At 45.9% G+C, this 70693-nt stretch overlaps 4 protein-coding genes, 2 long non-coding RNA genes and 1 pseudogene across 8 annotated transcripts; 3 read left to right on the top strand and 4 right to left on the bottom strand.

Moving 5' to 3' along the window:
• Window positions 1-5761: 5761 nt before the first annotated feature.
• On the top strand, window positions 5762-7791 carry LOC137904535 (craniofacial development protein 2-like; annotated as a pseudogene).
• Window positions 7792-8893: 1102 nt separating this feature from the next.
• On the bottom strand, window positions 8894-11219 carry LOC137909165 (DENN domain-containing protein 2D-like). The gene is made up of 5 exons (XM_068753598.1): window positions 11116-11219; window positions 10979-11029; window positions 10799-10880; window positions 10479-10724; window positions 8894-9137 (listed from the first exon to the last, which is right to left on the bottom strand). The coding sequence occupies exons 1-5, from the start codon at window positions 11194-11196 to the stop codon at window positions 9076-9078; spliced, it is 522 nt and encodes a 173-aa protein (XP_068609699.1). The 5' UTR covers window positions 11197-11219; the 3' UTR covers window positions 8894-9075.
• Window positions 11220-18371: 7152 nt separating this feature from the next.
• Window positions 18372-19422, top strand: LOC137909855 (uncharacterized). The gene is made up of 3 exons (XR_011106025.1): window positions 18372-18411; window positions 18751-18787; window positions 19167-19422. It is a non-coding gene; the product is annotated as an uncharacterized lncRNA (long non-coding RNA).
• An 847-nt stretch (window positions 19423-20269) lies between these two features.
• LOC137899259 (uncharacterized) lies at window positions 20270-21242 on the top strand. The gene is made up of 3 exons (XR_011105638.1): window positions 20270-20376; window positions 20594-20867; window positions 21059-21242. It is a non-coding gene; the product is annotated as an uncharacterized lncRNA (long non-coding RNA).
• A 299-nt stretch (window positions 21243-21541) lies between these two features.
• On the bottom strand, window positions 21542-27144 carry LOC137904576 (uncharacterized). The gene is made up of 12 exons (XM_068748775.1): window positions 27122-27144; window positions 26445-26649; window positions 26252-26327; window positions 25875-26146; window positions 25693-25787; window positions 24795-25000; window positions 24506-24605; window positions 23862-24009; window positions 23488-23585; window positions 22825-22969; window positions 22120-22240; window positions 21542-21837 (listed from the first exon to the last, which is right to left on the bottom strand). Exons 1-12 carry the CDS (start codon window positions 27142-27144, stop codon window positions 21542-21544), a joined length of 1785 nt encoding a protein of 594 aa, XP_068604876.1.
• Window positions 27145-39523: 12379 nt separating this feature from the next.
• Window positions 39524-51984, bottom strand: renbp (renin binding protein). 2 transcript variants are annotated; one of them, XM_068749020.1, is made up of 11 exons: window positions 51857-51984; window positions 49961-50066; window positions 49777-49852; window positions 49627-49702; window positions 46916-47097; window positions 45225-45452; window positions 44939-45020; window positions 44666-44841; window positions 44452-44583; window positions 44288-44375; window positions 39524-40125 (listed from the first exon to the last, which is right to left on the bottom strand). In XM_068749020.1, exons 2-11 carry the CDS (start codon window positions 50059-50061, stop codon window positions 40046-40048), a joined length of 1221 nt encoding a protein of 406 aa, XP_068605121.1. In that variant the 5' UTR covers window positions 50062-50066; window positions 51857-51984; the 3' UTR covers window positions 39524-40045. The 2 variants fall into 2 exon arrangements, with proteins under 2 accessions (XP_068605121.1, XP_068605128.1); XM_068749027.1 differs by having other exon boundaries at window positions 51629-51865.
• A 2187-nt stretch (window positions 51985-54171) lies between these two features.
• Window positions 54172-57499, bottom strand: pex10 (peroxisomal biogenesis factor 10). 2 transcript variants are annotated; one of them, XM_068748569.1, is made up of 6 exons: window positions 57226-57499; window positions 56514-56594; window positions 56033-56445; window positions 55789-55955; window positions 55439-55555; window positions 54172-54700 (listed from the first exon to the last, which is right to left on the bottom strand). In XM_068748569.1, exons 1-6 carry the CDS (start codon window positions 57335-57337, stop codon window positions 54646-54648), a joined length of 945 nt encoding a protein of 314 aa, XP_068604670.1. In that variant the 5' UTR covers window positions 57338-57499; the 3' UTR covers window positions 54172-54645. The 2 variants fall into 2 exon arrangements, with proteins under 2 accessions (XP_068604670.1, XP_068604662.1); XM_068748561.1 differs by having other exon boundaries at window positions 55426-55555.
• Between the last annotated feature and the right edge of the window lie 13194 nt (window positions 57500-70693).

Below are 70693 nucleotides of genomic sequence, written 5' to 3' on the forward strand. Positions count from 1 at the left end.
ACTGCATCACAGTGTGGTACTGCATCACGGTGTGATACTGCATCACAGTGTACTGCATCCTGGCGTACAGCATCACGGCGTGGTACTACATCCTGGCGTACTGCATCACGGTGTCGTACTGCATTACGGTGTGACACTGCATCATGTTGTGGTACTGCATCCTGGGTACTGCATTACAGTGTACTGCATCACGGCGTGGTACTGCATCACAGTGTGGTACTGAATCACGGTGTGGTACTGGGATGTAGTACTGCATCACGGTGTGGTACTGCATCACAGTGTACTGCATCCTGGCGTACTGCATCATGGCGTGGTACTGCATCACAGTGTACTGCATCCTGGCGTAGAGCATCACGGTGTTGTACTGCATCACGGTGTGGTACTGATGTGAAGTACTGCATCACAGTGTACTGCATCACGGTTTGGTACTGCATCACAGTGTACTGCCTCACGGTTTGGTACTGCATCACAGTGTACTGCATCACGGTGAGGTACTGCATCACGGTGTGGTACTGCGTCACGGTGTGGTACTGCATCACGGTGTGGTACTGCATCACGGTTTCGTACTGCATCACAGTGTAGTCGCGCATCAGGGTGTGGTACTGCATCACAGTGTACTGCATCACGGTGAGGTACTGGATCACGGTGAGGTACTGCATTACGGTGTGGTACTGCATCCTGGCGTACTGCATCCTGGCGTACTGCATCACGGCGTGGTACTGCATCACGGTGTGGTACTGCGTCACGGTGTGGTACTGCATCACGGTGTGGTACTGCATCACGGTGTCGTACTGCATCACAGTGTAGTCGCGCATCACGGTGTGGTACTGCATCACGGTGTGGTACTGCATCACAGTGTGGTACTGCATCACGGTGTGGTACTGCATCACAATGTGGTACTGCATCACAGTGTGGTACTGCATCACAATGTGGTACTGCATCAAGGTGTGGTACTGCAACACGGTGTGGTACTGCATCCTGGGTACTGCATCACGGCGTGGTACTGCATCCTGCCGTACTGCATCACTGTGTTTTACTGCATCACGGCGTGTACTGCATCCTGGCATACTGCATCACGGTGTTGTACTGCATCATGGTGTGGTACTGCATCCTGGGTACTGCATACTGGCGTACAGCATCACGGTGTGGTACTGCATCAGAGTGTGCTACTGCATCACGGTGTCGTACTGCATCACGGTGTGGTACTGCATCACGGTGTGGTACTGCATCACAGTGTGGTACTGCATCACGATGTGATACTGCATCACGGTGTACTGCATCAGTGTGGTACTATATCACGGTGTTGTACTGCATCATGGTGTGGTACTGCATACTGGGTACTGCATCACAGTGTACTGCATCATGTAGTGGTACTGCATCCTGGCGTACAGCATCACGGTGTGGTACTGCATCACAGTGTACTGCATCACGGCGTGGTACTGCATCCTGGCGTACAGCATCACGGTGTGGTACTGCATCAGAGTGTGCTACTGCATCACAGTGTGGTACTGCATCACGGTGTGGTACTGCATCACGGTGTGGTACTGGTGTGAAGTACTCCATCACAGTGTATTGCATCACGGTTTGGTACTGCATCATAGTGTGGTACTGCATCACGGTGTGATACTGCATCACAGTGTACTGCATCACGGTGTGGTACTACATCCTGGCGTACTGCATCACGGTGTCGTACTGCATCACGGTGTGGTACTGCATCACGGTGTGGTACTGCATCACAGTGTGGTACTGCATCACGGTGTGGTACTGCATCACAGTTACTGCATCACGGCGTGGTACTGCATCCTGGCGTACAGCATCACGGTGTGGTACTGCATCACGGTGTGGTACTGCATCACAGTGTGGTACTGCATCACGGTGTGGTACTGCATCACAGTTACTGCATCACGGCGTGGTACTGCATCCTGGCGTACAGCATCACGTTGTGGTACTCCATCACGGTGTACTGCATCACGGTGTGTTAGTGGGATGTAGTACTGCATCACAGTGTTGTACTGCATCACGGCGTGGTACTGCATCACAGTGTACTGCAACAAGTTGAGGTACTACATCCTGGCGTACTGCATCACAGTGTAGTACTGCATCACAGCGTGGTACTGCATCCTGGCGTACTGCATCACAGTGTCGTACTGCATCACAGTGTAGTACTGCATCACGGTGTACTGCATCACGGTGAGGTACTACATCACTGTGTTGTACTGCATCATGGTGTGGTACTGCATCCTGGGTACTGCCTTACGGTGTAGTACTGCATCGCGGCATGTTACTGCATCCTGGCGTACTGCATCACGGTGTGGTACTGCATCACGGTGTTGTACTGCATCATGGTGTGGTACTGCATCATGGAGTGGTACTGCATCATGGTGTGGTACTGCATCACAGTGTACTGCATCATGGAGTGGTACTGCATCCTGGCGTACAGCATCACGGTGTGGTACTGCATCACATTGAGGTACTGCATCACAGTGTGGTACTGCATAACAGTGTACTGCATCACGGTGTAGTCCTGCATCACGGTGTGCTAATGCATCACGGTGTAGTACTGCATCACAGTGTACTGCATCACGGTGTGGTACTGCATCACGGTGTGCTAATGCATCACAGTGTACTGCATCACGGTGTAGTACTGCATCACAGTGTATTGCATCACGGTGTGGTACTGCATCACAGTGTGGTACTGCATCACAATGTGGTACTGCATCCTGGATACTGCCTTACGGTGGAGTACTGCATCGCGGCATGGTACTGCATCCTGGCGTACTGCATTACGGTGTGGTACTGCATCACGGTTTGGTACTGCATCACAGTGTGGTACTGCATCACGGTGTGATACTGCATCACAGTGTACTGCATCCTGGCGTACAGCATCACGGCGTGGTACTACATCCTGGCGTACTGCATCACGGTGTCGTACTGCATTACGGTGTGGCACTGCATCATGTTGTGGTACTGCATCCTGGGTACTGCATTACAGTGTACTGCATCACGGCGTGGTACTGCATCACAGTGTGGTACTGAATCACGGTGTGGTACTGGGATGTAGTACTGCATCACGGTGTGGTACTGCATCACAGTGTACTGCATCCTGGCGTACTGCATCATGGCGTGGTACTGCATCACAGTGTACTGCATCCTGGCGTAGAGCATCATGGTGTTGTACTGCATCACGGTGTGGTACTGATGTGAAGTACTGCATCACAGTGTACTGCATCACGGTTTGGTACTGCATCACAGTGTACTGCCTCACGGTTTGGTACTGCATCACAGTGTACTGCATCACGGTGAGGTACTGCATCACGGTGTGGTACTGCGTCACGGTGTGGTACTGCATCACGGTGTGGTACTGCATCACGGTTTCGTACTGCATCACAGTGTAGTCGCGCATCACGGTGTGGTACTGCATCACAGTGTACTGCATCACGGTGAGGTACTGGATCACGGTGAGGTACTGCATTACGGTGTGGTACTGCATCCTGGCGTACTGCATCGTGGCGTACTGCATCACGGCGTGGTACTGCATCACGGTGTGGTACTGCGTCACGGTGTGGTACTGCATCACGGTGTGGTACTGCATCACGGTGTCGTACTGCATCACAGTGTAGTCGCGCATCACGGTGTGGTACTGCATCACGGTGTGGTACTGCATCACAGTGTGGTACTGCATCACGGTGTGGTACTGCATCACAATGTGGTACTGCATCACAGTGTGGTACTGCATCACAATGTGGTACTGCATCAAGGTGTGGTACTGCAACACGGTGTGGTACTGCATCCTGGGTACTGCATCACGGCGTGGTACTGCATCCTGCCGTACTGCATCACTGTGTTTTACTGCATCACGGCGTGTACTGCATCCTGGCATACTGCATCACGGTGTTGTACTGCATCATGGTGTGGTACTGCATCCTGGGTACTGCATACTGGCGTACAGCATCACGGTGTGGTACTGCATCAGAGTGTGCTACTGCATCACAGTGTGGTACTGATGTGAAGTACTGCATCAGAGTGTGCTACTGCATCACAGTGTGGTACTGATGTGAAGTACTGCATCATGTTTTGGTACTGCATCACGGCATGGTACTGCATCCTGGCATACTGCATCACGGTGTCGTACTGCATCACGGTGTGGTACTGCATCACGGTGTGGTACTGCATCACAGTGTGGTACTGCATCACGATGTGATACTGCATCACGGTGTACTGCATCAGTGTGGTACTATATCACGGTGTTGTACTGCATCATGGTGTGGTACTGCATACTGGGTACTGCATCACAGTGTACTGCATCATGTAGTGGTACTGCATCCTGGCGTACAGCATCACGGTGTGGTACTGCATCACAGTGTACTGCATCACGGCGTGGTACTGCATCCTGGCGTACAGCATCACGGTGTGGTACTGCATCAGAGTGTGCTACTGCATCACAGTGTGGTACTGCATCACGGTGTGGTACTGCATCACGGTGTGGTACTGGTGTGAAGTACTCCATCACAGTGTATTGCATCACGGTTTGGTACTGCATCATAGTGTGGTACTGCATCACGGTGTGATACTGCATCACAGTGTACTGCATCCTGGCGTACAGCATCACGGCGTGGTACTACATCCTGGCGTACTGCATCACGGTGTCGTACTGCATTACGGTGTGGTACTGCATCATGTTGTGGTACTGCATCCTGGGTACTGCATCACAGTGTACTGCATCACGGCGTGGTACTGCACAACAATGTGGTACTGAATCACGGTGTGGTACTGCGATGTAGTACTGCATCACGGTGTGGTACTGCATCACAGTGTACTGCATCCTGGCGTACAGCATCACGGCGTGGTACTGCATCCTGGCGTACTGCATCACGGTCTCGTACTGCATTACGGTGTGGTACTGCATCATGTTGTGGTACTGCATCACAGTGTACTGCATCCTGCCGTAGAGCATCACGGTGTTGTACTGCATCACGGTCTGGTACTGCATCCTGGGTACTGCATCACAGTGTACTGCATCACAGCGTGGTACTGCATCCTGGCGTACAGCATCACGGTGTGGTACTGATGTGAAGTACTGCATCACAGTGTACTGCATTACGGTTTGGTACTGCATCACAGTGTACTGCCTCACGGTTTGGTACTGCATCACGGCGTGGTACTGCATCACGGTGTACTGTGTCACAGTGTGGTACTACATCACGGTGTTGTACTGCATCATGGTGCGGTACTGCATCCTAGGTACTGCATCACAGTGTACTGCATCCTGGCGTACAGCATCAGAGTGTGGTACTACATCACGGCTTGGTACTGCATCACAGTGTACTGCATCACATTGAGGTACTGCATCCTGGCGTACTGCATCACAGTGTACTGCATCACATTGAGGTACTGCATCCTGGCGTACAGCATCAGAGTGTGGTACTACATCACGGCTTGGTACTGCATCACAGTGTACTGCATCCTGGCGTACTGCATCACAGTGTAGTACTGCATCACGGTGTGGTACTGCATCACAGTGTGGTACTGTATCACGGTGTGGTACTGCACCACGGTGTCGTACTGCATCACAGTGTGGTACTGCATCACGGTGTGATACTGCATTACAGTGTACTGCATCCTGGCGTACAGCATCACGGCGTGGTACTACATCCTGGCGTACTGCATCACGGTGTCGTACTGCATTACGGTGTGGTAGTTCTCCATGATCGCCACCTTGTCGTGGTGGAGAACCTTGCGCATTCCAATGAACCTAAGAGCGATGCCGTCGGGAGCTTCAGCTCCTGGTAGGGTCACCCAAGGCGGTAAGGTCGAGGGGGAGGTTCCAGACAAAGCGCGGTCCAAAGACCTCAACGGCGGAAGTGGCGGAGGATGATACTGTGAATCACAACGGCACCGAAGGCGGATGAAGGCTGCAACAGAGGGTGTCTCCGGTCGTCATGGTTTCCATGCCCTTGGATCTAGGCCACTTTCTGCCAACGACCGTGTGGTGGCTGCAGGCGCATCAGTCTCCCCACGCTAAAAGACGTCACGCGCAGGCGTCCTCCCAAAGGGAACCCATCCATTTGACATCCTGGACAAAACAAAGTCCTGTGGCGATCAGGAAGTGGTAACGGGGACAGGATAGTGAAGTCTGGGAGTTCCTAGTCACAACCTGGCACACAGGCGGTGGGTGTTAGATTCAGTCGCTAAGTTTTTGGACTGAGGCAGAAAGAGCTTCTCGGCAGCTGCACCCATGACTGAGCAGCCCTAATCAGGATCCACTCCGCTCAGCCCAGTAGGGGAGGGGGTTAGAAAAGGTACCCCAAACATAGCCTGCCTCACGAAGTCCTGTCTGGAATACCGCATCCAGAGGGATCACCACCACGCGGTCGAAAACAAGAAAAGAAATTACATATTGGAACCTGGCATGTTCGGACCCTCATGGACAACCAAGCCAGTGATCGACCTGAAAGGCGAACTGCCATCATCTCCAGAGAGCTAAGGAAGTTCCAGATCGACATCGCAGCACTCTCCGAGACCCGACTGGCTGATGAAGGGCAGCTGAAGGAGGAGAAAGGCGGATATACTTTCTTTTGGAAAGGAAAGCCTGCTAATGAGCCATGAATCCATGGTGTGGGTTTAGCTATCAAGAACTGCCTCATCAACCACCTCCATGAACTCCCTGTGGGCATCAGCGAGCGCCTGATGACCGGACGTCTGATCACTGTTATTAGTGCCTACGCCCCAACGCTTGATGCACAGGACGAAGTAAAGGAGGCCTTCTGCGCTGACCTGGACAAAATCCTATCAGAAGTGCCCAAGGAGGACAAGTTAATCCTGCTTGGAGATTTTAACGCCAGAGTGGGTTAAACCACCATCTATGGAGGGGTACGCTGGGGAGAGAAGGGGTTGGAAACACCAACTTCAACGGCTTACGACTGCTAACCAAGTGCTCAGAGCACAACCTGGCCATCACCAACACACGTTTCCATCAGAAACAAAGTTCAAAACATCATGGATGCATCCTCGCTCCAAACTGTGGCATCTGATCGACTCCGTCATTGTCCGCTCCAAAGACCGCCGTGATGTCATCAACACCAGAGCAATGACCGGTGCAGACGACTGCTGGACTGACCACCGCCTCATTCGCTCCGTCATGTCTATCCGCTTAATGCGGAAAAGGAGGGTGCAGAAAAGGCAGAGCTTAACCTCGAGTGGCTGGATGACACCGCCCACCGACAACGGCTGCAGGACGCTCTTGGCGCTGCCTTGCCCAAACAGTATCCAGAGGATACTGAAACACACTGGCGCACGCTTTCCACTGCCATCATGGACTCCTGTAAAAACATCCTCGGTCACAAAAAGCGGAGACATCAAGACTGGTATGATGAGAACGACACACAAATTCAACAGCTCATTGACATCAAGCGGCAAACGTTCATAACCTGGCAGAATAACATCCACTGCAAGGTTAAAAGAGCAGCCCATGCTAAAGCGAAGGCATCTGCCCAAAAGCTAGTCAGGAAACTGAAGAACCAGTGGTGGACAACGAAGGCTCTGGAGATTCAGCAACTTGCTGACTCTGGAGATACGAGAGGTTTCTTCAACGCCACGCGAGCGGTATATGGCCCCAGCTACCGCTGCCTGACCCCCCTTCGCTCCAAAGATGGGCTTATGCTGCTGGGCCAGACGGCATCCCAGCAGAAGTCCTGCAGAAAGGTGGGCCCGATCTTCTTAAAAACGTCCATGCCCTGCTTCTCAACATATGGCAAGAAGAGAAAATCCCTGCCCAGCTCAGGGATGCCTTAATTGTCTCCATATTCAAGAAGGGAGACCAGGCAGACTGCGGGAATTACCGTGGCATTTCTCTCCTGTCCACCATAGGGAAAGCCCTTGCTCGGGTCTTGGCCGACAGACTCACCCCCCCTGTCAGAAAGCATCCTGAGTGGATTTCGCCCAAGCAGAGGAACCACAGACATGATTTTCATTGCTCGACAACTGCAAGAAAAATGCTGGGAACAAAACCCACCACCACTACATTCCCCTGTCCACACTGCACCAGAATAGGCCTATACGCCCACCTGAAGAGCCACAAGGACCAAGAAGGAGGACAGTCATGCTCGACTACAAGAGACCGCTGTAGTAGTAGTAGTAGTTGTAGTCGTAGTAGTAGTCCTTAAATCTCCACGGGTGAACTTGATGTTACGATCCACCGTATTGATCTGGTCTGTAAAGGCCTCCACTTCTTGGGTCCACATATCTGAACCAATGGATGGGTGTCATCCCTGTAAAAGAAGACCTCTACAAATGAGCTACTACCAGAGATACCGGTGAACCCATGGCACAACCATGTTTCTGCCTGTAGTAGTTTTGGTTCGCAGCTGGCTGTTGTCACCAATTCTGTTAATACATTATATGGACAGACTACCTAGCCGTTTATGTTGTTTCTCTCTGTGTTAGTTATGTCCCTTACACCAATGCATTAACAGAAATAAGAAATGTTAGTTTTTAACTGAGACATACAAATATTTTCCCTCTTTAGCATTTGAAGTGACACAGTCGTGCACCTTCTGGCTGTGAACTGAATGATACAATCTTGAGCCAGTCTCCACAGAGTAGCAGCAGAGTCCCAATGGTGTTCTGTTGAGGTCTGAATCCACATCAGGGTTAGAGTTAAGATGAATTCAGGCAGCAAGTCCAAGTTATTCACCACGGCTGACCCTGGTGTTATTGGACATTCCAAGGGGACCACGGTCCCAAGCAGACTTCAACATCAGCCAAGGGTTGGTTTCAGGAGCCCGTCATTCTAGAGTGGTGCTCACAGCTGTCCGATTTGAATTCCAAAGCAAAACATCTAGAGGCCTGGTTGCCTTAAAAATCACTGCAGAGATGTAAAAATCAAAACGTTTTTATTTGGAATGATTTTCCATTCTCCCTCATCACTCTGCCAGTGTTTCAGAAATTAGAGCAGCTCTATTCATACAATAATTCACACATCACAATTGAAAAGCAAATTGATATGAGATAATCTATGCTACGTTCACATTTACAACCTGTCCTATGTACCCCTTGCTACGAGACCAAGACTTGGAGCTAGCGTTTCTTCGCCATTTTCTTCTTCTGTTGGTATTCAATGATCTTTCTGTGAAATATTCCTGCAAGACACCAAACAGGACAATTTTTCAGTGTCTGTAATAGACATTTTTCAACAAGCAAGATAATTATTATTTTACTTGTTTCTTGTTACTTGAAAATAGAATCACATGAATTCTAGAGAAACACAAAACGTGGAAATGTTGCTCAACCAAATTAGATGAGTCTCTATTACTCTGGCGGCCCCTCGCCCTGCTAAAGTACGGAGAACTGCCACAATTAAAAATAAATATAAATGGGGGGAAAAACGAAATTAATATATATACATAAATAAATAAAAAACAGATAATATAAATACAAAAATATAAAACAAGACTCAAAAATGTCAAATATATATGGAAATAAATACGAAAATAAATATATGAAGATAATTAAATATCAATAAATAAATAAACACTCTACTCTTATTTCTTTTTTCATGCTACAGACTAAAAATGCAGCACAATGAAATGAGGGGGCGGGTCTTAAGTGTGTCTTGGGTTGATCGACATGTGGGTGCAGAAATCGACGAGGTAGTCCAGGTAACAGCCACAAGAGGAAATCGCCACGCGACTCTCAAGCAGTAACTATACACCCTCGAGGGGTCTCCACTCGTTATGGGATACTGCTGATAGTTTGCTGAGTCTCTGAGTTTACAGGGACTTGTGTGAAGTTGTTGAGCAACTAAATATTCAAGTCACAAGTTCTGGTGACGGTGGGCAAGTTGTTCGTCCATCGCTGGAGCCCTGCGTGCAAGCCGTGTTGATCAACCAATAGGAGAACAGTTAAACTCAGAGACACACTTAATTTGAATAACTCTCTCCCACCCTGTTATTTTAGTTTCCCCCGCCCCCATTTATTTTTAATTGTGGCAGTTGTGTTCCTCCATTCTGAAGCAGCCTACTAAGCATTAATCAGTAGGAACAGACCCAGGTTTCTATTCAACACTGTAGCAGGCTAACGCAGAGCCAAACCTCGGTTCAACCATATATTCCCATAAACCGAGCTAGTAATGATTTCACGAGCTTTTTAATAACATTTCACTTATTACAAATTGTGTCAGAAGAGGGAATTCTTTGTGTACCCATTGTTGCATCTCCGTGTGACCTCTGACAGCTTCGACCATCAGATCCGTCAAGCATCACATGTTATCGATTCAAACATCAAAGTTCACTCCCGGGTTTCTTCCAGAGAAGAAACCCGGGAGTGAACTTCGATCAGGATCTGTCCTTTCTCACCCACAAAAAGCAAATCTCTAGAGCAACCTTTTCTAATTTACGTAGAATTACAAAAATCAGAGACTTTGTGTCTCGAAGTGTTGCAGATGCTGTTGTCACTTCCGCATAGACCTTGCGTGTCTTCACCTTGCTGTGGTCCAGACTGATGCTGCTCCACTCCCTGGATGAACAGGTCAAACATCTGCGTCTGGATGAATTTCTTGACAAAGTGTCGAGTGGACTTTGACTCAATGGCCTTGTAAAAACGTCTGTTTTCAAACACTCCCTGCTCTCCGGCATCTCCATGTTTCACATAATGGGAATAATGGCCAACAGTTTTGACAAAGAAATGCAGGAATGCCTCGGACACGACCCTGTTCAGCTCCTCCGCCGCTGAAAGAAAGCACAGAACACTGGGGATTGTGGAAGTGGGCTTCTGAACCTGTTGCGGATTGAGGCTTACTTACATGGAGCTTGATGTCTGTGGCTTAGTGCTTCTAATATTTCTGTCTGAAGCTTATGAGGCAAGACAGATCGCTCGTCTCCAAACTAGAAATGGCAGATTTTATACTTTTAATGGACACAAATGTTTTAGTATTGAATAATGGAAAGATTATACATTCAAACCTTTTTTTGGACATACTTACTGACACAAGGAACGTCCCTTTTTTATCCTCAGAAAGGTCAACCAGCAGCAGCTTTGATGGAAAGAAAGAGGAAAAGGCCATGGTAAGAGTCCCACCTTGGGGTTCGTCTTTCCTTGCGGTCGCCGGTTTAAACTCACGTCACTGTGGTCGGTGACGAGGCCCAGTAGTCGTTTCTCTACCCCCAGCAGGTAAGGTGTCGGTGCCATCACCACATCCATCAAGATCTCGGGAACAATGGGGATAAGTGTGTGCTGCCATGTGAAGGGGTACAGGAGAGCTGCTACTGCATGAACGATCTGAGATAATGTGCTGCAGGGACATCAGAACACAAGCTGTCTTATGAAGTCCGATAATAGGAGTAACTTTATGACATTAGGTGTAACTTCCTGAATATTTTCTACAACTAATGATGTACGTACAAGGTGAAAATCAAGATGTCCTAGATGTCCTAGAGAGGACACTGATCATTTGCTTTTACCCTCGCCGGAGGGGAGGCAAGGGTATTGCAATTGGGTCTGTCTGTTTGTCTGTCCGAGCGCATAACTCAAAAACTAGTAACCCAATCGACTTGAAATTTTTACACAAGCAAGGTTCTGTCCGTAGCTCGGTCCTCCCCGAGAATGGCGTTGATCCGGATCTGGATCCAGATTCTAGAAGTTTTTAAAGGATTCTTTAACATTGCAAAATAGGGCACTTTTTGACATTTTTCTTAATTTCTTCAAAACATATGGCGGCATGGATCTGAAAAGAATCACACATAAGTACTCCTTAAAGGGCTATGACCAGGACTAATTTCGGCCGGATCCAGATCACAATCCGGATCTGAGAGCTAATTTTCTTTCTAAAATCGGCAGGAGTCCATCCTGACCTCAATTTTGGAGCTAGAGACTTCAGATTTGGTGTGAACACTCATAGTTCATTCTAGTTTCATATATGTTACAGTTGTCGTATCTATCCCTGTTCCGGAGCAGCAAGCTAGAGCAGGTTTGGCCCCTCTGATCCGGAAGCCCTGTTTACTGTCTCACAAGATCCAATAGTCTTTTGGAGGCGGGGTCTGCAGTCTCTGATTGTCTTTCTGGTTCTTACAAGGGTCTGAGAACTGCGTTAACTCCAGAATATGTGAGCTTTAAACTGCTCCATCTACACTCTCTGTCGTCCACCTGCGTACTCTTGTAGGTCACCCTATGTTCTAGTCTCTTCTGGAAATAAGTGTCAACTACTGCCATGTCCCTCCTTTTGGTAAAGTCCACCGGCATCTGTCCTTCTAACCTAACCCTAACCCTAACTCACCTCCTACCTGTGGAGCGTAAGAACTTCTCCTTCTCCTCTAACTCACCTCCTACCTGTGGAGCGTAAGAACTCCTCCTTCTCCTCTAACTCACCTCCTACCTGTGGAGCCTAAGAACTTCTCCTTCTCCTCTAACTCACCTCCTACCTGTGGAGCGTAAGAACTTCTCCTCCTCTAACTCACCTCCTACCTGTGGAGCGTAAGAACTTCTCCTTCTCCTCTAACTCACCTCCTACCTGTGGAGCGTAAGAACTTCTCCTCCTCCTCTAGCTCACCTCCTACCTGTGGAGCGTAAGAACTTCTCCTTCTCCTCTAACTCACCTCCTACCTGTGGAGCGTAAGAACTTCTCCTTCTCCTCTAACTCACCTCCTACCTGTGGAGCGTAAGAACTTCTCCTCCTCTAACTCACCTCCTACCTGTGGAGCGTAAGAACTTCTCCTTCTCCTCTAACTCACCTCCTACCTGTGGAGCGTAAGAACTTCTCCTTCTCCTCTAACTCACCTCCTACCTGTGGAGCGTAAGAACTTCTCCTTCTCTAACTCACCTCCTACCTGAGGAGCGTAAGAACTTCTCCTCCTCCTCTAACTCACCTCCTACCAACATTCAGAGTCTCTACTCTCAGTCCTGAACTCTTCCATTCCCTCTTCTCTCGCTGCTGATGAACTCGTCTTCCTCCTATTCTTCGTCTCCGTCTTTGACCCAAAGTAATCCATTTTCCAGCAGAGTCCCATTATCAACGCCGCTGGCGGTCTTTGTTAGCCCGGGCCTCAACCGATTTATTATTTTCTTATGAACACATAAAACATTGAAGTACAGCATGTACAAATACTCATACACATACAATGTACACGTATCCATACACACTCACATAGATAATTAAAATAATAAAAACTGACACCAACAATGGAGACAAAGAAAAAGAAGAAAAAGAGACAAGAAAAAAGAAAACAAAAAAAGAAAAAGAAAACACACAAGAAAAAGGGGGGGGGGGGTCAAGCTAGTCATACCTATGCATTTGTATGTTTATTTCTGTTTATTTTTCGCTGAAGTGCTCCAAAAAAGCATCCCATGTCAAATAAAAGTCATCTACCCTCCGTTTCAGTTCGAATTTAATTTTCTCCAATTGAACGTGCTTCATTACATCATTTAAAAGATTCGAGTAGGACGGAGGTTTTTTTGTTTCCAGTTTAACAGGATCAATCTCCTAGACAACACTGTAACAAATTTAACTAGAAAGACAATCAGAGACTGCAGACCCCGCCCCCAATAGACTGGTATGGTATGGTATGTATTTATTTCAGGCAATGACAAAAGCACACAAAACAAAACTACCCGTGCCACATCGCACGAGCCACATTTAAACAATAAGTAATAAGTAATATGCCAATTCAGCCTGAAAGGGAGTGGGAAGAAGAAAACTTATTTAATTCCACCCCTATTTCTCATAACATATAAACATAGTAAGCTCCTCTATTTCAAGCTCCAAATCATATTAACAACAACTATATACACTGTATGATTTCAAAAATACAAAAAAATATTGGATGAAACTAGCGAAATTACAAAATTATATATATATATATATATATATATTATATTTTTTATTCATTATTATTTTTATTTTATTTTTTCATTATGGTGTTACCACAGGTAACATGACAGTTTAAACAGTCATGCCAACATTAATAATAAACAATACCAGCAATGGTAACAAACATATACCAACAATGGTAATGGAAACAATAAGTACCTTCAAGACCCTCTGTTTGAATATTGCGAGTAAACCAGCTGTCTATATACTAGCTTAAATTGATGAATACCTTGACATTGCTTGTGGTGTGTATCCAGACTGTTCCAAAGTTTAACCCCACGTACAGACAAACAAAAACCTTTGAGCGTGGTTCGAACTTGAGGAAGTTTAAAAACTCAAAATCCTCTCAAATCATGTGCAGCTCTTCGAACAGTAAAAAACGTTGCAGGTTAATTGGTAATGATTTGTTAAATGCCTTGAACAGAACTACCAGAGTGTTGTATTTCACAAGATCCATAAATTTGAGCAACTTTGACTGAAAAAATAAGTTATGAGTATGATCCCAAAATCCGACCTTATGAATGATCCGTACTGCTCGTTTCTGTAATATGCATAATGGATTTGTTGTGTTCTGATAAGTATTCCCCCACACTTCAATGCAGTATGTAAAGTATGGAAGTACCAGCGTGCAATACAAGGTACGGAGAGCATTCACGTCTAGGTATGGTTTTACTTTGTTCATTATTGAGAGACTTTTGGAGATCTTAGTTTTTATATGTCCGACGTGAGGTTTCCATGACAATTTATTATCAATAATAACACCCAAAAATGTGATCTTATTTACCCTTTCAATTGGGATACCTTCAATAGTTATTTGCAGTTCTGAATCCATTTTTAGACGACTAAACATCATTACCTTAGTTTTATGAATATTTAAAGATAATTTATTTGTGTCCATCCACTTCTTTATAGCATTTAGTTCCTTGTTCACCGTATTTACAAGCTGCTTATAACTGTCACTACTATAGAATATATTTGTGTCATCCGCAAACAGGATGAGTTTTAATGTTTGAGATACATTAAAAATATCATTTATAAATATACTGAACTTTGGACCCAAAACCGACCCCTGGGGGACACCACAAGCAATGTCAAGTGTATGAGACAAGCACTGCCCCATTCGCACATACTGCACCCTTCCTGTCAAATAACCTTTTAACCAGTCCCCAGCCACCCCTCTTATCCCATATTTATGCAGCTTACTGAGTAATAATGGGTGATTAATGGTGTCAAATGCTTTTCTTAGATCTATAAAGATACCAGTCGCATACTTTTCAGCTCCATTGCAGTAGTGATTTCTTCAAGGGCCTCAACTATCGCCATAGAAGTCGATCTATTTGTTCGAAATCCATATTGACCTTCATTTATAATGTGATGTTTCTCAAGGAAGTTATCAAGCCGAGAGTTGAAGAGTTTCTCCAGAATGTTCGAGAATTGAGGCAACAAGGAAATCGGTCTATAATTATTAAAACAATGTTTGTTATCATTTTTGAATAGAGGGATTACTTTTGCAGTCTTCATTCCTTTCGGAAAACAACCGGACTGGAATGATAAATTACAGATGTGAGTGAAAGGCTTTACAATATTCAGAATAATGTTTTTGACCAACGTCATGCTGATATCATGACAGTCAGTGGACAGCTTACTCCTACACTTGTGGACAATGTTGATCACTTCCTGCTCAGTTATAGAGAGGAAAAGAGACGATGGATTATGTTTAATTTTCAAATCATATTTATGTTGGCCTTGGTCTGGGATTTGAGCAGCTAATTCAGGGCCGATGTTTACAAAGAAATTGTTGAACTTATTTACAATGCTGCTTATATTCTGACACTTTTCACCATTTTCATCAGTAAAGAAATCCGGATATGTCGGTCTTGAGTAGCCTTGTTTAATTAAACTATTTAATGTTTCCCACGTTCCTTTTATGTTCTTTATTTTCATATAATTTTCTTTTATAATACAGCTGCTTACTGGTTCTTATAATGTCGGTTAATTTATTCCTGTACTTCTTATATCTTTGTTCCATTTCAATTGTATTTACTTTAATAAATAATTTATAAAGAGTATTCTTCTTTTTGCAGGCATTTAATATTCCTTTTGTGAGCCAAGGGCTTTTGATATGTTTCTTCTTTGTACAGTATTCCATAACCGGACAGTATTTATCATACAACTTGGTGAATATATCTGAAAATGTACTATAGGCACCGTCCACATCAGACTTAGTATAAACTGCACCCCAGTCCTGGTGGGCCAAACCGTCGTTTAGTGCACTAATTGTTTCTTCAGTTATAATTTGTTTAAACTGTGTTTTCATAATAACTTTTGGTTTTGCAAAATCACAGTCATAGAGAGTAAAAACAGGTAAATGATCAGTGATGTCACAAATAATTAAACCGCTGGTGCCGTGATTTCCCATAATATTGGTAAAGATGTTGTCAATGATTGTTGCACTATGTGAAGTTATTCTGCTAGGTTTCGTTATCGCTGGATAGAGAGACAAACTGTACATTGTATTAATGAAATCATCAATCGTATTCAGTTTAGATGGATTTAACAAGTCAATGTTAAAGTCACCACAGATAAACAGTGTTTTTTGGTTTACAGTAGAAAACAATTTATCCATCCAATCATTGAACATTTCTATATTTGAACCAGGTGTTCGGTATAAACAACTCAATGACATTTTTCTTGTTTCCATTTTGAATCATCACTGTCACACATTCCATTAATCCATTAATTGCTGTGGTCATACTTGTCAGAACATTATATGATATAGATTTATGAATATATATTGCTACCCCACCCCCTGTTTTATTAACTCTGTTCATATATTCTAATTCATAATCATTCAGACAAAAATCTATGCCTTTATCAATATTAAACCAGGTTTCCGTTATTGCAATAATATTAAAGGGTTGTACAAAATGTGTTAAATACTCCTTGATTGCCTCAAAATTTTTGTACATGCTTCTGCTATTAAAATGTTTTATTGACAGTTTCCCTTCTGTTTTCACACAGGTCTCATACTGTCCTTGAGTAAAATAACTACAGTTACGGACAATAGAAGATAAAAAGTTATTGTCAGGGTCTATCTCTGCATCAGTGTCATTCGTGTTGTGCTCATGATATTCAGAAGTTTCCAATTCCATCTGTTTGTGATGAAGAATGTTCTGCAACATGTCCGTTCCATTTCTTGGTGTAGTTTGTATCTTTGGTGTGTTCAGCATTGTGGTGATGGAGAGTCACAGTACCTTGATACCATCTGGTGCTTCAGGCTCAGTATTTGTCCAGATCTTCTATCTGTCTCACCATTTTTCCTATTAGGGAACCTCATGATGACAGCCGACGGTCTCCCGTACTTCGTGGGCAGCGGGTGGCACGCCTCGATGTGCTCCAGGTCCATCACTATCCCCTTACTCTGGAGGTAGGAATCAACCTGTTGCTCCACCGAGCGCACCTCCAAGTCGCTGGGCTCCCCGCCATCCGTGGTCACCGCACGCGCATACGAGCGCGGCTTGATCTTGATGCCGGTGATGACCACATCATTCATGCGGGAGTATTGCTCCAGATCATCCACGCGTCGCTCAAGGTCCACGATACGCCGGTCTTTCTCGGCATTCTGGAGGCGTAGTTGTTTCACCTCCTCCAGTAGCCCCAGCAGCTGTTCCTGCTGCGCTCTGACAGCCGTCACATCGCCGCTTAAGGCGTCGAGGGAGTACTTTATTCCCTCGAACTTCTCGGGTGTCGGGAATTTCTTCGGTGGCATGGTCCCACCAATGCATCCAGGGGCAGCGGAAAATTAAACTCAACTCCGTGGCTCAAGCAGCAGCGGAGCAGTTAAACTCCGGTAGCTAGCTTGTAGCTTCGCTAGCTCGTAGCCCCGGTACGCTAGCTTGTAGCTTCGCTAGCTCGTAGCCCCGGTACGCTAGCTTGTAGCCAGGGAAGCCAGATGAAAGTCAATTGTTTGCAGACCTCTGATGAAGAGTGTCTCTTTCTTACTTTAGGACAGACATTGATGTTACTATGATAATGTTACAAAATCAATATTTCCTTCCCCTCGCAATAAAGAGGAATGCTGGAGCCGGACTTTCGGGTCGTTCTTTATGGAGAGAAATTTGTGTCAAAAAGATTTGCAACTGCAAAACGGATTTGCAACCGCAAAAAAGATTTGCAACCGCAAAAAAGATTTGTAACCAAAAAAAAGATTTGCAACCAAAAAAAAGATTTGCAATTTAAGAAAATATTTGCAAACAATGCTATTATTATCTATCAAATATTTTTTTTTTTGCTTGCAAATCTCTTCTGCGGTTGCAAATCTTTTTTGCGGTTGCAAATCTTTTCTGCGGTTGCAAATCTTTTCTGCGGTTGCGAATCCGTTTTGCGGTTGCGAATGCGGTTTGCGGTTGCGAATCTGTTTTGCGGAATCAATATGCAAATCCTCATCCGGGTCCTTTTCTGAACGACGTTCCGCCCCCTCACCGACGTAGGACGCAGCACGGTCACCACAACAGATAATAGCAGCTCCGGACGACAGACCATCGGAGGAGTAGGTATGTTTATTCATTCTTTACTTTTCTATTTAGGTATATCTTAAAGCAACCCTATCTGTTTATTTTTATGCAATATGTCGTTAATCCGGTGCTTTTGTCTAACCATGACATTTAGCGTAAACAGACAACAACCATTACCTAGACATGCTAGCAGCTAGCAGCTAGCGCTATTAGCTCGTCCAGTCTGTGGTACCGTCCGAGCAGTAACAAGGACCAGACGACTTAACAGTTTGACTCGGGTTAGTCAACGTTACTGCTACTAGAATAAACGGCTCACTGAGTTAGCTGTCATTATGATTATTGTTTACTCATGAAGAAAACTTTGCATTGTCTTCACAGCAGGATGGAAAACCATGCGGGGAGATCACAGGGTCAGGTAGGCTGTCACTAGCTCAAGCATGACAGGAGGAAGTTGTTTGTGATAGATCCGTGTGTTATTATTTAACTTCTTATATTTAATTAGAATAGAATTAAAATAGGTTTGTTTCTCATTTAATTCTTTTTAAAATGGACACAAATAAATCAAAATTCGTTTGTTGTTTAATATCCCATTTGTTAATTAATACAGATCAAATAAAGGCAAGTTGAAATACTGGCCTGTGCAAATGCAGCCGGGTTAGGACTTTAAAATATATTTTAGCCATATTAGGTTAAATACTCATAAGCATAGTCATTCAATTATTATATTTGGGGGTGGAAACTAAATCTTTTTTTGTTTCACTTGCAATGTCTTAAGTTTATTTACTGTGTTGCAGGAATCTATGCAGTGGCACCTCCTGCATAGGGCCAGGGATAGGGTTGCCTCTGTCCTTAACAGCCATCCCATTGACTATGAATACCTGAACTTCGTTTGTGCACAGGAGCTGCAGTTTGTTCGAGCTGGGGCATCTTATATGAACATTCCTGATGGTATATTAGATGGTCTTCAGCAGCTGTGTGAGGTTGTGGGCAATTATCTCTCACAGAGGGTCATCCCACCACTATTTAATGATGTTACTGTAACTGACCTAAGAGGCAATGTGGGACGACCTGCAATAAATATAGAAAAGCAAATGCTCCTTGATTTGCTCAGCACTGGGTTACCCTTGACTTCTTTGTCTGACCTCCATGGGATTTCAAGGTCAACTTTGTACAGACAGATGACAAAGTATAACCTTTCTGTCAGAAAATGTTACTCTGACATAACAGATGAGGAGCTGGATCGGAAAGTTAGGTCAGTTAAAGCACAAATGCCCCATGCTGGGTACAGGCTTATTAAAGGCTCTCTTCAAGCATGGGGTCATCGTCTTCCATGGAGACGAGTGAAGAGGTCTTTGCAGCGCGTGGATGGTGCTGGAATAATTTCCAGAATGGTCCAGTTGTCTTGCATTGCCAGACGGACATACTCTGTTCCTGCTCCATTGTCTCTTGTCCACATTGACACAAACCACAAATTGATAAGGTATACTGTACTGTTCTTTCTCCTACACAAAGATTCCTACACCTTTTTTATGTCTCCAGTAAAAATGTAACTTCCTGTCCATTAAATTTTTAGGTATAATATTGTGGTGTTCGGAGCTATTGATGGCTTTTCACGTAAGGTAGTAATTATGCTCCTTTCTTGTTTAATGTATCATTCACTTTCTTTTTTAAATACTATACAAGCATCATGCATTTCCACCCCCCCAGATCTTTTACCTAGATGCAGCTGGCAATAATAAAGCAGAGACAGCTTTTGGCTTTTTTATGGATGGAGTGCAGAAACACGGGTGGCCCTCTAGGTAAGTGGTCAGAAAAATATATATTCTATAATTTTATAATTTTCTATTTTCAATTTTGTTTTTGCAGTTGGCCTGACTAGATTTTCTCTTTCAGAGTGCGAGCTGACCAAGGGGTTGAAAATGTAGACATAGCTCGATGCATGTTTACAGTGCGAGGAACAGATCGTGGCAGTTTTATTGCTGGGAAAAGTGTCCATAACCAGAGGTAACTGTATACGAGTGCTAGAAGATTTTAGAAATATTAGAATGCATATAACTGAATGTTTGGTACAGAAATATTAGATATTTTATGTTTTTATAATCATTTTGGCCATATTTTAGGTTGCTGTAGATGTTTTGTGATGGTATGCATGTAAAATAATTGTGTGTAAACCTTTAAAAACATTCTATATGACACCCCCTTCTCCCTTCTTTATTTGTAGGGTGGAACGGCTATGGAGAGATGTATGGAGTGTGACATGCCAGTACTACAGTGTACTCCATGGATTGGAAGAAGAGGGCTTTATTGAGCTGTCGAATGCTGTTCACCTCTTCTGTGTTGGTTATGTCTTCATACCACGACTTCGGTTAGATTTGCACCTTTTCACAGAGAGCTGGAACTGCCACCCCTTGCGCACGGAGGGAAATCTGACCCCAAATCAACTCTGGATGGTTGGGATGCTGCAAGCACCTGTACCAGAGCCAGACATGGTTGAGGTATGCATGAAGTCAATTAAGTAATTGCAAGAAAGGTTCGGCTGAAGAATCTAATCTACTCTTGTATCAAAGTTTTGGAAATTTAATGTAAAACGTCTTCCTAGTATATTATTTTTGTACATGGCAATCATTTCTGACCTTTGATAGATGCAGTTAATGAAGCTTTGATGAATTAATTTGTGACATTCCAGATCCAGCAACCTGAAGAGCACCTCCCTCTGGACCGTGAAAGAGAACAAGGGATCATCGTACCTGACATCCAATGCCCTTTGTCGGAGGAAAGACTTGCTGCACTACAGCAAATAAATCCAACCTCTGAGTCCTTAAGCTTTGGTCGGGACATCTTCTTGCAGGCTCTCAATGTTGCCTGTGGTGTCTAACGGACTTGTCTAGTGGACAATCCAGGAAGTTGCAAATTGGACTAAAGAGACATTACATTTGTTTGTATCGCACATGAAAATAAATTCATGTGCCAAGCAGTTTCACTTTTATTTTAGAAAAATCAACATATAAATTTAACAAAAAAACTACTTTGCCTGAACTGCAAAACAGGAACAAGACTGTTTAACAGCCTAACAGTTTAACATAGTAACAGCCTGCAAACAAGAATGAGACCAAACTCAACTTACAACATTCATTGTGGCAGGAAACAAAGACGATGGACATACATTACTCTAAACCCTGTCAAAACTTGTACCAAATTTTATGGCAGTTAGCAAGTTCGTTTTAAATGACAGGTAATCTCCCAGATGAGCAGTTGGGAGTGTCAGGGTGTTGGTGCAGGCACTGACAACAGGATAACAGATGGTGTGACCTGGCATGTGCGCCTCACAATTGTGGTCAAATATAATGACTATTTTAAATTGTTCTCTCTCTGAGAGAAACAGATGCTTGTGGGCCTGCCCAGTCATCCATTGCATCACTGCAGGAACAGAGGGGGTCCCGCCTTCATCATCTTCTGATTGTTCATCTTTAAAAGTAAAGAAAATATAAGTGTCCTGGTATGAAGTGACAAACATACAAAGTTGTATTTTTGAATCAGGTAAGCGATGTGTTTGACTTGTGATTTGTACAGTAAACAAAAAGGCAAACTACAATAATCATACTGATAAAACATATTACTCAATTTATTTTAATTCCCAATTATGAGGCATTTAATCTGTATTTCAAACATCCAAGACATGCCTAATGTAGCGGAAGCTACATTCAACATCTTTCAAGGGCCAGAACTTCTGTGAAATGATTTGCATACCTTCAAGTTCAAGAAGCAAATCTTGCAAATATTCCAACATTCTGGACTCCAGCATGTGCTTAGCTGAACCACGTGGGCTCATCTCTGGGGCCAGATGTGATAAAATGTAGTGTGAATCCACCTGAGAACAAAGAATTGAAGCCCAAAAGGTCAGGAGTAATGTGCCAAATGTGGCAGTATTAAAACAGATGTAAGTGATGCACTTGTAGCCCCTTCTATTGGGTTGCAAATATTGAGAGTTAATTAGAATTGCACTAGTATAACATTGTTCACTCACTTACCACTTCATAAAGGTACGTTTGTGCAGTCCATTAACTATTCACTTATTCTCTTTAGATAAGACAATATTGATAATTTTTGAGTGATACTATCAGAGGGTGTCTTTACTGCTGCCAATGTCTCCAATTTTGCTCTGATATTTTTCTTCTCTGGTCAAAAAAGATCTGACACTATAAAAAGAGCAATTCCAGAAAAGTAGTAGTCCAGTTGAAAAGTGCTAGTCTGCAACCTCAACAGTAAACACAAAGCAAAATGACCAAAATGTGAGTTAACTCTGAACACCATTATCGAAACTGCAGAATGTACCAAATAAAGTGATAAATGAGAATACTATTTATCACTTATTCTAATTTTAAAAATATTGAGCAACCTTTAAAGACAATAATTATAACAATTTAAGTACCTAGAGCTATAATAGAAACATACCTTCCCATCACATCCTGTCACAAAAAGGTCATGGCATTCCGTTGGTCTCGTCTGCATGACCTCAATCAGGTTGTACATTTTAAGGCCTTCACGGATCTGCTGCAGCATTGGTGTGCGTTTCGTTGTCGCATGCAGAACAACAGCCCTTAAATAATGAAATAACTCAAATTTAACTACAGCTGTCAAAAATTTGCATCTTTAGTAAGATGCTATAGTTTTAGGCAGGAGTGAAAAGTTTACAAAATAATTATTGCTGTTTTGAAGGTAAAGGGCAGTTAATCCAAGTATTTATAATAATTTAAAAAAGTTTCTCCATGAAATTCCTTTGTAAATTCGCCAAAAGCAATCTTTCAGAGAGCATTCTTGTTTCACAGAAGTATAAAAAAAAAAGCTAGTACGTTTTGCAAAGTACTGTAAGTGCAAAATTTACATACAAATTAGCAGGAAAATTGGCTGCTTTTTTATGTGCTTTACTGGTTGGAGGACTGCTTACTATAGCCTTAATAAAAAATATTACTCAATGATTGATACTAATATTGGTAAACTACATATATCATTAAAAATGCATTAATAATCTTTAGAATAGAAATAGAAAGCCTTTATTGTCATTGTGGATATACATTGAGAGTAGGAACATATTAAGACATCAGATGTTAAACAAACCTTATTATCCGTTCCTTATGCTCAGTGTTGATTGGACCAGTGTAGCCATAATCCAAGATTTCATTAACATAGGGGGACAGGTCGGATGCATCTTCAAGCTAAATGTGTAATAAACAGGAATGACAAAAAGATTACGCTTCCATGTATGATACCACTTGTTTTGTTTTAAACATTAACACTGATGTGTATTACTACAGCTTTGTATATGATATATGTACCAAGTACATTTAGAGGAAAGGCATATCTGCCATGCACTTAATAAAGACCTGAATGAAACTGGTCCTTAATTGGAACAATGAAAATAAAAGTAGTGAAAAAATGATGAATAATTATTGCCATTATGGAAAAAAAAAGAGAAATTTTACCAAACCCACCGTCTTGATAACGGGCGACAACTCTATGTCATGAAAGCCTTCCGTTTTAATGTTGCCAGTGACAAGATAGTGGTAACACCACTCCTGCAGAAACCTTGGTGCTGGTCCTCCTTGGGCAATACTCACAGCAAATATTTCACCTGCGACTCTGAGAGAAATGCAAAGAAATCGACAATTGCAAAGACAAAATTAACTATTGTCAGAAAACTCCAGTTCTTGCTATATATATAAAACATTACCTCTAACCTGTCACATCTTGGTTAATAATATGAGGTCAAAGGGAAGATGTCAGATCATTGTGGCGTGATATTTTAACAGACAAATATAACTGGAATGCATACTGCTGGGTGTAAATTTCCCTTAGAGCAAGCATTCTTGTTAAATCATATTAAACTAATGTACTGCAGTGTCCACAAAAACACCATCGCCCTTCTTCACCCACTAGTTTATGTTCAATGTCTGCATTGTATGCCTTGTCGAGGCACTTGACTGCCACGCAGTAGCCTTACTTCTAACATTTAGCAATTAACATGATTTGTTGAAACAAAAAAGGTATTGTATTATGAAAATATTCCTAATGTTCTATGAATTGATTCAATTAAAATAACTAATAACTTGAAGTAGTACAAATAAGTACAACATACTTGAACAGTTCATCATCCAAGTCATTGAGTGAGTATTTTGGTACTTTGCCCTTTTCACTTTCGCCTTCAAAGAGTCGCTTCTCAATTCCAGCAACCATTGCTACAGACAAAGGAAGAAGGAGAAGAAACAGAACATTGGACCACAAACAAGCCACTTTGATGGATCTATGATAACAGAACATTGTTGCCATCATCTGGTACAATGATTAATTATAAAATATATATTTAGGCTACACGATCGCATTCAACACAGGTGTATCACAGGAATAATAAGAAACACACTACTCACTGGAAAGAAACTCTTTTCTGAGTGCACCAGTGTCAACCCCTGGTTCTCCCAGGAAGGAAACTTTCAGAGGGTTCTCTGGGCCGCCATTCTTTTGGCGCTTCCAGAGTTTAAGCCCTCTATCAATGATACTGTCTCTGGACACACAAATTTCAAAGGTCTTGCTTCTGTCGATTTGTGTCGTCAGCCACTGAAGAACATCTTCTTCACTGTTGAAGGCATGAAAAAAAAATACCCATAAATAACCACCGTAGTTTTCCTAATAAATATTAGTTTGATTAGTTACCACGATATCTGATCCAGACCAGGGCATGCTTCAGCTGTGTTAGGCTGGCAAAGATTCGTCTGAATCCTAACGTATAACAAACATAAAAATAATAACACATTTAGTACCTTAAATTTGTTAATACAATAATTTACATAAATTTTCCCATGCAATCCTATTCAAGCAACCCTGAACTAAAAACACAGAATATAATTTGACACAAAAAGTACCTGTCACTGCAGAAGCTTGCATGCAGCTCAATGTCCAACACTGGAAATATTTTTGTGCAAATCGGACATTTGACATCGCTTGCCTACGTGCAGACACAATAAAATTCAAACAAGAATATGTTAGTCAGCAATTAGGAATTTTGCCATTTTGAACACATTTCTAAGGGAATGACAACTTAACAAAAATAAGTAGTTGATTCTATATAAACTTTCCTTATGATTTTCCTTTCCTCTAAGTTCTAACTGATATACATGTGTAACAAATGTACAATTTAGTAACTCCAAGTGCCAATAGAGAGTTTTAATGAATAGATTTCATATGTAGCTTTAATAACTTTAGATGCATACTTAGTGTTAATTATACAGTTCGGCTGTCACCAAGCCCAATGTTATTTGACTGAGTTACTGTACCTGCTGGATGTAAAGTTCCTCAGAGGACTGTGGCACATCTGAATCCGACCCTGGGGATGTTGCCTCATCCAAGATTAGTATATCTGACTCCTGAGCAGAGACATAGAACAGTTTTACAAAATTAAAGCTCACAGGACATAAAATCCTGAAGTTAGGTATGTAGTATCAAAAGTTTACCTCTTCTTCCACATCTGATGTGCAGGAGCAGTGATCAATGTGCAGTGCCAACATCTGTAGTGGCATCACCGTCTTGCATTGTTTGCATGTTGCCTTTGGCATTAACGCAAACTCTGGTGCATCAGCTGTGAGTGGTGTCAGATCAAGGTCATCTTGGAGGGGCACTACATATAGGACAAATTTCCCACCACCTGAGGCTCTTTTGATGATGGAACCAGTGTAGCCTTCTGCCTCTAATGCTATTGAGGACATCTTCCTCCTTCCATTTCCCCCTAAGAAGCAAGTAAAACATTTTCTTTAAAAACAAAAAAGTGGGTAACACTCAATTACATTAAATGTCTTTGTTTCAATTTTTAAATTTAGTAATTAAAATTCACCTGTTGCTTTGAAAAGTATCCATCTGTCCTCAAGGATATCCATTTTAGGATATGCTTCTTTTAGTGAACTGGATATCTAATGAAAAAATCAACAGCTTTTACTTAAACAGAATTTCTCTTCTATTATAAAGTTAAAAATCTTAATAAAGTACATGAATAAAATATGTGCACTTCAATTTATCAAATATCCCACCTGTGTGTGTGTGAAATCTGAAGTGATAGAAAGCGTCCGCTTTCCCAGCCCTGCTTGTATAAGCTGCAGCTCCTCAGAGGGGGGTGGAGTTGTGTCAGTTTTTGAAGACAATAAGCAAAAACATGCATCAAATGGAATCCACTTCCTAAGAATTTTTGCCTCTTTCAAACTTCTGATGGGGGGGGCTTTGTATTTTCCACCACGTCTGAAATACCCAGGAAAAGATCTGAAGGATTTTCAAACAAACAAAAGTGAACACCACGTTAAAACAAAAATAAGAAATCATAAATGGCTCTCATGTAGAGAGAAATGTTACAGAAATAAATTAGCCTCATACATGGTCATCTCAGACTCCACAGTGACCCTTTCCACACTGGGACTCGGTCTCTGGCCAGCACTTCCAGGAATTGCTCTGTTGAGCACCGACATAAAATGCTCGGCAGCTTCAGCAACTGTACGCTGGTCATACTGTAAATGAAGTTAAGATGCACGCCATTATTGTGTAATGATGAAGAATAACACACGGATCTATCCTGAACAACTTCCTCCTGTCATGCTTGAGCTGTCTAATACTGCAGACAGAGTAATAATAAAGTAGAGCAGATGCTGGAGTGTTTCATATTTCCCCACAATAACACTGAGCCAAAGCCCATGATGCTAAGCTAGTGACAGCCTACCTGACCCTGTGATCTTCCTGCATGGTTTTCCATCCTGCTGTGAAGACAATGCAAAGTTTGATGATGATGATGAATATATTTATTAGGTAGAATGTTAGAGTACAAGTACAGTCACACAGTAGCATGTATTACAGTACAAATAATGTCAAACATCCGGTCTAATAGGAGCATTTCAAAAAAGCCCTTGTGGCCTTGTTTCCATTGAAAGTCCTTAGTACATAAATCATCGACATTTAAAAGTACAATATTTGCAATACAAATCAAAATTACTCCATTGATGTAAAATAACATTAGAAAAATATAAATAATTTTACACCACAAATGCAAGCTAACAATAAATTTAAAATAAATCACTCCACAGATGCAAAACGCAGATGCAAAAATTAATCACTCTACAGACTGGACGAGCTAATAGCGCTAGCTGCTAGCTGCTAGCATGTCTAGGTAATGCTTGTTGTCTGTTTACGCTAAATGTCATGGTTAGACAAAAGCACCGGATTAACGACATATTGCATTAAAATAAACAGATAGGGTTGCTTTAAGATATACCTAAATAGAAAAGTGAAGAATAAACATATACCTACTACTCTGACGGTGGTCTGCAATCCGGGGGTGGGGGTGGGGGTGGGGGTGGGGGGGGGGTGTATTTTTTCGCGGTGTTTCGTTGAGAGGAGGACCCGGATGAGGATTTGCATATTGATTCCGCAAAACAGATTTGCAACCGCAAACCGCATTCGCAACCGCAAAACGGATTCGCAACCGCAGAAAAGATTTGCAACCGCAGAAAAGATTTGCAACCGCAAAAAAGATTTGCAACCGCAGAAGAGATTTGCAAGCAAAAAAAAAAATATTTGATAGATAATAATAGCATTGTTTGCAAATATTTTCTTAAATTGCAAATCTTTTTTTTGGTTGCAAATCTATTTTTTGGTTACAAATCTTTTTTGCGGTTGCAAATCTTTTTTGCGGTTGCAAATCCGTTTTGCAGTTGCAAATCTTTTTGACACAAATTTCTCTCCATAGTTCTTTGCCGACACGTCAAACCTTCCTGCGGGTCGGCGTCGAACCGGCATGAAGCAAATAAGCGCCGCGTTTACCGGGTGACTATTGGATCTTGTGAGACAGTAAACAGGGCTTCCGGACCAGAGGGGCCAAACCTGCTCTAGCTTGCTGCTCCGGAACGTACTACAAGACTCCTTCTGGACTCTTTTTCCCATCATGCCATTCGTGTCCCTCCCTCTTAAAGTGGCAGTTTACAGCACAGGCACGATTCCAGATGTAAAAATAATTCTAGAATCTGGATCCAGATCCGGATCAACGCCATTCTCGGGGGGGACCGAGCCACGGACAGAACCTTCCTTGTGTAAACATTTCAAGTCGATTGGTGTTGTGTTCTGTTATGCAGATCTGAACATAGGGGGCGCTGTAGGAATGTGTTAATGCGGAAATGGATTTGCTGTGAGTAGAGAAGAATAAAGTATCAGACTGAAGCACATGAGCTAAGTATTTTATTACGGTTATTAAACACCACATTTTTGGCGACAAGGATGGCAGTTTCTGTACCTTTACCTGCACCTTTCATGCCGTGCCCAGGCGAACCTACTATCGTTTTTACGACGTGGTTGAAGATGTTCGAGAACTACATGCTAGTCATCGGAGCTACGGGGGATAGCTGGCCCGATGCTAGAAAGCGCGCCGTTCTTCTCCATGGACAGAGGGTCAGACACTGTTTTACGCTTTGCCGGATACAGGTATTACTTATGCTTCGGCTGTTGAGGGACTAAGAAAGCATTTCGTTCCCAAAGTAAACGTGATTGCAGAACGTCACAAATTCCGCCAGAGAGCACAGAGGCCTGATGAGACGGTGAATGAGTTCTTAGCTGCGCTGCGCCAACTCGCTGCTGCTTGTGAGTTTGGAGAGATGGAGGAGCAGATGCTTCGTGATCAGCTGATCAGCATCGATGCCACTGACTGTACGAGAAGTTGGATGTGCAAAAGGCTTTGTGCACAAAATACAACTGAAGCCACATGCTATTCCAGTTCAGCAGAAATTGAGGAGACTTCCGTTCTCAGTAAGACAAGCTGTTACTGAGGAGCTCCAAGACCTACAAGACAGAGGCATAATTGAGCGAATTGATGCATCTCCGTGGGTCTCCCCCATCGTGGTCACCCAGAGACGAGGCGGAGGAAAGCTTCGCATGTGTGTTGACCTGAGGGAGCCAAATAAATCGATTGTCTGTGACTGCTACCCCTTGCCTCACATGGATGAACTGCTGACCAATTTGCGAGGGGCTACTGTCTTTTCTACTACTGACCTTGCCTCTGCATATCACCAACTACTGCTTCACCCAGATAGCCGTGATATAACTGCGTTTATCACACACGAGGGGCTTTTCAGGTTCTGCCGTGTTCCCTTTGGCCTCGCTTCAGCTCCATCAGCATTCCAAAAGATGATGTCTACTATACTGTCTGGACTCCCAGGAGTTCAAGCCTACCTGGATGACATCATATGCTATGGCACTAACCAGCAGGAACAAGATGCCAATTTAAAGAGGGTGCTGAATGCCTTGAATGAGGCGGGACTCAAGTTGAACATGACTCAATGTAAATTCAATCAGAAAACTTTGTCTTTCCTAGGACATACGATATCCGGAGATGGACTCCACCCTGACAAAGACCGAGTCATTGCAGTGACTCATGCACCTGCACCACATGATGCACACTCCCTGAGATCCTTCCTTGGTCTTGCATCGTGGTATAGTAAGTTCATTCCTGACTTTATACTGTTGTTGAACCACTACGTGCTGCTCTCAAGGATGCTACTGACCAGAGGTTCTTCTGGACTGCTGAGGCTGAGTCCAGTTTCACTGAAATTAAAAGACTGATAGTGGAGAGCCCTGCTCTGGCACTATATGACCCTGATCTGCCTACTCAAGTGACAACAGATGCTTCTAACTATGGGCTAGGGGCTGTGCTCACCCAGACAACACAGAGAGAACCGTTGCCTTTGCATCCAGGACCCTTTCTCCTGCTGAAAGGAAGTACTCTACCATTGAACGGGAAGCTCTCGCATGTGTCTGGGCAGTGGAGAGATGGAGAACCTACCTGTGGGGATGTCACTTCACACTGCGCACAGACCACCAAGCTCTTACATTCCTCCTGACATCCAGAGGGACTGGTCGTGCTGGACTGAGAATTGCACGATGGTCCGCTAGACTGCTTTGTTTCACTTATGATGTCACTCACCATCCAGGCAAGCAGAATGTGACAGCTGACTGTCTTTCCAGAATTCCACTTTCCTCTAGGGGATGCTGCGGAGGTGCCGGACATGGTTGCTGCTATCTTCCAGGATTCGTTGATACAACAGGAGCTACACCATTTGAGTTGCTGAGACACAGAAAGATGCGTACAAAACTACATGTACTCCCTGTCTCACACAAAGTCAAAACACACACACAAGTGGAAGAAACAGTAAAACAAAAGCAACAAAAGAGTTAGAGTACACAGACAGAAAGTTTGGTGCAAGAGTACCGAGGTTCCAGATAAACGACACTGTGCGTGTCCGGAGACCAGAACATGTTCCAAAGGGATCATCCAGATTCACTGAACCCCTGACAGTTATCAAGAAAGTGGGACCAAACACTTACCTGCTCAGTGATGGCCGGAAATGGAATGCATCCAAGCTAGCAGCCTTCCCTAAGGAAGCTCTGACTGCCATGGATAGTGGAAATGTCAGCAATGCTACTTTTGATGAGTTTATGGTGCCTGAGAATGTACACCATCATGTACCAGAGCTAGTTCCAAGGCAGAGCAAGAGAACAAGAAATAAACCAAATTGGCTGACAGGATTTGTTAGATAAGGAAATATGATTATGCACTGAGGTATTGCTGCTTCTAAAAAGTGAACTTGGTTACAGGATGTGAATACAAAAACAAGTTACTGTTTATTTGTTTGTTCTACATATCATCCTGTTAGAATATTCTTTCATACTTATCATTTCATATCCCTGCTGTTCATTTATGATTGTTAAGCAGTTGAGATTTGTTGTTACAAAATGATGTTACCTTACAAAAATGATTCATGTATTCTGTGTGTGGAAGTAATTCCTTCAAGGAAAAGGGAAATGTTGTGTTCTGTTATGCAGACCTGAACATAGGGGGCGCTGTAGGAACGTGCTAATGCGGAAATGGATTTGCTGTGAGTAGAGAAGAATAAAGTATCAGAATGAAGCACATGAGCTCCCCGGCTAAGTATTTTATTACGGTTATTAAACACCACATTTGGGTTACTAGTTTTTGAGTTATGCGCTCGGGCAGACAGACAAACAAACAGACAGACAGACAAACTGACCCAATTGCAATACCCTCGCCTCATCTTCGGCGAGGGTAATAACCGTTTTTTGCCTGTTCGAGAGATTAGTCAAGTCAAGGTACTCCAAAAAATGTCAACATAGGATCAGGGTGTAGTTGCGTCTGTTTATTCAATAATGAGTCAGGATTATAAAACAAATCAAGTTTACTGAAGTAATTACAAAGCTGGTAAGGAAATACAGCGCTGGACTCTCCTACAGACGCGGGAGCGGGACTCGGTAGAAGAGTCCCGAATGTTCTACGGCAGTGATCTTTATAGCGGGTGTGAATCACCCTCCTACTGGGATGGGCCGCTAGGGCCCTAACTTTATATGTGATTAATCTATGTGTGTGATTATTACCACAAAGTATGTAGAGATAAAGAAACTAAGAGTGTTTTGCAACCTGTGTATTGTGAGCGTGCTGCATAACTCAAATATCTAACACGTCTGACAAATGTTCGACAACATGTTAAATATCTCGGCCCAATAAGGCATTATGTCAGGACACTTCCAGAACGTACGAGCCAGTGTGGCCTGCTCTCGGCCACACCGGTCACAAGCAGTGTTCACCCCTGGAAACATTTTGGAGAGCCGCACTTTAGAGAGATGTAGTCTGTGCCGAGCACAAACTGAAGATGAGTGGACGTTGACCTGAGCTGCAGTCCATTGAGAGGCAGTGATGTTTATCCCGATATCCTGTTGCCAGGCCTCCTTTAGATGATCAAGTGAAGGCATGTATTCTTTGTCTGATATTTCGTTACGTATTTTAGAAATTGAACCTTTTTTCAGCAGGTCTTTTGGGAGTACAGTGTTCATCTCGGAGTCAGGGGGCCGAGAGGGGAAACCAGAGAATTTTGCTTTAACAAAGCTACGAATTTGTAAATATTTGAAAAAGTCCATATTTTCAATTGTATATTTTTCTCTCAATTGCTCAAAGGTTGCGAATTTTCCACTAACATACAAATCCTGCATGGAATGTATCCCTTTGGCTCTCCATCGATGAAAAGAGACCTTACTGAGTTCTGGACCAAACTCATGATTAAGTGTGATCGGGGTCAATGTTGAGTTCTCCTGCCAATTAAAATGTTTCCTAATTTGATACCAAATCTTAACTGAATGGGAAACCACAAGGCTTTTGACTTTGGGTTTATTATTTTTTAAGGAGGCATAAAGCAATGCCTGTAATGAGGTAGAATTGCAACTCTGATTCTCTGCCCAGTCAGGCCCCTGTGAATCGCACCAGAAAGACAAAGCTCGGATATTACACGACCAATAGTACAATCTCAAACAAGGCAATCCCATTCCTCCCAGTTCCTTTGGTCTTTGCAAAAAAGACTTTTTGATCCTGGAGTCTTTTTATTCCAAATAAAACGAGATATTAAGCTGTCCAATTTTGTGAAGAAGGCTTTTGTGATATAAAATGGTATGCATTGGAATAAAAACAGAAATTTAGGAAGAATGTTCATTCTTACTATATTAATTCTTCCTGCCAGAGAAACCGGGACGGTGCTCCATTTGTCCAAGTTGTGAGTCGTTTGTTCATACAGCTTTGGAGAAATTATGTTTAAAAAGCCTGGAAAATTCTTTGGTGAAGTTGATCCCTAAATACTTAAAACTGTTTGAGATTGTAAATGGATAAGATGTAAGGACTTGGTTAGATTCTTGGGTTGGGCTAGTAATTAAAAAGATGATACTCTTGGAAAAAAATATTTTATATCCTGATATTATTCCAAAATCTTTTAAAACTGACATTACCTTCAGAAGAGATTCCTTAGTGTTTGACACATATAACAACAGGTCATCAGCATACAATGATACCTAAATGTTTTCAGAGCTGGTAAGGAAATACAGCACCGGACTCTTCAACAGACGCGGGAGCAGGACTCTGTAGAAGAGTCCCGAATGTTCTACGGCCGTGATCTTTATAGTGGGCGTCAAAACACCCTCCTCCCAGGGGGTGCTTACACCCTCCTCCTGGGATGGGCCATTAGGGCCCTAACTTATTCCCACCATGTATCAGTTAACAATATGTGATGCTCTATATGTGATTAATCTATGTGTATGATTATTACAAAGTATGTAGAGATAAAGAAACTAGGAGTGTTTGTGCAACCTATGTATTGTGAGCGTGCATGCATAACTCAAATACCTAACAGTTGTTTGTCCTGAATCCATTCTAATTTCCATTATTGATCTTGATGCAGCTTGTCTTTAATTTGAGATGCCAAGACCTTCCCCACTTTTTCTCCATGTTCATAATATTTGTGCCCTAGCCGCGGTAATAGCCTCGTTGTTTCAGTGGTATATAACAAATTAAGTTCAGTTTGAAGAGATTGTCTTTTGTTATGAAGATCAACTGTGAGTGCGGTTGCATGTTGCTTATCTATTTCAGAAATTTCCTTGATGATATTAGACTCTTTCTCCCTACGTTTTTTATTATTAAAGCTACTCAAGGCAATCAGCTTTCCATGTAAATATGCTTTTTGTGTTTCCCAAAGAATACTCCTAGTGACGTCTGGTGTGTCATTGGTAGCCAGGAAAAATTCAATGTGTTTTTTAATTTCTTCCTGTTCTTTTTGGCAGATTATTATTAAATCGACATTTCCTTGGGGATTTACATCCGATTGCAATTTGCAATAATACCAGACTATGATCTGACAAAACAATTGGTTTGTATTGACAATGCTGAACTTTTGACATTAAATCCTGATCTATCAGGAAGAAATCTATCCTGGAGTAGGAACGATGAACCGGCGAGAAAAAGGAGAATTCACTCCTCTTGGGAAATAGTGACCTCCAAGGGTCCACTACTTTGTAGGTGCTCATAAAGGTTATAAGGGTTTTTGCTGATTTTGGCAGAGTCGCTACTCTCTGTGAGGACCTATCTAGCTGCGGGTCCAGGATCAGATTAAAGTCTCCACCGATAATAAGTTTGTTGGGTATCATCGAAAACAACAACATGAACTGGTTGTCATCAATATTCTGAGCATATATACTGATTAATGTGATTGGCTGATTGTAAAGCATTCCTGATAAAATAATGTACCTGCCCCTACTGTCTTGAATTACTTTAGTCATAGTAAATGGGGTTGATTTTTTAATTATTATTGCCGCGCCTCTACTTTTATCACTAAAATTGGAGTGGTAAATTTGCCCTATCCAGTTTTTCCTGAGTCTATTGTGATCTTTATCTTTGAGGTGAGTATCCTGAAGGAGACCAATATCTGTACCCAGTTTCTCTAGATGTGAGAGAATATTACCTCGCTTCACAGGTCCATTAAGTCCTTTACAGTTCCAAGAAACAATTTTAACTGTATTTTGTGACATACCCGTTAGTGACTGATAAGATCTTCAAACACTCCCCCACCCCCCAGGAGGTAGGAGGGCAAAAGGGAAACAAAACAAAACACAGCAACAAGAGAACATTGTATATCAAATACAACCTGGCCTATGGCCCAGAACACGAAAACCCTCTCAGTCTTTCCCCAACAGGGAGACATACCGAGAAGAAAAAAGAGCCTTTGACTTCTCACTAAGTTCCGCTTACACAGTCATTCATCTAATATGTAATTTCACCTTCTAGATCAAATTATTCATCTATATTGCCTGGGAGCTTTTTAACCCTGTTTTTGCTATTTGTGCAGAGCTGTAGACATACAAATAGATAATTATGATAATAATCATACTAAACAGGAAAAAAAATGGTAATAATACCACCGGTTCAAAAAATAAATACGTCCATATATGTGTACATACCCACACAGGTTACATATATATATACACATATACCCATATACATACATGCAAAATAACTAAAAATACCGTTCCTGAAAAAAGAAAAATAACAACAAACGTGTCATATATATATAAAGCAGAAAAGCACACGTGCAAATAAAATCAAATGTATATAACATTTATAAGAGAGCACTCACCCACTGAAGTAACGAAAAGGGAAAAAGAAAATAAATATCTATATAAATATACCCGTCCATTGTCCAAGCGCTGCTCATCTCCCAGGCAATTCCTCCATGTTGATCAAACGTTTCCCAAATCGTCACAGTTCTCCATCCACTGGCGTGATTCCCACAAGAAACTTTTCAGCTTCGTGTGGATCCGCAAACACACGCCTGGCTCCTTGCACTGTAATCTCCAGCCTTGCGGGGCAATAGAGGCTGTACGGGATACCTGCAGCACGCAGCTTCCCTCTAACCTGCTTGAATGATGCCCGGAGACGAACCACTTCAGGGGACATGTCCGGGAAAATATGCACAACAGACCCGTTGTACGAAAGCTGGCCTTTCTCCCTGGACAGCCTCAGAATCTTCTCCTTGTCAGCATAATAGTGCAGCCGGGCGAGAAGCGCTCGTGGTCGCTCGCCTGGTCTCAATTTTGGGCCGAGGGTCCTGTGCGCTCGGTCGATGATAAGGGGGGAGCAAAAGTGGTCTTTTCCCAAAATCTGTCAAAAGCTCTGCCACAAATCCGGTAGGATTACCTTTCTCAATATTTTCCCCAACCCCAATAATGCGAATATTCTGCCTCCGGCTTCTGTTCTCGAGGTCCGTGCACTTTTCTGTCACTTTCTTGTATTCATTTTGCAACTTTTCATTCGCCGTTTCCAGTGAAGACACTCTGTCACCCACGTCAGTGAGTGACTTTTCTATCTCGTGCTGTGTGTTTACCGGTTCGGCTAGCGTCTTCACCTGTGAAAACAGCTAATCTGAGCGTTTTCATATCATCCTGAGCTTTCTGCTGGAATGCGGCTATGTCTCTGCGTAGCTCTCCACGCATGGCCTCAATTTGTGTCTTTATGTCAGCCGTCAGCGTCTCTCGAAACAATCTCAGTTGGTTCTGCAGTGCTCGTACCGTGCTAGTAGAGTTGGCCACCCGGTCACTGGGCAGGGACGTTTCATCCCACACGTTGCTGCGGCCGCTCACGGACGATGTAGCGCTAGCATTAGCATGCGCCGGAGCTTTTTTTTTTATTATTATTATTATTATTTTTTTTATTATAAGCTTTATTAACAAAACAATGACATACATATATACACGTATGCTTGCAAAAGGAAGGCATGAGAAGGAATATGAGCAAATACAAAAACACTAATATCAAAATCTACGATGAATATTCCAAAGGTGTGATCATCCGATGGTTGACGAGCGCAGCGAGTCAACCATCGGGCGACCAACACACCCACGCCCACACCCACGACACTCAACAGCACACACGCACACACCCCGACACTAAACAACACACACATACACACACACACACCGACACTCAACACACACGCACATACACAGACATCGACAAACACAGTTGACGAGCGCAGCGAGTCAACCATCGGGCGACCAACACACCCACGACACTCAACAACACACACATACAGACACACACAAACACGAGTTGACTCGCTGCGCTCGTCAACTCGTGTTTGTGTGTGTCTGTGTGCCCCCACAGACGCGTAGCCCTCGTCGAGACCATTCCGAAAATGTATTTTGTGTAGAAATCGCATACTCAGAAAAAAAGTTATATTGTTTTTGCAAAAATTCTTTATTAGGCCCGAGCGCCTATTCTAGGCGCAAGGGGCTATTGCTTTTGCAACGCAGAAGACGAAGAGTTGACGAGCGCAGCTCGTCAACCCTCAGCATCCAACTTTGCCATGCTGTTGAGGACGACCAACACACCCACGCCCACACCCACGACACTCAACAGCACACACACACACCCCGACACTAAACAACACACACATACAGATTGGTATGGCCGCCTTCCTGTGTGTCTGGGGGCGTGGCCATAATACTTTTTTTTTTGCCCTGACTTGACGCATGTGTGTACCGAATTTCGTGGCTGTCCGACAAAGTTGGCATCGGACCCCCCATAGGCACAATGCATTGTGAATTTTGTAGTTGGCGCTAGCGCGCCACTTTTTCATGCCTGTATGTGTGTGTTGTTTAGTGTCGGGGTGTGTGTGTGTGTGCTGTTGAGTGTCGGTGTGTGTGTGTGTGAGTGTGTTGGTCGTCCTCAACAGCATGGCAAAGTTGGATGCCGAGGGTTGACGAGCTGCGCTCGTCAACTTTGTCGAGGTTTGACTCGCTACGCTCGTCAACTTGTCTTCTGCGTTGCAAAAGCAATAGCCCCTTACGCCTAGGATAGGCGCTCGGGCCTAATTAAAGCCGCAAGCGGCGTTGTAGGCCCTCGCCGGCCGACAGGCCGTTGAGCTGACCCGCCGACGCACGCCGCTTTTGTCCTGAGTGCTTTGCAAGTGTTTAGATTTGAGCTGCATGAGTAGCTCACAGTTTAGTCAAATCGTTATTTGGATTATATGGCCATCTGCCATCAGGAGTTTCAATCCAATATGGCCGCCTTCCTGTGTGTCTGGGGGCGTGGCCACAATACTTTTTTTTTTTGCCCTGACATGACGCATGTCTGTACCGAATTTCGTGGCTGTCCGACAAAGTTGGCGTCGGACCGCTCCCCATAGGAGGGGTTGCCATCGCCACGGCAACAGCGTAAAAACAACAGCATGGTTACGATTGTGTTTTTTGATCGGGACCACATGAGGGACTTTTCTGGTAAGTTTCAATCATTTCTGGCAAAGTGTTTTTTTAATTCCCATTCAATTTTTGTTATCGTTCTCTAGGGGGCGCTGTAAGGCTGATTGTCAAAGTTTCCCTTTTAAAGTGTCCAGGTAGGAAGGGTTAATAAGTGTTTAAAATTTGGTTTGGATTGGAGTGTGTGTGTGTGCAAACGCTGACTCTGCAGTTTTTAAAATTATATCCAATATGGCCGCCTTCCTGTGTGTCTGGGGGCGTGGCCATAATACTTTTTTTTTTTGTCCTGACTTGACGCATGTGTGTACCGAATTTCGTGGCTGTCCGACAAAGTTGGCGTCGGACCCCCCATAGGCACAATGCATTGTGATTTTTGTAGGTGGCGCTAGCGCGCCACTTTTTCATGCCCAATTTCAAAACACATAAAATAATTAATATTTTGCCGGTTCTGAGCTTGGTTCAAAGTTTGGTGACTTTTCGAGCATGTTCAGGGGGTCAAATTGCCGTTTAAACAGCAGAACAAAGAAGAAGAAAGAAGAAGAAAGAATTTTTGCAAAAACAATATAACTTTTTTTCTGAGTATGCGATTTCTACACAAAATACATTTTTGGAATGGTCTCGACGAGGGCTACGCGTCTGTGTGTGTGTGTGTGTGTCTGTGTGTGTGTGTCTGTGTTGTTTAGTGTCGGTGTGTGTGTGTGCTGTTGAGTGTCGGTGTGTGTGTGCGTGAGTGTGTTGGTCGTCCTCAACAGCATGGCAAAGTTTTGATGCCGAGGGTTGACAAGCTGCGCTCGTCAACTTGTCTTCTGCGTTGCAAAAGCAATAGCCCCTTACGCCTAGGATAGGCGCTCGGGCCTAAAAAGAAAAAGATTAAAGAAGAATAAAGAATTTTTGCAAAAACAATATAACTTTTTTTGTGAGTATGCGATTTTTACACAAAATACATTTTCGGAACGGTCTCGACGAGGGCTACGCGTCTGTGGGGGCACACAAACACACACAAACACGAGTTGACTCGCTGCGCTCGTCAACTCGTGTGTGTGTGTGTCTGTGTGTCTGTGTTGTTTAGTGTCGGGGTGTGTGTGTGTGTGCTGTTGAGTGTCGTGGGTGTGTTGGTCGCCCGATGGTTGACTCGCTGCGCTCGTCAACCATCGGAAGACAGTTACAAACACGAGTTGACTCGCTGCGCTCGTCAACTCGTGTTTGTGGATCTCTGTGTGTGTGTGTGTGTGTTGTTGAGTGTCGGTGTGTGTGTGCATGGGTGTGTTGGTCGTCCTCAACAGCATGGCAAAGTTGGATGCTGAGGGTTGACGAGCTGCGCTCGTCAACTCTTTGTCTTCTGCGTTGCAAAAGCAATAGCCCCGCCCCTTACGCCTAGGATAGGCGCTCGGGCCGAATAACTCACAAGGTTTGTGGTTACAATGAGACAATGTGTGGAGAAATCCAACGGCTATGAATACTGATGCAAAGTCCTGAAGATAAATCGTTTATTGTCTCGTTTTTAAAATGGACCAGAACAGTCTAATCAATAGATCATGATTTTATTGACATTTTACATAATGTCCCAAGTTTTATATCTCCATTCACATTCTAACACATTAAGCCGAGAAATAATGTAATAACATTTAATAATCAGAACGCTTGTATATTAGAAACATTTTTAAAAGTAGTCAAAACGAGTTTGACATTTTCAAGACGGACTGAGATCAAATTATTAATTTCTTTGTGTTAGCAAAACAATCAACTTTGTCATAGTAGCCGGACAAGGACAATTATCTTAGGCAGAATTAATTATGTTTAGCACATTCCATTTTGTATAATCATGTCTTTGAGCTGTTTAGATAATGAGGATAATAATTTGAGAAGCTCATAATATTCACTATTAGACTACTGCTCAGCCACCCCGTAACAGATCCCTGAAGGTGCTCAATGGTGAGCTGCGAGTCCTGGGATCACACAGGTAACTTTACAGAGGCACGATTATGCATTGAGGTCTGTGACCTCAAGGGTAACGGCCTTATCAAAGGGAGTCCTGTTTCGCCAGCAGACCATCCAGAATGCGCTCACACATGTACAGGCAACGAGGCAAGTGGAAGAACCCTAAAGAAGAGAGAAGATCACCTCAGATCAGTGGATCAATAGATCTTGGGGTGGGTGAGGCCTTTCATGCCGCTGTGATAGGTCAGCTCTGTGACAGCTCTGTGATAGGTCCCTTCGTCCTATCACAGAGCTGTCCTCAACTTGTTTGAAAGCCACACGCTCCCTTTCCGATGCCTTCCCACCGCCCGTGTCAGGTACCAGACACCTGAAAACCTGCTTGAGCCACGTTTTCCCGGTCAGCTATTCCACTGGACCGGAGTCACTTCAAATCAGTTTGTGAAATTGCTAACATGTTTGATTGAAAGCACTTGTTAGTTAGTCGGTCATTGTGTTTTGTTGATGGCATGCTAGACACCGCGTTGTGTTATTCACATGATATATTTTTGAGTCTTGGTTGTGTTTAATCCGGTCCGATTGGTTCCCTTTGTTTGATTGTTGGGTTCTCAGGGACCGAGTGTTTCTGTCGACTCGTTTTCTGCCACACCCAACCTTCGCTTGCAGTTTTTCACTTAATCAAATACAACGCTGTACTTCTTTCCTCTTATTTTGTCTGTTCACTTCTCCCCTACGAATTCAGGCATAACTTTGTTTCACCTGTTGCAGGAAACACAAAAGGAAACCAAGTTTGAGGTCGGATTGTATTTCAGGTCTTTGTGTGAAAGAGCTATTTAGCCATTATACCATCATTTTATGAATAAAACGTGTTATGGCTGCTCGGCTTTTCCTGTGAGGGGTCACCATAGCAGCCCAACCTTCTCCACTCCACCCTGTCCTTTGCATCGTCCTCCCCAACACCAGCCACTCTCATGTCCTCCCTCACTACGTCCATGTCTCTTCCCCATCTAATCCTGTCCAGCCTGGTCACTCCCAAGGAGAACCTCTGCATCTTCATCTCTGCCACTTTTAGCTCCGCCTCCTGTCAAAGCCACTGTCGCCAAGCCGTCCATCATGGCTGTCCTCACCACTGTCGCCAAGCCGTCCATCATGTCTGTCCTCACCACTGTCTCTAAGCCGTCCATCATGGCTGTCCTCACCACTGTCTCTAAGCCGTCCATCATGTCTGTCCTCACCACTGTCTCTGAGCCGTCCATCATGTCTGTCCTCACCACTGTCTCTAAGCCGTCCATCATGTCTGTCCTCACCACTGTCTCCAAGCCGTCCATCATGTCTGTCCTCACCACTGTCTCCAAGCCGTCCATCATGTCTGTCCTCACCACTGTCTCTAAGCCGTCCATCATGGCTGTCCTCACCACTGTCTCTAAGCCGTCCATCATGTCTGTCCTCACCACTGTCTCTGAGCCGTCCATCATGGCTGTCCTCACCACTGTCTCTGAGCCGTCCATCATGACTGTCCTCACCACTGTCTCTGAGCCGTCCATCATGCTGTCCTCACCACTGTCTCTAAGCTGTCCATCATGGCTGTCCTCACCACTGTCTCTAAGCCGTCCATCATGTCTGTCCTCACCACTGTCTCTGAGCCGTCCATCATGGCTGTCCTCACCACTGTCTCTGAGCCGTCCATCATGACTGTCCTCACCACTGTCTCTGAGCCGTCCATCATGCTGTCCTCACCACTGTCTCTAAGCCGTCCATCATGGCTGTCCTCACCACTGTCTCTAAGCCGTCCATCATGCCTGTCCTCACCACTGTCTCTGAGCCGTCCATCATGGCTGTCCTCACCACTGTCTCTGAGCCGTCCATCATGGCTGTCCTCACCACTGTCTCTAAGCCGTCCATCATGGCTGTCCTCACCACTGTCTCTGAGCCATCCATCATGCTGTCCTCACCACTGTCTCTAAGCTGTCCATCATGGCTGTCCTCACCACTGTCTCTAAGCTGTCCATCATGGCTGTCCTCACCACTGTCTCTAAGCCGTCCATCATGGCTGTCCTCACCACTGTCTCTAAGCCGTCCATCATGGCTGTCCTCACCACTGTCTCTAAGCCGTCCATTGTGGCTGTCCTCACCACTGTCTCTAAGCCGTCCATCATGTCTGTCCTCACCACTGTCTCTAAGCCGTCCATCATGGCTGTCCTCACCACTGTCTCTGAGCCGTCCATCATGTCTGTCCTCACCACTGTCTCTGAGCTGTCCATCATGCTGTCCTCACCACTGTCTCTAAGCCGTCCATCATGGGTGTCCTCACCACTGTCTCTAAGCCGTCCATCATGGCTGTCCTCACCACTGTCTCTGAGCCATCCATCATGGCTGTCCTCACCACTGTCTCTAAGCCGTCCATCATGCCTGTCCTCACCACTGTCTCTAAGCCGTCCATCATGCCTGTCCTCACCACTGTCTCTAAGCCGTCCATCATGGCTGTCCTCACCAATGTCTCTAAGCCGTCCATCATGGCTGTCCTCACCACTGTCTCTAAGCCGTCCATCATGGCTGTCCTCACCACTGTCTCTAAGCCGTCCATCATGGCTGTCCTCACCACTGTCTCTAAGCCATCCATCATGGCTGTCCTCACCACTGTCTCTAAGCCGTCCATCATGGCTGTCCTCACCACGGTCTCTAAGCCGTCCATCATGGCTGTCCTCACCACTGTCTCTAAGCGGTCCATCATGGCTGTCCTCACCACTGTCTCTAAGCCGTCCATCATGGCTGTCCTCACCACTGTCTTGTAGACCTGTCCCTTCGTCCTATCACAGAGCACACCTGATACTCTCCTCCCCCCGTTCCAGCCTGCCTGCACACGATTCTTCACCTCCTTTCCACATTCTCTCCATCACTCTGCTCTGTTGACCCGAGGTACCTGAAGTCCTCTCCCTTCTTTACGTCTCTTCCTTGTAGCTTCACTGTCCCCCCTGGGACCTTCTCATGTACACACATGTACTCTGTTTTACTCCTGCTCTCCTTCATCCCTCTCTTTTCTAGAGCAGACCTCCACTTCTCTAGATTCTCCTCTACCTGCAGATCACAATGTCATCTGCAAACATCATATTCAGAGGAGCTTCCTGTCTCACCTCATCTGTTATTCTTCCATCACCATCCATGTGAGTTATAGTTCGAAAAACATGGTACAGTAGTCCCTCATTTTCCGCGGGGGTTACGTTCCAAAATGTAGTGATCTTTATTTTTTTACAATTATTATACATGTACATAAATGGTTTAAGGCTGTAAAACCCCTCACCACACACTTTATACACGTTTAACAGGCAGGCATTAATCTAAATAGATTGTTTCAGTATTATAGAATGAAACCAAAGATCAGAACCTTTTCAGAACTAAACATTTGTTTGAGAAATATAAATATATAGTACGTACAGTAAACGTTTTCCTGTTAATAATGTTAAGGCGTGCAGGTCGAGGAAAGAGCCGCTTGGAGTGCAGAAGAACAAATATTCTACTCGTGCTGTCTTTAGCCTCTCATGCTGCTTTATTGGATAGCTTAGCACAGCGGAACGGCAGCGGCTACATGTAGCAACAGGAAGAAACAAAACCCAAAAGGGACGTGACGTTTATGCTCCTACAAAATAAAAGCCTCTTTTTACACAGAGAATAAGAGCGCTATTAAACAAACGCTTAACAAATAAACATGATAGCTTTTAGAAATAACGAATTTAATTTTAATGATCAACCTACGAGGTTGAACACATGAGAAGTTATTAATAGCAACTCGCGCGTATTTCACAGTTCCTCCGACCGCGCCCCTTCGTCTTGCGCCGTTTCAAGGCGCGTTCAAGTGCAAAAAAATAATCTGAAAAATTGCATTAAAACTCCGCGAAGCAGCGAAGTCGCAGAAGATGAACTGCATTATATCGAGGGACGACTGTATATATCTGGGGACAATTTTAGATAATAAACTTGAATGTGAAGCCAACCCAGACTCATTGCTGCCTGTGTACTTTTGTCTGTTGTGTTGATTTAATGGACAATTTCTCATGCAATTACATCATGTTAAGAAATATTTCAGAAGCTCTGCCAACATAATCTTTTGTTGCTTAATATATTGTTGATCAGCTGGATTTAACAGTCAGTGGATAAAGACTCAAACATTGTGTTCATTGTGTTCATGGAATTCATTCGATCAATACCAAAATCTCCACAAAGAACATGGACTTCTGATCAATATTCACGAACAATGTTTCCATACTGTCTTTAAAAGGTATTCATGTTAGATGCTGGAGCTTTTTTCCTGCTTTCCAGTTGATGTTCTTACCTTTAAAGGGTCCTCCTTTAAAATCCAGTGCCACTTGCCCTTCTTGTGTCAAATAGCCAAACCACTCGCCGTTCTCCCCATCAGGAAACTGCCGTCATGGACTGTGTGTTAGAAGTACAACGGCTTTGTTTTTCCTCAGCACTGGAGGGGCTGTGTAAACTCACGTGGCTAAAGACGTAGTCATAAACTTGAGAGAATCTCTCCAGCAGCTCTGGCCTCTTGGTTTGACTGTAGGCCATCAGGAAGGCAATGAGGGCTTCACAGTGCGGCCACCACAGCTTCATTCTCCACTCCAACTAGGCAAAAACACGAAAGGACCCTCCACTCTGACTCCAGTCATTTTACGAAACAGTGACCGACATCTGACGATCGATTCACCTGTGTGGGGCAGAAACCGTCCACGTCCAGGAAGTAGAAGAGACCACCATATTGTTTATCCCAGCCGGTCTCATAAGGGAGCTCCACAAACTTGTCAATGGCTATCTTCTGAAGCTCCTCGTCTCCTTGTGCAGCACTAAACTGAAGGAGGAACCAACCTGCTTCCAGGGCATGCCCTGAGTGACCAAAATAAAAAGGAAAATGTTAAAATATTCAAAGAAGGAAAGGAGTTCATCACAAGCATGGCGTTTGTTTCAATCTGACGCCGTTCACCTGGGTTCTGTAGTCGGCCCTGACAACCCGGCAGCTCTGATCCATCCAGAGACACGGTCTCCAAAATAGCTTTGCCGCCTCTCTGTAGAAAGTTACAGGAAATCCATTGTCACACTCAGCACATTGCAGCTACGCTAACTAGCAATCTTCCAGCAGAGTCACTAAGTTGAGCAGAAACATTGGCTTCAGCTCGAGATGTGAACTTTGGGAAATGTAAATAATTAATGGTTTGAAACAAAAACTATTTACAAAATATCTACATTGTAGTCTACCATACATTTCATACCTGGATGTGTTGAAGGATCTGCTGCACACACCAGGCGCCCAGCTCTCTGTACACCTGAACGGCCTTCTGCTCTCGGCCTTCGGTTAGCTGTTGCACCAGACACAAGAGCATCATGGGAACGGCCATGCTGTTCGTAGGAACGTCTCCAGGGAGCTGAGGCCGGCCCAGGCCTGATGAGTCCTGCCGGACCCAGTAGATCAACTGCTCCATCACCTGTTCAGCCTCAAGCTAGCAACACAAGCAGAGGCCACGGAGGGGAGTTATAACATTTCTCATTGCATAGCGAAACATGGAAAACCATTCGCTGACAGAGAATACATGAAGGAGACTTTCGTGTCCTGGACAACACTGATTTATATATAATGGTCAACTAAGGCACTTGGTAGTTAACTGGACACGTTTAAAAATAGTGCAAAAACTGTAATAACAGATAATTTACAAATGATTTTATTAAAGAAGTAAGTGTTGACACCTTGGCCTCGAGGACTGGCGTCCTGAAAAATGACGCCAGTCCCTGGTATAGAGCAACACCCTCAACCTAAAGTTTAGAACCCCGAATTGGGTGAGGTAAAAACTCCAATTAGCATTACCATAAATACAAATTTACATTTTAGACTTCAAAGAATCATTTGAAGTCCTTCCTTTGAAGTCTTCTCTTTATGGTAGATACAGATACACCTACTTCCTGGATTGTATTTTTCACTTGTGTGGTTATGAAGGAGCTGGGACTCGGAATGGACGCTCTGTGCCTGTCCCACTGGGGACGCTCTGAGCCTGTCCCGCTGGGGACGCTCTGTGCCTGTCCCGCTGGGGACGCTCTGTGCCTGTCCCGCTGGGGACGCTCTGTGCCTGTCCCGCTGGGGACGCTCTGTGCCTGTCCCGCTGGGGACGCTCTGTGCCTGTCCCGCTGGGGACGCTCTGTGCCTGTCCCACTGGGGACGCTCTGTGCCTGTCCCGCTGGGGACGCTCTGTGCCTGTCCCACTGGGGACGCTCTGAGCCTGTCCCACTGGGGACGCTCTGTGTCTGTCCCGCTGGGGACGCTCTGTGCCTGTCCCACTGGGGACGCTCTGTGCCTGTCCCACTGGGGACGCTCTGAACCTGTCCCACTGGGGACGCTCTGAGCCTGTCCCACTGGGGACGTTCTGTGTCTGTCCCGCTGTGCTGCTGTCGCTATTTTGCACTATTTGCTTGATCCTGTCTCATTCTCTCTGTGTATATATTGTTGCTTTAAGAGAGATGTTTTTTTCGTTATGTTCCGATGTGTGCCTTAAAACGTGGGCCTTCACACGATTTTATTATGTTTGCATAATGATAATAAAGTATCTTGAATCTTGAATGTTGTCAAAGTAAAACCAACGGCAGACCTTTCATCTGCTTAATTATGATGGGTTAATGAGCCCAGGCAGTCTATAAAGTAGTTCTTGAATCACACACACACACTCTGTCTATCCATCAGTAAACATTTTGGGAAATCCAGCCAACACATCGACCATGTTGTAGACAGGTGCCTTTTGCGATTTAGAAATATCATGATTTTAGAAATATTCAGGAGTTTCAATGAAATTTACAGCAAGTACAATAAAAAAATCTGTAAAGTTACAACTGTAAACCAATTATAACTTTCATGCAGAAATCATTATGATGGGAAACTGTTTTTCCACAGATGTGTGTGTGTAATCGTTTTTTTTACCTGCATGTCCTTGTCACCAGTGATCCTGCTCAGTTCATCCATGGCCATGATGTAGAAACACTCGCTGAATATGCTCCTCTGTACTTTCACTGCTCTGCCGTCTCGGGTTAAGCAGAAGGCACACTTCCACGGACCGCTGCCGCCAGCGTTTACACGGCCGAACCTTCTCAGGAACTCTCCGCCTACGATGCAGACAACAAGCACCAGGAAGTAGCCGTGATCCACAGCTGCTGATAGAACTGGCTTTTAGCCGCTCTGTGGAGCAGCCAAAACGCAGGGAACCCTTCCGTGCACAGTCGAGCAGAACATAAAAACATCAGCAGTTTGTTTCTCCTGTACTAATATTACAGTACTAACCTACGGTTGCCATGGTGGCAATCCAATTCGCCCTCCTTCCCTGCCTTCCTCCGCTCTGTGTCTGAACCCAGCTTAGTGACTACACGTCGGCATGGTTACGTGAAATGAATGAGAACAGCGCCGCTGCAGACGTTAACTTTTGCATGGTTTTGAGGCGTTCAGGTACAACAGTCTTCAGATTTTAAATCTATTTAGTATTTCATCATAACATTGCTATTTCATCAAATGTGTTGCCACATCTAGCGGTCTATGTCTCGTGGGGAAAAGTGCAAACACTCCTGATACTCCAAGTCAGTGGTTCTTGGAGGCAACTTTGTGTATTCTGGGTGCAATTAGCTTCATTCCCATCAGCTGTGCTCCTGCCACCACCTGCACCTCATCAGTATTACTCATCAGACACTATTTCTACCCAGCTCAGTCCTCTGCTCCACGCCAGATTGTTAGTGATGCGTCCTACCTTCCAGCACTTGAACCAGACCTACCGTGCACCGACCCTGCCTGTTTCCCGGACCCTGCCTCTTCGCCTGCCCCCCGGATCCGTCTGCCTAACCTGCCTGACCACCCGGTGTCTGACCCTCGCCTGCCCCCTGAACCTGTCTCTGCCCCCCCCGGATCCGTCTGCCTGACCACCCAGTGTACCGACCCCGCCTGTCTCCTGGACCTTCCTTGTGCCTGCTCTCCCGCCCCGGTCCTGTCTGCCTCGCATTTGGGTCCTACCCTGCCCTAGGCAGTGACAGCACAATCTTGCCAGAAAATGGACCCAGCAGGCAACCCTGACAACCCGATCCAGCGCCATGAGAAGCAGCTGGCATCCCTGGCTGAGGCACTTCGGTCCCTCGGAGCCCGACAGGATCGCTACGCGACGGTTCTCCAGGAGCAGCTCCAAAAGATGGCAGAGCCACGGCGGTCCACCCAGCCCAGGACAAGCCCCCACGGAGACACGGCTGCCCCCGCCTGAACGCTGCTCCGGAGCTCCGGGAACCTGTCGGCCCTTCTTAGTCCAATGTTCGCTGGTTTTTGAGCAGCAGCCCTCCGCCTTCCCGTCGGAGCGATTCCACGTCGCCTACATCATCTCTCTCCTTACGGGGAGAGCACGCGACTGGGCGAGGGCGGAGTGGGAGAGGCAAACCCCCGTCTGCTTCTCCGTGTCCCATTTCTCCGCAAAGGTACGGAAGATTTTCGACCAGGTCACCCCCGGGAGAGGCTGCCCGGGGCCTGATGACGGTGGCGCAAGCAGGGCGCACCGTAACTGATTACGCCATCCACTTCCGCACTCTGGCGGCCGGAAGCTCATGGAACCCGGACGCGTTGTGCGACGCCTTCTACCACGGGCTGTCAGAGACAATAAAGGACACCCTGGTCACGTTGGCGGTCCGCATCAACGCGCGCCTGCGGGAGAGCAGGGGCGAGAAGGGCCGCTTCGCCCCTGCATCCTCGGGGGGGCCCTTTCTCCTTCATCCCGTGAGGTGGCGCAGCTCGGCTGAGGAAGGGACTCCTCCCTTTGCTGCAGAGCCCATGCAGTTGGGCCGGGCTCGTTTGTCGCCTGAGGAGAGGGAACGCCGCCTGGGTCAAAGCTGCTGCCTGTATTGTGGTCAGCCCGGTCATTTTGTCAGCACCTGTCCGTTGAAGGAGCACGGCTCACTAGCCGGGCCGAGAGCCCTCGCGAGCCGGGTCTCGATCCGGAACCAGCCCCTCAGCCTACGACCCTAGCCCGGCTCCGTTTCCCTGGAGGGGATCACTAGGTGGTTGCTCTCATCGACTCTGGTGTAGACGATAACCTTTTGGTGTCTGACCCTCGCCTGTCCCTTGGACCTGTCTCTGCGCCTGCCCCCCGGATCCGTCTGCCTGACCTGCCTGACCACCCGGTGTCTGACCCTCACCTGCCCCCCCCCCCCCCCCCCCGGACCTTTCTGCCTGACCTGCCTGACTACCCAGTGTACCGACCCCGCCTGTCTCCTGGACCTTCCCTGTGCCTGCCCCCCCCTGGCTGCCTTGCATTTGGGTCCTACCCTGCCCTAGGCCGTGACGGTTTTGATGCCCTCAGTGAGAATCTACAATGGAAAGCCGGTAGTACGGGAATAGGTATGATTAAAAAATGCCTTCAACAGATCATGGTAGTCCTGGCTTCCTACTGCAGGAAGCCAGGACTACCATGATCTTCTCATCAGAAGAACATGGGAATCCTAAATCATCTGATCCTGTATAAGTTATAGGTGGATAAAACATTCTGCACTGGGATTACAAACCGGGAGGTTCACTTAAAGACTTACTGAGCCCTTGCATGAACGCCATAGTTCTATAGAAACATGAACGTTTAAGGCGGAAAGAACGATACAGCGGTCGATCACCCATACCAGCTTCAGCTGCTTCAAGGATTTCAGGCTTGTGGAAGCGGTCCATGGTCCGGTACAGGCGGCAATACATCCACACCTGTCCCAGAAGTAAGTCCAAATGTTAACACCATACCTGCTGACATGCAGAGGCCCCCGGGCAGCGTCACGTACCTGTCGGCCCTGCAGCCAGACGTACTTCAGCTCGTCATAAACGCTCCCATCCCTGCCAATGCATGTGAAGAAACCTCTGCAAGGGGCAAGCGGACGCTCGGGGTCATGAGCACGGCAGCCACGCACACACGCACACACACACGCACGCACACACCAGTCTGGGTTTACGGCGTAACCTCCGTACCCGTGCAGCAGGTCATGAGAGTGTTTGAGCCAGAAGTCGACAACGCTGTCCAGCTCTGAGCGAATCCTTGCTCGCCACTCCTCCAGCTTCACCGCAGACATGGTTCCTGAAGTCAGGAGAGAACGTGGAGACGTTTCTTCCTGCTTCACAGGGCGCTCAATTATCAATTAGATCATATAAAACCTTCAGGTTGAGATTAGAAGCCAATGTTTTTGCTGGTTGTACGCTGAATGTGTGTTCAGAGCTTATTTCTGAATGGAATATATTGTTTTAATGATTAGGGGCAAGGAATACAGAGAAATGGCAACTCGTTTAACTCTTTCAGTGCCATTCACGTCTCAAGACCTTTATCGGAACCCCCGACATTGAAATCTGCCTTTCCTCCTTGGCCAGTAACGTAAACCTGATCGTCTTCTTCCATTCGTGGTGCAAACAATAACAACTTTATTAATCCCTCACTGGAGACCCCCCAGCACTCTCACTCACACACTGAAATTCAACCACATACACAAAAATAGGAAGCACACACCCGGGAAACTTAAGACACAAACACAACATCAAGCACCTTTGATGTTCTTTGATGTTTGAGATTCTAACGGATGCTGTGGGGGCGTTTGTTTTTCATGCTGGGCGGTTCTGGATGCTTTTCACGCATTCAAATTCTTAATTTTTTGTTATTTTGCATCAATTGAGTAATTTAATATTAGTTTTATTGGTATTGTTAAATGTCGATGATTTATGTACAAAGGACTTTCAACGGAAACAAGACCGCAAGAAATGCTCCTCTTAGACAGGATGTTTGACTGTATTTGTATTGTAATACATGCTACTGTGTGGCTGTATTTGTACTGTAATACATGCTACTGTGTGACTGTACTTGTATTGTAATACATGCTACTGTGTGGCTGTATTTGTACTGTAATACATGCTACTGTGTGACTGTACTTGTATTGTAATACATGCTACTGTGTGGCTGTATTTGTACTGTAATACATGCTACTGTGTGACTGTACTTGTACTGTAATACATGCTACTGTGTGACTGTACTTGTACTGTAATACATGCTACTGTGTGACTGTACTTGTACTGTAACACATGCTACTGTGTGACTGTACTTGTACTGTAACACATGCTACTGTGTGACTGTACTTGTACTGTAATACATGCTACTGTGTGACTGTACTTGTACTGTAATACATGCTACTGTGTGACTGTACTTGTACTGTAACACATGCTACTGTGTGACTGTACTTGTACTGTAATACATGCTACTGTGTGACTGTACTTGTACTGTAATACATGCTACTGTGTGACTGTACTTGTACTGTAACACATGCTACTGTGTGACTGTACTTGTACTGAAATACATACTACTGTGTGACTGTACTTGTACTGTAACACATGCTACTGTGTGACTGTACTTGTACTGTAACACATGCTACTGTGTGACTGTACTTGTACTGTAATATATGCTACTGTGTGACTGTACTTGTACTGTAATACATGCTACTGTGTGACTGTACTTGTACTCTAACATTCTATCTATTCATCATCACATATTACCGCTGAGCAGGTTGAGGGTGTGAATATCGCTGTATACACACAGTACTAAATGTACACACAAACACACTCCGGGCGCTTTGATTTGGAGCATCTCCGTTACATTACCTCCAGCCCGTTACTCGTAATCTTTTTTTAGCCTCCTGCTGTTTTCACTTCGTTCAGGATGAGTAAATGATGACGTCAGCGTCAAAGTTTGCACGCTGCTCGCCGCCGCGGTTCCGGTGACGGCCCGAGACCCGCTTCAGCAGCAGTTACTGATGTAACGTAACGTCCGCGTTACCGGAGGAACGGAGCGTCGCACGCGGTTCTGACAGAGCCCGGTTCTGCTCTAACCTTCGCAGCCCAGGCGCAACCTCTCAAAGGCGTTTGCTGACGTCAGCGCAGCGTCCGCGTCCGCGTGTCATGTGACCAGCGCTGCTACGGAAGTGCTAAGGAGGCGGAGGGCGTCACAGCAAGGCCCCTCCCCCCGCAGAGCCGTCTTACCTTCAAAGAACGAGACGAATCACGCGAGACGGTCACGCGCCGTGCGATAGCAACGCGGCGGGTCGATCCCGGCTTGAGCGCGTGCACGTAAAAGAGGCGGTGTCCGGACCTTCTGACCAATCGCAAACGTGGACGACTAAAGTGTAAGTGTAAGTAAGTGTCAATATACGCACACGCGCACACGCACACACGCACACACATTCACAGAGAGTCAGAGCTTGGACTCTGGGCTGGAATTGATTGATCTTTATCGTCTTGTTGATCATGTGATCGGCAGGCGAGAAGCGCCACACAACACCGCTGCCCCCAGACCCCCCCAGGAGCAGGGGCTGCTATCGGACCCACCTCACTGCAGTACGCTGTTTGATTACTGCTTATAACCTCTGGAGAGTACCCCCCCCCCCCCAAGGCTGCACCAGCAAGAGAGAAATAGAAATGTGGAGGGTGGCAGATGGAACGGAGGCCTTCGACCCCCCCAGGCCTCCTCTGGTGGCCCCCAGAACGTTGAAGAGAACACGAATCATGAGCGCCAGATCACAACAGGAAGTCACCTCAAGGCACTAGCAGGGAAAGACAGAGCCCAACTCGACCCGCAAGAGCAAGAACTCTGGAGGCGGAGGCAAGGAACACTTCCCTTTAACAGGCAGAACCCTCGGACAGAACCCAGGCTCACGGTGGACGCGTTACAATTCTCTCTCTCTCGTGAATTCTTTCAAAAGCGTCTATTATCAAACGCATTTTCAGACATGAAATGGATTCTTGAAACCAGTTACTGCACAAGGGGGTCTGATCTGAAACTCTTTTTAGGTTCCGAGAACCAAGGTTCAAGGAACCTATTGTTTTTTGAGAAATTATTATTATTATTTTCAAATGGCTTTTTGAGGCACTTCCCGGGCACCTAGAGGTGTCGAAACCATATAGGAGTGTCACATCTGGTGTCTAGTTTCTAAATCTGGAATTTGATTGGAATTGGATATGGCTTGGGGGCTCCATAGCGCCACCTGAAGTCGGCTTTTCTCCGAAAAGGTGCTCGGATCGTCGCGAAATCCGAGTACGTCGTACCTCTGGGGGTCCCGAGGCTAGTAAATATTTTTGAGATTTTATACGCAGACAGGAAGTCAGCCATCTTGGACGGCGTGCGAAAATTTGAAATGTACGAACGCGTTTTTGAGGACTTTAGGATCGATGAAAACCCACGAAACTTTATGTGCGGGTTCGCAACGGTACTTACGAGGATTTGATTGTGTAATTTTAACGTTACGTCGCATATTGGCTCTTTGGCGCCCCCTTGATTGTTTTTCCCTTGTAGCGTAGCTTTGACCCCCTCAACATACGCAAAAACTCTTGAAAATCGGTCAGGAGACGGACATCCCCCAACTCGACCGGCTCGTAAAGCGATTGCTCTCGGCGTGTTTCGGGGGCTCCAGAGCGCCCCCTAACGCACGGGAGGCCGTAGTTTGAACGTAGTTTGTCCGATAGTCACGAAATTTGGGGGTAACGTCCAAATCGTCCTTCCAGACATATTTGTAATTGGCTTTCTGTAGCCCCGCCCACCCGGATGTCGGCCATATTGGATTATGTACGTTTTTTGGCATACTTTGACGAACTCCTCCCAGACGCTTTATCGGATTTGCGTCGAATTCGGGTGACGTGATCGTCAAGTACCCGCGACGTTAAATTGCGAAGGGATTTTTGATCGATCAAACGATGAGATCACAGGCCACGTTTGAATGTGCCATTTTCCCATTTTATAGGTCTCGAACTTTGCGATACTCCTCCTAGAGGTTTCGAGATATCGATCTCAAAGTCGGGCGACGGCCTCTCGACTCATTGACGACGCTAAATTGCGAAGCTTTTGTGTTTTCGCCAATCGCTGTTGCCGTGGCTGCCTTGCGAACTTTGATGATTTGCCGTGACGTGCGTGGCTGTCGGAGCTTCACTTTACACGGTCCGACCGTCTCCAAATTTCACACGCTGGATGAGAGTCCAGACCTGAACTCGAGTACATGCCATTGACGGTGATGGTCTCAGCGCCACCTACAGGAACAGGAGCATACATTGTCCGATCGGTCCCAAACTTGACACGCTTCATCAGGGCCACGTCTAGAGGACAAACGCGTGTTTCTGACATTTGTGGATTGCAAATAAGCGCGTACCCCAACCTCTCAAGGCTGCTCGCAGCTTTAATTACACTTGTTTTACAAACACAGGATATGGTGTTATTACCCAAAGTGCACTGGGCTCTGCACGGCAGGGGCATCCTCATCCCTGAGCCAAACCGGAACGGTTGGAGAAGCTTGGGGGGGGGTGAGCACCAACCACGTGCAGTTTAATGAACACCTGCTCCGTCCCACGTTTCTCAAGGCCTCTGGTCCGTGTCCAGGTGCAGCAGCGCCAGCGGTCCCGGTACGTGATGGTGTGTGGGATACTGGCCCCGCCCTCTCGCTGCTCCGAAGCGGCAGGGCATGCGGGCAGACATTTTTTCCATTCTCTTCCTCCAGGAACCTTCGAGAAAACCTCGGAGCTGCAGTTTCAGTTCCCCAGACCAGCTCCCCACTGGGCCCCCGGAGACCCCCCCCCCCCATCACCGGTAAATCCCAGCAGAGGCCAAAGCTGTTTGTCGTTCTAGCAGCCGTTCCTCAGGTAGACCAGGCGGTGGGGCTGGAACGTCTCCCTGCACAGCGGGCACTCCGCCTGGGGGCAGCAAAGAACAGCACATCATTATGGGGGGGGGCAGAGACGGAGTGGAATAAAACAGGCAGCATCGCCTGGTCTCTCGCACCCGACGCCGACTGGGGGGTCAACCGCGGTCCCGTTATCGGACTTCTGCAGGCAGACGCAAACCTCAACTTTGGTTGCTCACAGTATAAAAGCAGTGTCTTACTGTGTCCACAGGGTGGCGCTCCTAAACACCAAGGAGTTGTTCGTCCTCCAGTGACTGCCCCACGCTGAAACCGGAATGCCCGTCATGCAATGTTTACGTCCCGTTGCCAGCAGATGGCGCTAAACACGGACGTTTTCACGTCGGACAGCAGCTCGAACAGCGGGAGACGTTTGCCGTTTCCGTGGCTACAAAACTCTGAGAACTTTCTGCCGTTAAGGCGCCGAGAGCGTAGCGACCAAAGTCAAGTCGATTCTAAGAAACAAAAATAAATACGAAATATCTCCATCTCATTCACACGTGCGATTAAACGGCCTACCGTACTTCTACTGCAGTATTCTCGGGGATATTCAGGTCTCAATATTTAGCGCCTGAGGCACGTTTCCAAGCATCTCGATACTTTAAGGGGATTTTTTACGGCGTTCCAAATATTCTCATTAAAACTTTGTCAAGGCGTTTTAGTCTCACTGGTCGGGACGCCTCAGACTCTCGCCGACTCGATTCTAATTCGCCAGGTAGTGCAGTTCCGGAGGCGGACCTTGGTGACGCACCACCCGGTGATGCACTCCCAGCAGAAAAGGTGCCCGCAGGGCGTCGACGTGGCGTGTCTCCTCCCCTCCAGGCAGAGGACGCAGCGGGGAACGGCGACGCCTTGTGCTCGCCGAGGACTGCGGAAAACAGAAAGAACAGCGGTGGGGGGGGGGGCACTCATCATCATCTTCATCATCGTCATCGTCGTCGTCTGGCGATGGCCACAGAGGAGCTGCACACCAGACAGGACGCCGCGTTTTAAGAATGGCACAGCCACACGGCGGCGCCACTGAGATATCCCTGTGCAGACTATGGATTTGGTTGCCTTGACGACGTCCCCGTGCCACAGATGTCTGGTCCTGCTGCGTACCTGAGCTTCCTGTACAGCTTCCACTCTTGCCTGGCCGTTCGCCTCCGCCTCCAGCTGCTGAGCTGCATCCAGATGTTGACGAGCAGCTGAAGCAGGGACACGACGCCCAGCAGCTTGTAGCAGCTTCGGATGGCGGCCTCGCCGCCGGTCAGCGCCGCCCCTCGCACCTAAACACACACAGTGTTGCAGGAAGCCGGGGATCAACGACGTGGAGGTGTGCTATGACGCAGGAAGACGAGCCTACGTAGCCGATCCCAGCCGCCCTCTTGGACAGGTGATACGTCCTGCCGCTGATGTAGAACAGAGCGATGTGGAGGCGATGCAGGAGGGCCACGCCGTGCCGGAGGAGCAGCACCACAGGGAGGCACGCCGTCCTCCGGGGCTCCGGCAGCGGCGCCAACGCCCTCCGCATCCACCTCCTCAGCATCGCCTCCAGGCTCCACAGCCCAGACGCTGCCCGGTGTCGCCTGACGCCATCGCAGCTCTCCCGCCCGCCGTCCAGCTCGTTCTCCAGGCACACCAGCACCTTGTCCAGGAGGTAAGGGCAGAAGACACGGAAGAGGACAAACACGCCTCGTCTGGCCCGAGAAGGGATTCGACCTCGGCCGGGATCCACCTGAATGATGTTGACGTACTCCTCGCCCAAGGTTTGGCAACCTGGTGAGGAGAGCGATTAAAGCGCGATCAGAAACCACAGCAAGGTGCGCTGGCGAGGCGGAAGCTACCTGAGAGCGTCGTTAAACCGTAGTACGCGAAGTCTGACAGCAGCTCGACCTCCTTCCTCCAGTCCAGCCACAGCCTGGATCCTGGAGACAGCTGAGATCATTGCTTTGCTTTGAAAAACATCCTTTTATTGTCACTGCATCCTGCACCTACTGGCTAGCTACTAACTACCAGCTACCAGCTACTAACTACTAGCTACCAGCTACCAGCTACCAGCTACTAGCTACCAGCTACTAGCTACTAGCTACCAGCTACTAACTACCTGCTACTAGCTACTAACTACCAGCTACCCGCTACTAGCTACTAGCTACCAGCTACTAGCTACCAGCTACCAACTACCTGCTACTAGCTACTAACTACCAGCTACCCGCTACTAGCTACTAGCTACCAGCTACTAGCTACCAGCTACCAACTACCTGCTACTAGCTACTAACTACCAGCTACCCGCTACTAGCTACTAGCTACCAGCTACTAGCTACTAACTACCTGCTACTAGCTACCAGCTACTAGCTACCAGCTACTAGCCACTAGCTACCAGCTACTAGCTACCAGCTACTTGCTAATTGCTACTAGCTACCAGCTACTAACTACCAGCTACTAGCCACTAGCTACCAGCTACCAGCTACTAGCTACTAGCTACTAACTACCAGCTACTAGCTACTAACTACCAGCTACCAGCTACTAGCTACGGGTGATGGAGTCGCCGAAACTTACCAGCAAGCGTGTGCAGAGCAGCGCCGGCCTTGTTCCGCAGGAACGCTTGGTAATAGTCGTCCTTCTGACTGGACCGGATCAGCTGGGACTGGTTTGCGGGGTCGAGGTGCATCTTCGGCTGAAGTAGAAGAACCGCAGTGGCACGCTAACGCATCGATAGAAAGCTAGCTAGCTAGCTAGCTCGCCCAGTCGCGTTTGAAGCGTCGCCTCAACGAGATCACGTGACCAACGGAGCGGCAACATAAACAAAACCAGCTCGTCTCCAACTCCTCTTCTTCTTTGGCTCCCTTTTCTTCTTCTGCTGTTTAATGGCGGTTGTGGCGCAGCTTTTACGTCCGCCACTGCCACCGTTTGTGGGAGTGGAGACAGGTTCAGCGCCCCCCAGCTGCCAATGGTTTCTCCTGCTTATCTGCTCGCATCCCGGGTTCACCACGCTAGCCACATAAATGGGATCCTTTCCCCTCCTTCATTAGATCTAAATGCTCGCTAGCCACATAAATGGGATCCTTTCCCTCCTTCATTAGATCTAAACGCTCGCTAGCCACATAAATGGGATCCTTTCCCTCCTTCATTAGATCTAAACGCTCGCTAGCCACATAAATGGGATCCTTTCCCTCCTTCATTAGATCTAAACGCTCGCTAGCCACATAAATGGGATCCTTTCCCTCCTTCATTAGATCTAAACGCTCGCTAGCCACATAAATGGGATCCTTTCCCTCCTTCATTAGATCTAAACGCTCGCTAGCCACATAAATGGGATCCTTTCCCTCCTTCATTAGATCTAAACGCTCGCTAGCCACATAAATGGGATCCTTTCCCCTCCTTCATTAGATCTAAACGCTCGCTAGCCACATAAATGGGATCCTTTCCCCTCCTTCATTAGATCTAAACGCTCGCTAGCCACATAAATGGGATCCTTTCCCTCCTTCATTAGATCTAAACGCTCGCTAGCCACATAAATGGGATCCTTTCCCTCCTTCATTAGATCTAAACGCTCGCTAGCCACATAAATGGGATCCTTTCCCTCCTTCATTAGATCTAAACGCTCGCTAGCCACATAAATGGGATCCTTTCCCCTCCTTCATTAGATCTAAACACTCGCTAGCCACATAAATGGGATCCTTTCCCTCTTTCATTAGATCTAAACGCTCGCTAGCCACATAAATGGGATCCTTTCCCCTCCTTCATTAGATCTAAACGCTCGCTAGCCACATAAATGGGATCCTTTCCCTCCTTCATTAGATCTAAACGCTCGCTAGCCACATAAATGGGATCCTTTCCCTCCTTCATTAGATCTAAACGCTCGCTAGCCACATAAATGGGATCCTTTCCCTCCTTCATTAGATCTAAACGCTCGCTAGCCACATAAATGGGATCCTTTCCCTCCTTCATTAGATCTAAACGCTCGCTAGCCACATAAATGGGATCCTTTCCCTCCTTCATTAGATCTAAACGCTCGCTAGCCACATAAATGGGATCCTTTCCCTCCTTCATTAGATCTAAACGCTCGCTAGCCACATAAATGGGATCCTTTCCCTCCTTCATTAGATCTAAACGCTCGCTAGCCACATAAATGGGATCCTTTCCCTCCTTCATTAGATCTAAACGCTCGCTAGCCACATAAATGGGATCCTTTCCCTCCTTCATTAGATCCAAACGCTCACTAGCCACATAAATGGGATCCTTTCCCTCCTTCATTAGATCTAAACGCTCGCTAGCCACATAAATGGGATCCTTTCCCTCCTTCATTAGATCTAAACGCTCGCTAGCCACATAAATGGGATCCTTTCCCTCCTTCATTAGATCTAAACGCTCGCTAGCCACATAAATGGGATCCTTTCCCTCCTTCATTAGATCTAAACGCTCGCTAGCCACATAAATGGGATCCTTTCCCTCCTTCATTAGATCTAAACGCTCGCTAGCCACATAAATGGGATCCTTTCCCTCCTTCATTAGATCTAAACGCTCGCTAGCCACATAAATGGGATCCTTTCCCTCCTTCATTAGATCCAAACGCTCGCTAGCCACATAAATGGGATCCTTTCCCCTCCTTCATTAGATCTAAACGCTCGCTAGCCACATAAATGGGATCCTTTCCCTCCTTCATTAGATCTAAACGCTCGCTAGCCACATAAATGGGATCCTTTCCCTCCTTCATTAGATCTAAACGCTCGCTAGCCACATAAATGGGATCCTTTCCCTCCTTCATTAGATCTAAACGCTCGCTAGCCACATAAATGGGATCCTTTCCCTCCTTCATTAGATCCAAACGCTCACTAGCCACATAAATGGGATCCTTTCCCTCCTTCATTAGATCTAAACGCTCGCTAGCCACATAAATGGGATCCTTTCCCTCCTTCATTAGATCTAAACGCTCGCTAGCCACATGAATGGGATCCTTTCCCTCCTTCATTAGATCTAAACGCTCGCTAGCCACATAAATGGGATCCTTTCCCTCCTTCATTAGATCTAAACGCTCGCTAGCCACATGAATGGGATCCTTTCCCTCCTTCATTAGATCTAAACGCTCGCTAGCCACATAAATGGGATCCTTTCCCTCCTTCATTAGATCTAAACGCTCGCTAGCCACATAAATGGGATCCTTTCCCTCCTTCATTAGATCTAAACGCTCGCTAGCCACATAAATGGGATCCTTTCCCTCCTTCATTAGATCTAAACGCTCGCTAGCCACGTAAATGGGATCCTTTCCCCTCCTTCATTCGATCCAAACGCTCGCTAGCCACATAAATGGGATCCTTTCCCTCCTTCATTAGATCTAAACGCTCGCTAGCCACATAAATGGGATCCTTTCCCCTCCTTCATTAGATCTAAACGCTCGCTAGCCACATAAATGGGATCCTTTCCCTCCTTCATTAGATCTAAACGCTCGCTAGCCACATAAATGGGATCCTTTCCCCTCCTTCATTAGATCTAAACGCTCGCTAGCCACATAAATGGGATCCTTTCCCTCCTTCATTAGATCTAAACGCTCGCTAGCCACATAAATGGGATCCTTTCCCTCCTTCATTAGATCTAAACGCTCGCTAGCCACATAAATGGGATCCTTTCCCTCCTTCATTAGATCTAAACGCTCGCTAGCCACATAAATGGGATCCTTTCCCCTCCTTCATTAGATCTAAACGCTCGCTAGCCACATAAATGGGATCCTTTCCCTCCTTCATTAGATCTAAACGCTCGCTAGCCACATAAATGGGATCCTTTCCCTCCTTCATTAGATCTAAACGCTCGCTAGCCACATAAATGGGATCCTTTCCCTCCTTCATTAGATCTAAACGCTCGCTAGCCACATAAATGGGATCCTTTCCCCTCCTTCATTAGATCTAAACGCTCGCTAGCCACATAAATGGGATCCTTTCCCCTCCTTCATTAGATCTAAACGCTCGCTAGCCACATAAATGGAATCCTTTCCCCTCCTTCATTCGATCCAAACGCTCGCTAGCCTCATAAATGGGATCCTTTCCCTCCTTCATTAGATCTAAACGCTCGCTAGCCACATAAATGGGATCCTTTCCCTCCTTCATTAGATCTAAACGCTCGCTAGCCACATAAATGGGATCCTTTCCCTCCTTCATTAGATCTAAACGCTCGCTAGCCACATAAATGGGATCCTTTCCCTCCTTCATTAGATCTAAACGCTCGCTAGCCACATAATTGGGATCCTTTCCCTCCTTCATTAGATCTAAACGCTCGCTAGCCACATAAATGGGATCCTTTTCCTCCTTCATTAGATCTAAACGCTCACTAGGTGAGAGCAGGAATGTAGATTGACCGGTAGATCGAGATCTTCACCTTTCGGCTCAGCTCCTTCACCGAGCCTGCACCCAACCTCTAGCTTCACCTTTACCTCTTCTGTTCAGCACCTTGCTGGTCCACGTGTTCAGCCTACACGTTGTACGGACTTACTTGTCTGAGAGTGCTGCGTTTTGATCCAACCGCCACACAACATGTCTTTTACTGATAGAACTGACACAAAGTAATATCCTTCATTGTCCCAACCGCTTAATCCGTTATCGGGTCGCGGGCCAAGCTGGAGCCTCTCAGCAGTCAATGGGCGAGGGGCGGGGTACACCCTGGACAAGCCGCCAGTTCATCGCAGGGCACACCTAACATACATAATATTTAATTGTCGGAAAATAGAATGAAACAATTTAATTGACGATAGCCTTTGTAATGTGCGATGTCTTTGGTGCTATTTTGACACAGCAGCTTGGATGTGACCTCATGTACAAGTTACTGCAGCAGGTACCAGAGTACATAAATGCATCCATTCACGATGGAACAGCTTTGCTGGGATCTGCCTGAAAAGTGGTGGAACCAGTTTCTTTGTCTCCTCAGTGCGGCTCCCTTAACCAGCCAGGTATACTGTAACTACCAGTTATCAGAGCCCGTTCCTATCCTTTTATGCAACCATTTCTGAGCGCTTGCGTCAATGCTTAGACATGTGGGCGGCTGTGGCTCAGTTGGTAGAGTGGATCGTCCGGTGATCGGAAGGTCGGTGGTTCGAATCCCAGCACTGAACCCCAAATTGCTCCCAGTGGGTCTGGCCGCTGCATGGCAGCAGTCGCCCACTGGAGTATGAATGTGTGTGAATGTGTGAATGTGTGAATGTGTGAATCAGAGGTGGTTTATTGCCATTGTCAGTGAGGGTTCACAGACTAGGAACGTTTCTCGGTGAAGTCGTGCTACATCTAACATTAATGACAAAATACAAGTACGGACACATCAGCAGCAGCCGGAGTGGTTACACAGATGTGTACTAGCAGCAGCAAACTAGCGTCATCACGCAGTGCAAATGGAACAGTGCAAGTTGTATTCAGGAGTCCGGGACAGAATTATTAACTGCACCAACATCTGGGTCGGCAGCTTGAGTTTCCTCAGCTGCTGCAGGAAGTACATCCTCTGCTGAGCCTTCTTGATGAGGGAGCTGATGGTCGGCTCCCCCTTGAGGTCCTGGTGATGGTGGTGCCCAGGAAGCGGAAAGAGTCCACGATGGAGATGGGGGTAGGGGAGTCTGTGAGGGCGAGGGGGGGCGGTGGGGCTGTGACTTTCCTGAAGTCGACAATCATCTCCACTGTTTTCTGGCTGTTCAGCTCCAGGTTGTTGCTGCTACACCAGGACACCAGCCGGTCCACCTCCCTCCTGTAGGCCGACTCATCACCGTCCGAGATGAGCCCGATGAGGGTGGTGTCGTCTGCAAACTTAATCAGTTTGACGGACTGATGGCTGGAGGTGCAGCAGTCGGTGTACAGGGAGAAGAGCCAGGGGGAAAGTACACAGCCCTGGGGGGATCCGGTGCTGATAGTCAGGGTGTCCGAGACCGTAGACCCCAGCCGCACATGCTGCCTCCGCTCCGTCAGGAAGTCAGTGATCCACCAGCAGAGGGAGTCGGGCACGTCGAGCTGGAGCAGCTTGTCCTGGAGCAGTCCCGGGAGGATGGTGTTGAAAGCTGAGCTGAAGTCCACAAACAGGATCCTGGCGTAGGTTCCTGGGGAGTCCAGATGCTGCAGGATGAAGTGGACAGACAGTATAAAAGATTAAAAGACACTGGATTTCAAAAGGTTTACTAAACAAGAAACGTGCTTGAAATTCATGGCATCCATGCTGTGATAAGCCAAAATCAAAGAAAACTAGAAAAGCAATGAGAGAGCACAGACCTCCGCCGAGCAGCTCATTCCCCTCCTATTTGGATTTGCACCATCTACACGGTGATCTGGATCATCAGTAAATGGTTCTAAATAGTTGTTGTAAAAGGACACAAATTGTGAATTAACGGCGTCACAGTAGAATGTAATTTTCTGTGTGCATGCATTATATAGCGTCACAGGTAAAGTTGCCTTTGGTGTTTCCACTTCAAATAACCTTTAGCTGTTCTTTTGAATTTGTAACTGGAGTTTTAAAATATTTAAAATTAAATATTCTTTCCTGACTCCATTCTGGATCCGGTCCGGACAAAATTCGGTGGTAAGATAGAGACCCCCCCCCCCCCCCCTACATGACTGTCAAATTCCATAAACATCGGTTGATGATCAACGGAGATATTGAGGAACACATTTTCAAGCTCCATTGACTGCAATGTTACTGAATAATTCAAACTGACCCATAATCCAGGATGTCTTCCGGATCATCACCAAAATGTAATCATCTGTTCCTGGTACCATCAGGATAAACAACATCTGTTCAGAATGTCTTGAGTTATCTTGCTAACAGACGGGCGGATGGACAAACAACCCCAATCACATAGCCTCCGTCTCGCCAGAGGTAATAAATAAATACTATTGTGTGCATACTTACATATTTTTATAACAGTTTACACTAAAAGAAAAGCTGATTATGACACGACAGAACACTAAATAAATACTCTAGGAAGGCGAAGGCAACTGACCAAAAATGTTCGTCTTACATTCTTTATCGCTGGCTCTGTGTTCTGACTGTACATATTCTTTGAATTTCACACACCAGGGAAAAGAATCCCAAATTATGAGCAATTGTTCCAAATCCTTAAATTGTTAGATTTATTGATGCATAAACTCCAAATTAAATGACAGCTAAGAAGCATTTCCATGGTTTTACCCACGGAAGAATCAGACGACTCTTCTCAACCCTACCGGTCAGACAGATGGCCGTCCACCATGATTCTAGGTTCTGTCCAAGGTTTCTGCCTGTTAAAGGGAAGTGTTCCTTGCCTCCGTCTCCAAAGTTCTTGCTCTTGTGGTTCAAGTTGGGTTCTGTCTTTCCCTGCTACACCTGTAAAGTGCCTTGAGGTAACTTTCTCTTCTGATCTGACACTATAGAAATAAAACTGAATTGAATACAATGTGTTATTTTATGTTCGTTTGCGGTTGGTTTTTAAAAAACGAAACCACAAAACCTACTATTCTATACGAGGAACGCTTACATTCTTCTGGCTTCTATCAGGCAGGCCGCCCGGCAGGCCTGGCGTTCACGCCGACAGCATATGAACGCGACAAAGAGCGTTTCACACGTGACTGCTACATTTACAATCAGACATATTTCCTTGTATGTGTCAGGCATGTCTTCTAACCCCATTAGTGTAACACAAATCCTGACCTTTCAGAAGTTGATTTCTTTTTCTCCACCAAATGTCCTGCGTTTTGTGTTGTGTGTCGGGAACGATCGCGACCTTTATCAGATCTGCATGCTTCCTGCTCCGGGTTGAACATATTGAAAGAAAAACCGCATCCGGCACAGAAATGAGCGATGAGACAACTCGTCCTTTCAACTGTCAAATGCCGGCTGGTAATATATTTGGTGGCAGCTGAATATATTTTGGGCGGGGATTAAATTTAATTTTAGAGATTGACACTACAAAAAAAAATACGTAGACAGCAAAAGTACGACTGCAAAGCAGTCACAAACCAAAAAATGAGATCAGATCAGATATATAAATAAACTAGAAAGCAACTAGAAAACAACAATCAGAGATTGCAGACCCCGCCTCCAAAAGACTATTGGATCTTGTGAGACAGTAAACAGGGCTTCCGGATCAGAGGGGCCAAACCTGCTCTAGCTTGCTGCTCCGGAACGTACTACAAGACTCCTTCTGGACTCTTTTTCCCATCATGCCATTCGTGTCCCTCCCTCTTAAAGTGGCAGTTTACAGCACAGGCACAATTCCAGATGTAAAAATAATTCTAGAATCTGGATCCAGATCCGGATCAACGCCATTCTCGGGGAGGACCGAGCCACGGACAGAACCTTGCTTGTGTAAAAATTTCAAGTCGATTGGGTTACTAGTTTTTGAGTTATGCGCTCGGACAGACAAACAGACAAACAGACAAACAGACAAACAAACAAACGCACCCAATTGCAATACCCTCGCCGAAGGGGAGGGTATTGCAATTGGGTGCGTTTGTTTGTTTGTCTGTCCGCATGCATAACTCAAAAAGGACTGCAGATCTCCCTCAGCCTGAGGAGGATCAACATCAACAAGGCTGCGGGACCAGATGGCGTGTCAGGCCGGACACTGAAGACGTGTGCTGACCAACTGGCCGGGGTTCTCCTGGACATCTTCAACCTGTCCCTGCAGCTGTCCACCGTCCCTGCCTGCCTTAAGTCCTCCGTCATTGTGCCGGTACCCAATAAATCATCCGTCTCCTGCCTCAACGACTACCGCCCTGTTGCTCTGACTCCGGTCGTGATGAAGTGCTTCGAGAGGATCCTCCTTAAACACATCAAGGACGCCGTCCCTGCTGGCTTGGACAGCCTGCAGTTCACCTACAGGGGGAACCGCTCCACGGAGGACGCCGTCTCGCTGACACTTCACTCGGCCCTGACTCACCTGGAGCAGCCTAACACCTACGTCAGGATGCTGTTTGTGGACTTCAGTTCAGCTTTTAACACCGTCCCGCCGGACATGCTGGCTCTGAAGCTCCACAGCCTGGGACTGTCTCCACCGCTGTGCTCCTGGGTCAGGGACTTCCTCAGCAACCGGCCCCAGGTGGTGAGGATAGGAGACACCACATCCTCCCCTCTGATCCTGCACACTGGGACCCCCCAGGGTTGCGTTCTCAGCCCTGCTCTCTTCACCCTCTTCACCCACGACTGCTCTGCCATCCACTCCACAAACATGGTTGTGAAGTTTGCTGACGACACCACTGTGGTGGGTCACATCTCCAACAACGATGAGACCCACTACAGAGAGGAGGTCCAGAACCTGATGCTGTGGTGCTCGAGGAACAGCCTTGTTCTGAACACCAGCAAGACCAAGGAGGTCATAGTGGACTACAGGAGGTCCAGGAGGACTGAACACGCCCCCCTGTGCATACGAGGGGAAGCAGTTGAGCGTGTGGAGAACATTAAATTCCTGGGCATCCACATCTCCTCTGACCTCTCCTGGACACTCAACACCAGACACCTGGTGAAGAAGACCCAGCAACGGCTCTTCTTCCTCAGGAAGCTGAAGCGGGCTGGACTCTCCTCTGTGCTGCTTGAAGACTTCTACCGGGCCACGATAGAGAGCATCCTGTGTCTCAGTGCGACCGTGTGGGACGGCAGCTTGTAGCGATCTGGGACCCGGAATGCTCTGTGCTCTGTGTCTGTCCCACTGGGGACGCTCTGTGTCTGTCCCTCTGGGGACGCTCTGTGTCTGTCCCGCTGGGGACGCTTTGTGCCTGTCCCGCTGGGGACGCTCTGTGTCTGTCCCGCTGGGGACGCTTTGTGCCTGTCCCACTGGGGACGCTCTGTGTCTGTCCCGCTGGGGATGCTCTGTGTCTGTCCCGCTGGGGACGCTTTGTGCCTGTCCCACTGGGGATGCTCTGTGTCTGTCCCGCTGGGGACGCTCTGTGCCTGTCCCGCTGGGGACGCTCTGTGCCTGTCCCACTGGGGACGCTCTGTGTCTGTCCCGCTGGGGACGCTCTGTGTCTGTCCCGCTGGGGATGCTCTGTGTCTGTCCCGCTGGGGACGCTCTGTGTCTGTCCCGCTGGGGACGCTCTGTGTCTGTCCCGCTGGGGACGCTCTGTGTCTGTCCCGCTGGGGACGCTCTGTGTCTATCCCGCTGGGGACGCTCTGTGTCTGTCCCGCTGGGGATGCTCTGTGTCTGTCCCGCTGGGGACGCTCTGTGTCTGTCCCGCTGGGGACGCTCTGTGTCTGTCCCGCTGGGGATGCTCTGTGTCTGTCCCGCTGGGGACGCTCTGTGCCTGTCCCGCTGGGGACGCTCTGTGCCTGTCCCACTGGGGACGCTCTGTGTCTGTCCCGCTGGGGATGCTCTGTGTCTGTCCCGCTGGGGACGCTCTGTGTCTGTCCCGCTGGGGACGCTCTGTGTCTGTCCCGCTGGGGATGCTCTGTGTCTGTCCCGCTGGGGACGCTCTGTGTCTGTCCCACTGGGGACGCTCTGTGTCTGTCCCGCTGTGCTGCTGTTGCTGTTTTGCACTATTTGCTGGATTCTCAGTCTCATTCTCTCTGTGTATATATCGTTGTTTTAGGAGATATTTTGGTTTTTGTTTTATGTCCCTATGTGTGCCTGAAGCCGTGGGCCTTCACACCATTTTGTTATGTTAGCATAATGATAATAAAACTCTTGAATCTTGAATAATGTAGTCATAATACAGTCATAATAAAGTCAGTACGGGAAACTACGTGCACAAGTTCAATGACAGAACACACAACATTATGATGGGTTAGTGAACATGAGGATCTGGAAATAAACCCTTTTCATTACACTGACCATCATCCACAGGACAATGACATTGATCCAGAAAACAACCATCTCATTAACATAAACAACAAATGCCACTATTACACGGAAGAACAATTCAACGACACCATCATTCCTAGAGACAAAATATCAATAATTCACTTTAACAGCAGAAGTCTGTATGCTAACTTTGATCATGCAAAATATTTCCCAAGCCAGTTCACACAGCCTTTTATCATCATTGCCATCTCAGAAACTTTGATGAATAGTGACCTTTGATGTGAATAGAGAAAATAAGAAGGGTGGTGGCTTTGCGTTGTTTGTGGACAGGAAAATGCTTTTGGTGGATGAAAAGCGGTCGGTGGTACTGGATAATGTTCTTGAATGTATTACGATAGGAATATTATTAGAGAGAAAGAAAAACGTCATTGTGCGTTGCATATCGGCGCAGTGGTAAGCGTTGTTGCCTCACAGCAAAGACTTTGCGGGTTAAAATCTGACTTGTGGCATTTCTGTGAGGAGTTTGCATGTTCTCTCCGTGTCTACGTGGGTTCTCTCCGGGTTCTCCGGGTTCCTCCCACCACCAGAAACATGCAGCTTAGGTGCCTCTCTCCCATTGACTGCTGAGATGGGCTCCAGCTTGGCCCGCAACCCGGTAACGGACAAAGCCGTCGGAAAATGAATGAATGAGCTGCATGTCCAGAACACCAGGTTCAAACATAGACCTGTTCAGGGACTGGATGGAAGATCATTTTTCCATAAGTCAAAGAGTCACGTTTACTTGTGTTGACTTTAACATTGACTTACTGAACCAAAATGAACATAAAATAACAAATGAATTCATCAACACATCATACAGTTTAAGTCTTTATCCTAAAATCACCAGAGCCAGCCGTATTACCTCTCATAGTGCCTCGCTCATTGATAATATTTTTACAAATCATATTGACAATAATACAGTGAGTGGATTACTAGTCTGATATCAGTGACCACCTGCCAGTCTCCACAATTTACAACAATAGCTATAGAAATATCCAGAATGACGACAAACCACAATATAGAAGGGTTAAGACAGAAGAGTCTTTGGATAAACGGAGGAATGATCTACTAGCGCAGGATTGGGAAGTTGTATATAAAGAAAATGATTCATTGTCCCTTAATCCGTTTTCGGGTCAAGCCGGAGCCAATCCCAGCAGTTAATGGGCGAGAGGCTGGGGACACCCTGGACAAGCCGCCAGTCCATCGCAGGAGCTTGACACACACACACACACACACACACACACACACACACACACACACAGATCTAGCGCAGCTGTTCACTACAGAAACAGAGGATGAGGACTTTGATGGGTTTGATTAATGACTCTGTTTTGCTCCGGCTCTATTTTTTAAAACGCGTACTAGTATGCTTGTTTGATTGATGACGATTAAAGATGCGAGTATCAAACTCAGTTTTGCTCCTGCTTTATTTTGCGCACCTATCATGCCGGCGCCTTTTGATCCGCGCGCCCTTTGTACGTTTGAAATACTGAAAAATCAGCCGTTAATGAGACTGCGCCAAATCAGTGGAAATACGGTAAATGTATTTTGTTTGCTGATGACACAAATATTTTTTGTACCGGTGAGAATATGCGGCAACTTTTGAATGTTTTCACTTCGGAATTAAGTAAAATAAAAATATGGGGTGACAAAAATAAATTATCCATAAATTTGAGCAAAACAAAAATTATGGTTTTTGGAGATTGTAATATACAGAATCAGGTACAAATCGGTGGTGTGAACATTGAAACAGTAAGGGAAAATACAGGGAGTGATAATCGACAACAACATTTGCTGGAAACCTCACATTAGGTATGTTAAATCAAAAGTGTCTCGCAGTATTTTAGTCCTTGTCAAAGCAAAGCATGTCTTAGATCAAAAAGCTTTATTCATTCTATACAACTCTAATCATTCCATATCTAGATTATTGTTCGGAGATATGGGGAAACACAAAACTGCACTCCATCCACTTTTTATTTTGCAAAAAAGAGCAACACGTATCGTTCATAAAGTGGATTATAAAGCACACACTAATGATTTATTCTGGCAATATCGAAGTCTGAAATTTATTGATTTAGTACAGCATAAAACAGTTCAAGTTTTATATAAAGCGAGACACTATTTATTACCACACAATATACAAAAAATATTTCATGAGAGACGCCAGGGCTACAATTTCAGAAATATGTCAAATCTAAAGGTCCGTAGAATACGCACAACAAAGAAGGGTTTTTGTATTACTGTCTGTGGAATAGAGTAAGTAATGAAATGAAAAATATGTTGAGTTTGACTTTAGCTACTTTAGCCGCCCCTGTGGCTCAGTTGGTAGAGTGGGTATAGCGCTATAGTAAAGTGCTATATAAGTGCAGTCCATTCACCATTTAAAAGAAGGCACAAAGGACAATAACTAACACAATCGCTCGTGGGTCCAAACATGTTAGGAATTACTATCTCCATTAGCAAAACATTTTGATTATACAAAGGTAGAGAATGCTATGTACATTGGCTAGAAAATTTATAAGTAAAGATCATGTTTAAGTTTAGAAGGGGTAGGATTAAATAAGTACATACTTCTTCCTACTCCCTTTCACTCAGGTAAATTGCATAGTTAGTGTGAGGGTCAGGTGGCTGCACTGGTTAATTGGTCTTATGACGCACACCTGTTTCTGCCTCACTCCAGGACCTGCGGCGTACGGATTGGCTGCGGTCACCCCGGACACACCTGAGGCAGATTACCACCGGCCTTCATAAGGCTCCGCCCGCCGTTCCCAGTCTGACTATTCTGCATGGATCACGTCTCTGCGTACAGAACGTCCTTCTGCCGCTCCCCGTCCCTGGGATCCGCCTCGCCCTCGCCGACCGCGGCTGATCTGTGCGCCCGGGTCGTGCGTCGCGTTTTCCGTTTGTTACGGTATTCCGGTATTTGAGCTTGCTTTTTGGTTTGTTCTTTTGGCTGCGTCTTTTTGTTAAACTAGATATTTTCGTTGGGCTCCGGCCACCCCGTAACCCGTGCGCAGCTCCGGGATGATGATGATGATGATGAATATATTTATTAGATAGAATGTTAGAGTACAAGTACAGTCACACAGTAGAATGTATTACAGTACAAGTACAGTCACACAGTAGCATGTATTACAGTACAAGTACAGTCACACAGTAGAATGTATTACAGTACAAGTACAGTCACACAGTAGCATGTATTACAGTACAAGTACAGTCACACAGAAGCATGTATTACAGTACAAGTACAGTCAC

This window comes from Brachionichthys hirsutus, chromosome 2 (genome assembly GCF_040956055.1).
Source record: "Brachionichthys hirsutus isolate HB-005 chromosome 2, CSIRO-AGI_Bhir_v1, whole genome shotgun sequence".
Lineage (NCBI taxonomy): Eukaryota > Metazoa > Chordata > Actinopteri > Lophiiformes > Brachionichthyidae > Brachionichthys > Brachionichthys hirsutus.

Excerpts from the sequence above, each read along its gene's own strand:
- LOC137909165 (XM_068753598.1), bottom strand. The coding sequence starts at position 11,196 with ATGGATGTGGTGATGGCACCGACACCTTACCTGCTGGGGGTAGAGAAA. Across the intron at positions 10,881-10,978 it reads AAGGGACGTTCCTTGTGTCA|TTTGGAGACGAGCGATCTGT; the intron begins GTAAGTATGTCC and ends TGCCATTTCTAG. Across the intron at positions 9,138-10,478 it reads TCAGTCTGGACCACAGCAAG|GAATATTTCACAGAAAGATC; the intron begins GTGAAGACACGC and ends GGTGTCTTGCAG.
- LOC137904576 (XM_068748775.1), bottom strand. The coding sequence starts at position 27,144 with ATGCAGGAAGATCACAGGGTCAG. Across the intron at positions 25,788-25,874 it reads CATCAGATGTGGAAGAAGAG|GAGTCAGATATACTAATCTT; the intron begins GTAAACTTTTGA and ends GTCTCTGCTCAG. Across the intron at positions 25,001-25,692 it reads CTTTACATCCAGCAGGTACA|TGAAGAAGATGTTCTTCAGT; the intron begins GTAACTCAGTCA and ends TGCCTTCAACAG.
- renbp (XM_068749020.1), bottom strand. The coding sequence starts at position 50,061 with ATGTCTGCGGTGAAGCTGGAGGAGTGGCGAGCAAGGATTCGCTCAGAG. Across the intron at positions 45,021-45,224 it reads AGATCCTTCAACACATCCAG|AGAGGCGGCAAAGCTATTTT; the intron begins GTATGAAATGTA and ends AACTTTCTACAG. Across the intron at positions 44,842-44,938 it reads GGGCCGACTACAGAACCCAG|GGCATGCCCTGGAAGCAGGT; the intron begins GTGAACGGCGTC and ends TTGGTCACTCAG.
- pex10 (XM_068748561.1), bottom strand. The coding sequence starts at position 57,337 with ATGCACCTCGACCCCGCAAACCAGTCCCAGCTGATCCGGTCCAGTCAG. Across the intron at positions 56,446-56,513 it reads CGGTTTAACGACGCTCTCAG|GTTGCCAAACCTTGGGCGAG; the intron begins GTAGCTTCCGCC and ends TCTCCTCACCAG. Across the intron at positions 55,556-55,788 it reads AAGCTGTACAGGAAGCTCAG|TCCTCGGCGAGCACAAGGCG; the intron begins GTACGCAGCAGG and ends TGTTTTCCGCAG.